The 71613-nt window shown below is 38.4% G+C and overlaps 3 protein-coding genes across 8 annotated transcripts; all 3 read right to left on the minus strand.

Annotated features, from left to right (window-relative positions):
* Positions 1–1934: 1934 nt before the first annotated feature.
* On the minus strand, positions 1935–20883 carry f8 (coagulation factor VIII, procoagulant component). 2 transcript variants are annotated; one of them, XM_032554793.1, is made up of 27 exons: positions 20652–20883; positions 20442–20542; positions 19586–19708; positions 18419–18631; positions 18083–18265; positions 17864–17967; positions 16252–16372; positions 15923–16163; positions 15675–15840; positions 15494–15581; positions 14290–14507; positions 14060–14204; positions 13740–13949; positions 11881–12545; positions 11656–11798; positions 11287–11452; positions 10877–11107; positions 10553–10796; positions 10286–10468; positions 9383–9499; positions 7705–7776; positions 7442–7527; positions 7194–7349; positions 5270–5414; positions 5036–5184; positions 3466–3648; positions 1935–2496 (listed from the first exon to the last, which is right to left on the minus strand). In XM_032554793.1, exons 1-27 carry the CDS (start codon positions 20804–20806, stop codon positions 2326–2328), a joined length of 4779 nt encoding a protein of 1592 aa, XP_032410684.1. In that variant the 5' UTR covers positions 20807–20883; the 3' UTR covers positions 1935–2325. The 2 variants fall into 2 exon arrangements, with proteins under 2 accessions (XP_032410684.1, XP_032410683.1); XM_032554792.1 differs by having other exon boundaries at positions 20637–20883.
* A 1265-nt stretch (positions 20884–22148) lies between these two features.
* LOC116714310 (MORC family CW-type zinc finger protein 3) lies at positions 22149–43577 on the minus strand. 4 transcript variants are annotated; one of them, XM_032554796.1, is made up of 18 exons: positions 43238–43577; positions 42455–42560; positions 42269–42341; positions 40178–40310; positions 39722–39942; positions 37389–37536; positions 36674–36827; positions 34040–34168; positions 33231–33350; positions 33023–33126; positions 32779–32907; positions 30948–31064; positions 30649–30726; positions 25865–25904; positions 25461–25786; positions 24815–25283; positions 24372–24490; positions 22149–23411 (listed from the first exon to the last, which is right to left on the minus strand). In XM_032554796.1, exons 2-18 carry the CDS (start codon positions 42491–42493, stop codon positions 23255–23257), a joined length of 2556 nt encoding a protein of 851 aa, XP_032410687.1. In that variant the 5' UTR covers positions 42494–42560; positions 43238–43577; the 3' UTR covers positions 22149–23254. The 4 variants fall into 4 exon arrangements, with proteins under 4 accessions (XP_032410687.1, XP_032410685.1, XP_032410686.1 ...); XM_032554794.1 differs by lacking the exon at positions 43238–43577 and having other exon boundaries at positions 42455–42863; XM_032554795.1 differs by lacking the exon at positions 43238–43577 and having other exon boundaries at positions 24372–24487; positions 42455–42857.
* Positions 43578–47171: 3594 nt separating this feature from the next.
* Positions 47172–55121, minus strand: pmt (phosphoethanolamine methyltransferase). Of its 2 annotated transcripts, none has more exons than XM_032554168.1 (12): positions 55010–55121; positions 53559–53730; positions 52499–52654; positions 52037–52173; positions 51807–51958; positions 51508–51696; positions 50778–50867; positions 50595–50684; positions 50348–50470; positions 50080–50211; positions 47905–48021; positions 47172–47781 (listed from the first exon to the last, which is right to left on the minus strand). In XM_032554168.1, coding segments are annotated over exons 1-12 (1470 nt in total). In that variant the 5' UTR covers positions 55011–55121; the 3' UTR covers positions 47172–47670. The 2 variants fall into 2 exon arrangements, with proteins under 2 accessions (XP_032410059.1, XP_032410058.1); XM_032554167.1 differs by lacking the exon at positions 55010–55121 and adding an exon at positions 54629–54780.
* Between the last annotated feature and the right edge of the window lie 16492 nt (positions 55122–71613).

Below are 71613 nucleotides of genomic sequence, written 5' to 3' on the forward strand. Positions count from 1 at the left end.
ACTTGGCACCAGGACACCCTAGGCCGCAGTTCGATGATCGACTTTGTCATCGTTTCATCGGATCTGTGGCCGTATGTCTTGGACACTCGGGTGAAGAGAGGTGCGGAGCTGTCCACTGACCACTACCTGGTGGTGAGTTGGCTCCGATGGTGGGGGAGGAAGCCGGTCAGGCCTGGCAGGCCCAAACGTGTTGTGAGGGTCTGCTGGGAACGTCTGGCGGAATCCCCTGTGAGGAGGAGCTTTAACTCCCATCTCCGGCAAAACTTCGAACACGTCCCGGGTGAGGTGGGGGACATGGAGTCTGAGTGGACCGTGTTCCGTGCCTCCATTGTCGTGGCGGCCGATCGGAGCTGTGGCCGCAAGGTTGTCGGTGCCTGTCGCGGCGGCAACCCTCGAACCCGTTGGTGGACACCTTCGGTGAGGGATGCCGTCAGGCTGAAGAAGGAGTCCTACCGGGCCTTTTTGGCCTGTGGGACTCCGGAAGCAGCTGATAGGTACCGGCAGGCGAAGCGGCATGCGGCTCGGGTGGTTGCTGAGGCAAAAACTCGGGCGTGGGAGGAGTTTGGAGAGGCCATGGAGAAAGACTTCCGTACGACTTTGAGGCGATTCTGGTCCACCATCCGGCGTCTCAGGTGGGGGGGGGGAGCAGTACGGCACCAACACTGTTTATAGTGGGGATGGTGTGCTGCTGACCTCTACTCGGGACGTTGTGGGCCGGTGGGCAGAGTACTTCGAAGACCTCCTCAATCCCACCAACATGCCTTCCATTGATGAAGCTGAGCCTGTGGACTCTGGGTTGGGCTCTCCAATCTCTGGGGACGAGGTCACCGAGGTGGTTTATTTATTTATTTATTTTGAACATGATAGAAGTATAAAATCACACACAGATTTGTGTCACATAAATTTGTACCACAATAATCTTAACATGCTTGAAAAGGAGTAGGAAGAAGTAAGAAACTTATGAACTCCTACCCCTTAAACTCAGTATTTTCAAATGGACCCTCATTATTAAAGCAAATAATAAAAATAAACAAAGGTTAATCAATTTTCCATTTCATTTAGGTTTACACATGGCTAAGTATATACACACACACACACTCATGCGTTAGCCTCAACAATCACTCTATATCTTGTGAAAATGACCTAATTATATTTCAGTCTGGAGAGACTCAGGTGGAGAAAGACAGCGATTAAAAAGGTTTATTGACGTATATGAATTTTGCGCTCGGGCCCTGGCTGAGGACATCAAGCTGTGAATTGCCACATGCCCTCCGACGCAGGTCCTGTCTGCTCTTAACCTCCAAACTAAACACAACACCTCCCACCTGCCTGGAAACTTCCTGACAGATAATGAGGTGACACATTTTGGTCAGGTCTTATGGTACAAACACTCTCACACACCGTATTGATCCGACCAGTTGCCTTCCAGTCCCTCAACCCAATTATCATGTCTGTGAACAAACTCGTACTTCCTCTGGGCAACAGAACTGCATAGTTTAACTTATAACAGAACAATGTTGGAGCTCAACCGTCTCATTGTTTCTGCCAGGAGGGCCTCTCGGAGGTGGATAAGAAAAAACAACATTTCAGGACTGAATGAAGAGGCTGGGAACAAAAGATTAAAAACATGAGAAGGCTTCTGGCAAGAAGAAAAGAAAAACGAAAATAAGCAGTGGTGTGCAGGTGATTAAGTGGGAAAAAAGAGCAACTTGTGCCACAGGTGGGATTTTGTTTTTTACAGGAACAGCTATAGCATAATATCTCTAAATCTATTTAAAATCAGTATGTTATTGTTTGGTGACAGAGAGTGCACTACTAAAAAAACAAAAAAAGATTTCAGAAGGGTTCTTTTTCGTGCAGAAGAAACAGCAGGTACTCTAGCACCTCCTAGTGTCTATCTGTGTAAGTTTCTGACAATAAATGCCTGACACATGTTGAAGGTGTCATGGAACTCATAGTTTAATATCTCAAATAAAGCAGAAAAAATACAACTTTCCCAATGATACACAAGTAGTCAACAGAAAACAGCAATCTAAGTCTGAAATATTTACACCTGCTTACATTCAAAATGTTTTTTTAGCACAATCAAAATCAAGTGTTCCATAAACGTCTACTTCCCTATGAGCTTAGCATATGTGTGCTCTTCATCAAATATCACAGTGTCAAAAAGAAAACAAGTGAAAATGTAAACAATGTTCTGGCTACAGAGGGAACAGCTTCAAATTGTAACTTAAGTGCGCTACATTATCTCATTCTTCAGCAAAATCCACAGAAAAAAAAAAGGTCCAGTTAAATCCAAAAAACTGCTGCTGCTGGCGCTGGTGTTCACTGTCGAGGCAGTTCGACCCCCCGCTGGGTGTCACAGCCCAACACCTCCAGGCGGAGGGCGATGTCGTTGACCCAGCCCCGTGGATGGATACGGAGGTAGCGGGCGAACAAAGGAGGCTCGAAAACTGTGAAAACTTCCTCATCCGGATCGTTGTTGCCTGTGAAGATCTGATGAGGAAAGGGAAGAGCAAGAAGTCAGGAAACAGCACAGAAAGATGGCATTTATCATGTCAGTGCATGCAGTTCCTCAGAAAAATACTCTCAGCTCTTGAAGTTTCTCTCATTTTGTCTCATTACAGACACAGAACAGAAAAACATAAAACAGTGCATCATTGTGAAACTGAAGGAAAATGATGAAGCTGCACATTGTTTTCAGCCACCCTGAGTCAATGTTTGTAACACTTCTTTCTTCTTTCTTTTCTTCTTTGGGAAATAGCTCAAACTTAAACAGACTGGATGAAAATTGTACTTGAACATACAATTTTCAAGACCCAGCAGATATTTTCTACTTGATTCAGGTCTGGACTCTTACACATGAAGATGGATTGATGAAAAAAAGAAACTGCATTGTATTTCTGGGTGGCTGCCTAGGCTTGTTGTACAGGTTGAAGATGAGATTTGAAATTTTAGTTTTCCACCACAAATAGTAATTTGCACGCAGAGCAAAATATTAAATTTTGGCATCTTCTTTCACATGTTTGCTGTTACCCCTGCATGACCTCTCTTCACACGTTTCAAATTTAAATCCATGTATAATTTTCCTTCCACTCCACTACTTTTTGTTTTTCTAAAATCCCAATGAAATGCAAAATGTTTCTGCTTGTAAAGTCGTAAAAGCTCCTGTGGTATTAATACTTTTACATGACACTGTATACTAATTTAATCGCAAAGACCAAAGCATGTGGAAATAGTCTTTATTTTTTCTTTTGCCACCCATCCAAAGATGTAGTTCAACATTTTTCAAAACCCACACTAGCGCTGCAAAAAAACTGGGTTGACTCACCTACTGGCAGTCTCGGCTCTGATTCACTGAATAGCTGAATAAATATTAGAGTTGAGAAATGTGCAGAGTCTGCCTGGCAGCTGTGACGCAGACTTGAGTGTAAATGGAAACCGTTTGTGAATTCTTTTGCACACCTTTTCTCTCTGGGAGCTCTCCTCCAACACGCTGCTCCAGGAATGTCGGTCCTGACTGAATGTGACCGAGAACTCTGTTACCATCATCTGGGTCAGCATCGACCGTGCGCCTTGCGTGATGATGCCTGTGATCCGTTTGGCCTTCCCCAAATCCACCTGCAGCCACTCGTGGGGGTTGTTGTTCTGAGGCAAACAAGATATTGAAGCATCTTCAGATTTCAAGAGGATATTCTCAGTGTATGATCAACAAAAGCTGGCTTTTTTGACAAAATTTCTTTTTAAATGCAATGACTTTCCACAATCAATGAAACCATAAATTTTGTTCCTGAGCATTCTTGGTAAAATGAATGCTCAGGTTTGAGATTGGTTTGTGGCTTTAAATTTAAGTTCTCCTGGTTTATGTAGTGGGATAATGATCCAAATCATAATAAAAAGCCCAGTGACTAATGGGTCAACAAACAAATCAAGGTTTTTAGATGGTCTAATCCAAGACCATCATACCACTGCTTTTAAGAAGCAGTGGTATGAACTTAAAAAAACAAGTTGTTTATTCTGGAAAACCCTCCTATGTGGCTGAATTAAAATGATTCTGGAAGAAGAGTGGAACAAAACCCATTAGTTATTACAAACACTTTATGGCAGCTGGTGCCCAGGATGGCACAATTATTGGGGTGATTACTTTTTCACATAGATCCAGATTGGCTAAGACATGAAAAAAATAATTTTGTATTTACTCAGGTTGGCTTGGCTTGATATAAAAATGTGTTTTTAGATCAAAGAAAAACTTTGTTTTATATGGAAACTTGTTGACAAAAAAGGCAAAGAAAAAAGAAACACTTCTCTATGTTCCTGCACAAACTCCAGAAAGATTAAAATACATGTCTTCTCTCAACTAGTGTTGTATAATTGTTTGTCTTGAAATATAAAAAAGATTTTGCTCACTTATATTTCTTTTTAAAAAACAACAACAAAATAATTTACTCTTAAGTTTAGAACATGGTTGTTGAGACACTGAAACATAGAAGAACAATGTTTTATCCGTGCATTATTTATTCCGCTACTCTTTACTGGCACGATGTGGAAACCGGTTGTGGACAAAAGTTTCCCCTTCACTTCCTTCGTTGTTGAAATTCTTTTGGTTTTATGCAACATTTTTACTGTTTGTTCATCTTAGCCTAGAACTATCTTCTAACCAAAGGTCGGCGCAGAGAGATTGACCTCTGTTGTTCTCCGGTGCCACAGCAGCTCAATAAGGTGCCACGAGGACAAGTCACACGCCTGCAGTTCACTTCTGGAAAGTGTTAAAACGATAAGCTGAAGAGGAGAGGAAAGAGAGGCTGAAGCCAAACATGATAACGGAGTGTGAAGAGAGAAAGGTTAATGGTCTGCTTTGAGAGCTTCACCGCTTCTTTGCCACCTGATGGAGCCCAAATGTCACCGATAATGCAGACGAAAGGTTATTGATGGATTAAAGGTCTTGAGTGTTGTCATTAATTAATTTCTTTATGCAGTGTGCAGTCGGCATGGTAATCAGTGTATACACTTATACTTCGCAAAAACGTGAACACACCTTTGGCCTCCAGGCGTTGGCTCCACCGCTCTGGTGCAGGCGAGCGAGGAAGGGGCTCCAGCTTCGCAGGAAAGACGAATGGAACGATGAGGCGCTAAAGCTGCTGTCAGGAACGCTCCCTTTCTCAAGTCCCAAAGGCAGAGAGCAGCCTGCTCACCCACACACACATAAAACATACAGGCTGAGTCATTTCTCACTTTCTCCAAGTACTAAAAAAAAGTTGAATCGACTCACTGTTCAGATCGCATCCCAGCAGCTCCAGTCGGAGAGCGGGTTTCTGCTTGTAGTCGTGTGGATGAATCCTGATGTAGCGAGCCACGAATGGTGGAGAGAAACTGTTTTCCTTTGTCTTGGAGCTGTCCAGGTTGCCACGAAACTTCTGCAGCACAGTTAGAGTAGTTTTGAATTTTTCATTGTAGTTTAGTATTATTTAGTTGTGACTTTTTGATGGTCTAATTCAGTTAGTCTTCATTAGTTTTACAGTGGATTTGCTAGTTTTTATTAATTATAATTAGTGTAAATATTAGTTTCAGTTTAATTTTTATTAGCTATGTTAGGTAGTTTTAGTTTTTTCATACTTTGGTTCATTTTTAGGTGGAGAATTCAAAAAGGTCAAAGTATAGTGTTGTCATGACTATGCTCGTCCTTAAACATCAGTTGGGTAATGTATATTCAACAGAAGAAACAATTTTCTAAAAATGAATTAAATTATTGTCAAACAACCAACTGACTCTGGCATTTTATCCCGACATTTGCAGTCATCATGTAAGAGCCAAAAATGTCAGTTTGAACGTTGTATATTATTGTGTATGCCTTTTGTATATTTAGATATTTTCTTTACAATAAGGTTTTATTTTAGTATGTGTTTTGTAGAAAAGCGCCACCTAACGGACATAATTGAAAACATGAAAAGTGCTGCGTCACTTAGTTCAGAAATAAAATTCGATGTGGTGTGGTCAACTAAGCCCTACACAGTTTTTGACCGTTAAAATGTGGAATGCTGTGCAAGACTGAAGAGTTCTTATGTAATGTCTGCTCGAAGAAAAGTAAAGTTCGTCGTTCATCAGACTTTGTGTGGACTAGTAAGTACTTTTTTAGTGTACAAGAGCATATCACCGGACAGAAACGCGTCAGCTAAGAGCTAAGCTAACGAACGTCAACAAAGAAAGAAAACTGAAGCCAATTGAACAATATAGTGGCTTTACTCCAGAACAAATAAGCAGCCACTACACATCATTTTGCGGACTCGAGTATGTGCCACTAGGAGTGTCGCAATTTGATTACAGCTGACAAACTGCATGTGCGGAAAAAAAAAAGTCACATCAGACCGAAAGGCTAATAAATAGATTAATTACACAAAACAAGGATTATTGTTGCTCTAATTTCAGTATGTTTTAGCTAGTTTTATAAACACAATATAGTTTGCCTTAGTTATTGTGTTTTCCCCATTAATTACCGTTTTTATTTATTTTAATTAACACTGCAGACTGAAGTGACCCAATTCCGACTTTTTTTGACATAATGAAACACAGTCCATTTGGATATCCGATACGTATCTGCTCTTTTCAAATGTGACCTGAATCTCAACGGTCAGAATCTCAACGGTCAGGTCGCGGTCATTCGACGTTAACTCACTGATACTCAGCAAATATCACTATTCCGCGTCCTGCAAGCGGGAAGAAAAACAACAACGATGACGGACTACAATGAGGATGAAGTTGCTAGTATGCTGGCTGCAGTCGGACAACAACTTCACATGTGTACGCTATGCTCCACCGTTAGCATTTATGTTTACTTCTGCAAACACTGAGCACTACTTCTCTTTTATGGCGGTTGGCAAAACACTATGCGTGTCGTTATTACGCTCTATACTGCGCATGCGGGACACTTTCAGGTTGTTTGCCATTCTTATTTGGAAGTATGAACAACTACGCGAAAAAAAATTCCGATTTGACAAAAAATCTGAATCGGGTCACTTCATGTTGCAGTGTGAAGGTAGCCTTAATTTCTGTTTTTTTTATTTTGTTCGTTTTGGTTTACTACAATAACCTTGGTCTCAGCACTGTTAGGCAGAGAACAGTTCAGACTAAAGGGACTATGAAGATGATAACACAGCTGTTTAGCCTTTGCTGTGATGTCGAAGGAACTGTGGACGCACCCTGGTGTTAATGGAGCTCTTTCCCCTGTAAGTGGTCCAAGTCTCTTGGTCGAGGCTGTAGGACACTTTGAAGGTGGCGGTGTAGTGGTCCCTCAGCTTCGAGCTCACCCCCTGTGTCTGGATGCCATGCAGCAGGGTGGGCCTAAGAAGATCAACCTGAAACCACAAATTATTTTACACTGACTGTTTCACAACAATACCTGAACTTTGGCTTTAAGTGTCAGGTGTAAATGCTCAGAACGTCTTACCTGCAACCACGACATAGTGCCTTTTCCCATCCAGGCGTTGTAAAAACCAGTCATATCGAGTCTTGCCAGCCTTGGCTCCCAGTTACCTGGATACAGAAACATAAACCAACATAAAGACTATAACCCCATCTTACTTCCTGATGTTTGTATTTCATAAAGCTGAGGTATTTTCTTTAGATTGACTGATTATTGTGCTAATTCTTTTGGTACTTGTCACATTAAAAAGCCTGTTGCATATAAAAGAAAAACCCAGCTGGTCTTACCGCTGTGATCTGATGCTGTAATCTGGGAGTCTTCAATCCGCCCTGATTTCATTCCCAGAGGTAAAACACATTCTGCATGTCACAACATCGAAAGAAAAGTTCAATAAAGTGCGTCAGTGTTCCTAAAATATAAAATACACACTAAACACATTTAAAGCAAACAGCATTCAGTATTTAAATTTCAGTTGTGAAATGTGTTTCAGCGTTTTGACCTTTTCTGTAACTGATGAAACTTCAGATATTACCCTGATCAATGAGGGGATTCTGGGATAACTCAACTCTGAAATTAGAGTGGACATTGATGAAGGCCATGATTCAAACATTGTAATGAAACACTCTCTGATTCATGTATTTAGCTTACTGTTCCATTCTTTTTTTTCTAATAAATAAAAATGATTTTTTAATTACCGTATTTTCCGCACTATAAGGGGCACCTAAAAACCTTCAATTTTCTCAAAAGCCGAGAGCGCGCCTTATAATCCGGTCGCGCCTTATATATGGACCAATATTGAGCCACAACAGGTCTCAGCAACTACGGTAAGCAGCCGCCGACTTCATTTTCCCCCGTAGAAGAAGAAGCGTGCGGTGCACGCTGGGTTTTGTGTAAAGACCCCAAAATGGCTCCTATTAAGAGACACGCTTGCGACGCAGAGTTGAAGCTCAAGGCGATCAGTCACGCAGTAGAACATGGGAATAGAGCAGCAGCGAGAGAATTTAACATGAACGAATCAATGGTGCGGAAGTGGATATATATTGTGATTGCACTAACTGTTTGATTTACCGTAACAGTACCAGACTGTTTTTTACGTGTTTATTGAATCGAGGAAAAGTTCCCCTCCACTATATGTTATACCTTGCTGTTGTTAAAAGATAAACTGTGTCACGAAAATACCACGTCACTTACTTTACCTCGGGAAAAATAATAAAACAGCTGTTTATTCATTTTGGGAATGAACTGGAGTTGTCAGAACGCTGGTTTGTAATCTATTAATAAAGTTTGACTGACCTATATGACTATTTTGTTGACATTCCCTTTAGCGCAGTCCCATCTAATGGATGCATAACGTAACCCCAGCCTCTACTGTAGCGTCTATTCTATGTGCCTTATAATGCAGTGCGCCTTATATATGAAAAAAGTTTAAAAATAGGCCATCCATTGACGGTGCGCCTTATAATGTGGTGCACCTTATAGTGCGGAAAATACGGTAGTTATAAGTGTAAAACTCTTATTACCATTTCCTGAACTTACTATCAGTCTGGAAAATATGGCCTATCAATTCAAATATTACACACTGTGATATATAGCAAATCAGGCATTTATTCCTGATAAATGCCTCACTTATCAGACACTTCCCAGAAAATTTCAATTTTATCTAAGCCTGATGAAAAAGACAGGACCTCAAACAACAAGTATTTCTTTAGTCAAGTTAGAACAATTCTGACATCTATGGTACAAACAGAACCATAGATGTCAGCATAAAAATATCAAGGATTCAAAAACACTAATGACAAATCACAAAAACAAACAAAAAATGCTGAAGTTTGGGGAGTTTTTCTTATAGATATGCATGTCCCAGGAATCTTAATACACATCTCAGGCTAGACACAGTAACACAGTACAATTAAAAAGCATCCAATTCAATCAGTACTTCTGTCAGTAGGACATGTGTGCACCTACTCGGATCATAGACCAAGAGTTTGGCTCTCATCCCAGCCAGCTGGTATTCGCCGATGGTGCACTCCACTAACCATGTCCCAACCGTGGGGGGTTTCATCTCCACCGTCCCAAAAACACCTTCAGGAATGAGAACAGAGCAATGAGTGAGACAGAGAAAGTTATGGACAGTTCATGTTACATAGAAATGTATTTATTTCTTAATAATTAATTAATCTTGACTATTACCGTATTTTCCGCACTATAAAGCGCACCACATTATAAGGCGCACCTTCAATGAACGGCCTATTTTTTAAACTTTTTTCACATATAAGGTGCACCGGATTATAAGGCGCACTCTCGGCTTTTGAGAAAATTGAAGGGTTTTAGGTGCGCCTTATAGTGCGGAAAATACGGTAGTTTTTACAGACCAGATGTTTTATTGTTTTTTTATTTAGACTTTGATTAATTTTATGCTACTGTTTATTCATAAGTTAGCATTCAGTGCTTGCCAAAATAGTTTAAAACAGTTTGGATGGTTTGGACGGCACCAAGAGTCGGCAACATCAAAACAACCACAGTAAGTACAGTACAGGTGCACCACAAAGTTGGTTGGTGCCTATATCCAGAAGTCATTGGGCATGTGCTTGGGTACAGTCTGGACAGTACGCTTGTCCATCAGAGGCCAACACAGAAGCAAAAAGGCCAAACAACCAAAGGACAATTTAGAGAGACCAGTTAACTTTACTGTCAGGCTTTTGGACTACGGGAGGACGTTGGAGTCCCTAGAGAGAACCCACACATGCAAGGGAACAACAACAGAACTCCAGACTATCACTATTGATCATAAAAAGAAATCAAGAAAGTCTGGCCCCCTTCTAGGGAAAGTATGGATACAAATGTGTGTTTGAGTGTGTGTGCTTTTACCTGGAAACAGGTTGAAGACACCCATACGATGTTCTTGTTTAGCATGGACAGTGAAAGGTAAACCATGGAAGTGAACAGCATGGTACTCCCTGTCGCCTCCAACATTAAGAAGGTGCCACCTCACTGGCTGATGCTGGGCCACAACCAAACCAGGAAGAGTCTCGGCCACATAGCCATTTATGGCTAAGGAAAAACATTCATTGCTTTTGTTAATGGACTCATTACCGAGCAGAAAAAGCAAGATTTACAAGAAACACAATGAGTTACCTGCAAACTTATTGCTGGTGTGGTACCAGGGATCCTGTGTGTTGGCCTGACAGGGGGGAGAGCAGTACCTCAGCAGGTTCTCCTCATGGTACCAGCTTTTAGTTTCATCAAAGGTGTGGAAGAGCAGGGAGAAATCCTGGATGTCTGGTTGCATATTGAGGTTATTCTGCCATTTGTAAGTCTGCAAGGTTCCAGACTTACAGATCACAAGTGGACCAATCAGACCAGAGTGAAGGTCCCTCTCCTGTATGAGACAAAGAAATTAAGCGAGAATGTTTGCTACATGAATCAGTTTTTGAATGTGTCAGTAACACAGCAGCAGACCTTGTCCACAGTGGAGTAGTAAGCTCCAGTCTTGCAGTTAAACTCAGGATCAGAGGGTCCTTGTTTCTCACTAATTTTCCAGTTGTAAGTCCGGGTCTGTCCTGGAGGAACAGGTTCTCCAGGAATACCAAAGGATGCACTGCTCTGTGCGGGGCTAACATGCTGATTGCGGTCATACACTCCATGAAGATGAAGGGAGTAGGGTCTCTTGGCATTGTTCTTAAAGGTCACCTGAGTTAGGACACGGCATAAATGAGAAACATTAGATTTGACTTCATAATCAGAGGTATTTGTACTCTGGTAATTAACAAAATTTACCTATTTTCTATGACAAATCACAAACAAGCAGGAAGAAGAGGACCCGGAAAAACTTTTCTTATGCTTCTTTCCTTACAGAGGAAGAAACTCACTGTGAGGAGATCGTTAACTTCAGTTCTGATGACAGGTCCAATGATTCCCAAGTGTTCTTCAAGCTCTCCTCTGTTGATGGGCTGCTTGAAGTCTTTATCCACGTAAGAGCGATACACCACCTTCGTATAATGAGGAAGGAACTTCCTCATCCCCCGACGCATCTCTCTGATTTGAGGAAAATGAAGTATTAAGAACTGCTGTTTCAGCGAGTGAGAAGAATCATTGTGTCTGTTCTCTTGTAGAACCACCTTTCACAGCAATTCCAATTACAAGTCTGCAAAGTTATGTCTCTACTAGCTTAACAATTCTAGACACTCATACACTACTTTGCAAAAATAGCCCAAGTTTGGTCAGACTTTTATTCCCACCTGGGTTTAATGAATTGATTTGGTGTTTTGATGCCATAATCCCATGTGATTTCATCTGCGGCAATGTAGTAATTACGGGGTTTGGTTTCTCCAGAGCGCGGACCAACTGCACCCGTGCCAAATATTTCAGATGAACCGTTCACCTGTTGAAACAGTTAAACATTTATAGCAGTGAAGCAGAAGGTTTGGATTCTCCTGAATAAGACAAAAACTAAACATGTGTACCTCACTGTTGTAGTCATCATACTCAAAGGACAGATTGACCTCTGTTGTGTTGCCATCAGTGAAGTTGTATTCCAGATCCAACAGATCATCTAAAAGACCCTCAGATTCAGAATAGATGTAGTTTTCACCCATCTCCTCAACTGGAGAGATTAAGTTTTCAGAGCGGACCTGTTGACTTTCTGATGCATCACCATTTAGTGTGATGTCATTGTTCTCTGTCCAGTTCCCACCAGCCTCTCGTTTCTGTCTCCCACCTCTGTTTAGTTCTGCTTTAGTCAGATTTTCAGGAGTTGCCCAGCCCCCATCTCTGTCTACTTCTTCCAGGACATCTTCTGGGATTCCCACCTCTGAGGGAACTTGTTCCCTTTTTACTGACGCTGCCGGCACTCTCTTCAGCTGACACAGGCCATGTGCATCTTCGCCCAAAGTTACATTTTGACCAACTGTGTTGTTGGCGACAGGTTTTTTGCACACTCGAACCAACATTGTGCCATTCTGAGGTCTCAAGCCCCTCGGTTGCAAAAGTGCTTTGTCCATATATTCAGAGATATCTTCATCCTCATCGCGGTCGACCAGAGAAAACTCTTTGCAGACACGGACAGTGTAGCGGATGGTCATTCCCCGACTTCTAAGCTTGCTGTCAAAGGCACTTATCTCCCACTCACCTGGAAGAGAAAGTCAGGATGTAGTGCTATGCAGCAGTATTCAGACCTTAAACTTTTTTAATATATATATTTTCACATTTTAACCAAAAATTTAATATATTTTACTAGGATTTTATGTAAAGCACCCATGAGCTTATGACTGTGAAGTGAAAGGAAAGAATACATGGTTTTCATTGATAGCAATATGAAGAGGTTCATTAGGGACTCTGGATGAGCTGCAGAGATCCACAGCTCAGGTGTGAGGATCTGTTAATTGGACAGAAATTATTTGTGTATCTCACAAATCTGGACTTTATGGAGATGAAACTTTCTGTTTAACGAATGAAAGTGAAAATTGAAGCAGGATGCAGGTCACTTTTTGTGAAATCATAGGTCCAAGCTATTTTCAGTAAGAAATGGTTGGACCAACAATAAATGTTCAATTTATTGTTCTACAATAAATTGAACATACTGTAAATTTTAATTAACAGTATGTTAATTCAAATTTAACATAGTGTAATAATTCTTTGTGTTTTTAATGAAAAGTAGACACATCTTTTGGCATGTGTGCCAAACACGTGTATTGATTTTTGGTCCAAATAGCTGGTTTAGATCAAAGCATACTGATGTGATAGAATGGCCCAGTCAAAGTACAGACGTAAATCCAATTGAGAATCTGTGGTAAGACAAGAACATTAATGCTCACAGACACTCTCCATTCAATCTCACTGAACTTAAGCTCTTGTATAGAATATGCATAATAACGTTCAGACTCTACATGTGCAAAGCTGTAGCTCTAACCACAGCAGATTATTGTTCTACAAAGTATGGACTCAGGTGACTATATAAAAATGCCTGCTCCCCGTTTATGATTCTATTTGCTAAAGATTATTTTCCATTTCTCAGTTATGTGTTACTTTGTCTTGATTTATCGGTAAAATCCCAAAGAAATACATTAACGTTTATAGTTATAACTGATAAACCTGTATAAAAATTGTTGATAAGAACTGATAAATGACTCCATGTTGTCCAAACCTTATATTTCAATCCACGCTTTATGAAATGTAGAGTATTTAGAAGTATTGTGTTGGTCATGGGATACATCTGAATGGCAACTCCCATCACTCCAAATACAGTTATGTATCGCCAATTAAACTAGAATCTCTGAACCCATTCATGTTAGGAACGTGGTGTAAATGTGAGCTTTTTCCTCACCGATCACTTCTGCCTCCATGGGAATAGTTACAGCCGTCATGGGGAAGAGGGTGAGAACAGACTGGTAGAGGCCTTGGTACTGAAACAGGTTTCCGGTGAAATAGACGGAGAGGAATTCACTCTGGGTTCCCACGTTGGCCACGTGCCAGAAGGAAACATCCGTCTGACACATGACAAACTGACGCCCGCTAAACATGGTGCCGTTTATACCTGCAGGGGGAGGCACATTCAAAGTACAAGTTTTTGTTTTCACACTATCCACTAAAAATGGTGGAAAAATCTAAAGAGGCAAAAAACAAATGCAAACATGTTGAACTCACTGTAGATGACATTGGACTCATAGAAGTCGGGGTCTGTGGTGTTGTAGGAGCTTTGAGTTGACCTCTTCATGTTTTCCTTAAAGTACCAACTTCTGTTTTCATCAAACACAGCAAATATGAGACTTTGCTTCTGGTCGGGGCCCAGCTTCAAGGAATGAGCAAACAAAAAAGCGTTACAGCCAATAGTACACAGTAAGGAGAGCATGTGTCTGGCGCTTTTGTCATCTCACCAGATTTCCTCTGCGGTCAATAGCGTTGGGCTTGCAGATGAGTAGGGTCCCCACCAACCCAGAGGCCAGGTCCTGCTCTGGGGAGATGGTGCTTTGATACAGCTGAGTCAGGCACTGGGGGTCTCCATCCAAAGGTCCGTCATCTGAAGTTAGCTTCCAAGTGTAGACAAACGTCCTGTTGGGTGGAACTCCCAATGTACGCAGGTCACGCAAAGCAGCTGTTTAGAGAGATTTGAGCAGGTTGAAGAAAAACTGATACTAATGAGAAGATCTTCAAAGATTTATGAGATTCTGTAATTTTATGGAGCTGTTCAGGATTTTGGAAGTAAGTCATAGGTACTGATAACCTGTCTTAGAAATTTTAAATGATCAAAACGTTATTCAAAGTTAAGCTTTTTGATTGGTGTTCACCTGTTTATTTTATAAGTAAATGTTTACTATGCATATATAAACCAGACAATCATGGATTTGCAGAAATAGGTGAATAATTTACAAATTAGCAGAATAGAATCATCTGTCAGTAACTATGATTGATTACTAAAATAAACAGATATCTACTTAACATTAATGAATATGGACATGGTTATATGATTTGTTAAATGCAATGTCATGAAAGCAAAAACAAGTTACAAATAAAAAGACAGGGAGCTCAAAGAGATATTATTTTAACAGGGACTAGCACTTAAAATTATCTTACTGAAATTTGGGGACAGATTTAATTTAGAGCTTATTGATTTATGGCACAGCCAAATAACATTTTTAAAATTATATTTCGGGTTTCATCTGATTTTCTCCATTGATACACTGCATTGTAAATAGTCTAGCTTTTGTAATGTTCAATATACATGCAATGCATATTATTGTTGTTGCTGTTGTTAATCTTGTTTCTTATGTATTGTTTTCTTTAACACTTTGACTTTTGGTGTGACCGATTATATCTGTTGCTTCTGTTACACCTGCATTTCACAATAAAGGCTCATTCTATTCTATTCTATTCTAAATTCACCCTCGATATGCCCCTGTGAGAATTTGCCACTCTGGTGGTTTCTGTGATTGCAGCAGAATCACACTTCCTCCTTTCCCCTGGGGCGTTACTGCTAACACAAACTTGCATCAGCACCAAGCGGAAATCCAGAACATGAGGACATCTCTTTTATTCTCCACTAACACAGTGAATGCAGATTTCTTTAGAGCTTAGTCTTACTATCATTGTATCCCGGTCCTGGAACGATCTCGGTGAGGCCATTGGGGTAGATATTGAAAGGGCGACTGGCTAAGTTTCTAAAAGCAATCTGGAACAAATCAACAAAAGGCAGATAAATAAAAAAAAATCCCAAACAGAGCAGATTGTTAGCATGCACTAATCAAACTTTCAAACAACTCACAGAGATTTGATCATTGACTCTTCCTTTCAGCAGGGGACCCAGCAGAGTCCGAGAGGGATTCTTCCTCACAGTGAAGGAGCCATCTGTGTATTCAACATACACAACCTTCTTATATGTGTAGCCAAGGTGATGGGGAGAAGAAGGCAAATATCTGGACTGTAGTTGACTGATAAGAAGAAAAAGAAGGGAACAATCCATTTAGCAATAAATATTTATGCTTTTCCCTTTTTCCTTCCACATTTCCTCACCTGTCTGTAGGTTTCAGATGAGGAGCATAGTTCCAGGTGACTTCCTCAGCAGCAATATAGTGGTTTAAGACCTGGAGGCTCGGTCCTCCGCCGGATCTGGGTTGGACTTGTGGCTTCTTTATTGGAGATTGTTGTATGTCGAACACATAATCATGGTCGAGATCCTCTTCTTTAACTTTGCGCAGTTCCTTGGTGACGGGTTCTGGGCATTTCTCCACCGTAAACAATGCATTCATGCCATCTATGAAACAGTTAATGTTGGTTATTCCAAACTTAATGAGTTGTGATTATATTCTAATAAGGTAAACTGATTTTTTTCTGTTCTTTACCATATCGATGAGCATGGATCTGACAGCTGATGAGGAACTGGCCCTTGGTTGCCGGTCTCATTTCTGCAGTGATGAATGTCATTGGAGTCACTTCCACAGTGACTTTACGATGGGTCAGCACCTGGAAATAAACAATTCATAATACATAGATTTTATTTAGATATTGGACTCAACTAACCGTTAGAATAAAAACTTTAGACAAAATGATAAAAAACTACTTTCTAGATAACCTTTTAGCCAAATAATTTAAGCTTTTAGTTTAAGCTTGATATCACCAGTGAACCTCAAAAGTTCTGGAGCCCAAGCCGGCTTTATGTAAAAGTTGCCGGATGTTTGTAGTTCTGATTTCCACAAATTTAAAAGCAAAAACATGGCTAATAAATAAGGAATAACTTGTGTTGCATTAACCCTTTTTTAAGGGTTAATGTTTTTTTTTGTGTGTGTGAAAATGAGATATAAGAAATAAAAAAATGTCAGTCTGAATCAGATAGATAGTTTTTACCATATTTATTTACAATAAAAATTGGAGCAATGGGTATGTATTGCTTTGAACTGATGCCTCAAAATAAAATTTGGTGCAACATTTTCATAAAACCCAAATAACTTTTTTTATTGGAGAAAAAGTTACATTTCTTCCTTCCATTTCACATTAAGTTTTCATAATGTGTGAAAAATCTTAAGAGGTTTGAATGTTTTTCCAAGGAACTATAAATGTATTTGTATATTGTCCCTCCAGGCAGCCATCCATAGCAGGTCCAGCCTGTTCCAGGAGTTCACAAGCCAATTCAAACATGACCTAGTATAAATTAAGTTGTCCCAGCAGACTGAGTTCTTTTGAACAAAAGCTAAGGAGGAGTTTATTATGCAGTATAACTTCTGTTTATAAATGCAATTAATCAATATCTGTTTGGAAATTCGTACATCATGTTTAAACTTGCAAAGTCTCTACAGATACGTGGAAAAAAGGACACACAACATCAATAAGCTAGCACAGAGGTTGAAGTTTCAACCATCTTTAAGATTTAAGGACAAAATCAAATTAATATCTAATTCTCATGAAAAATTAGATGGGATCCATAAGTGCAATAAAATTGTCTGTTCTATTTTAAATGGTTCCACCATTAAAGCAAACAAATCCTTATGTTATCCTATTTTAACATATGTTACAGACAAGAGTGGTAATGACGAACTGATTAGACAGTAAAATAATTTAAGGATTCATCCTTTATGGGAAACACCTTGCTTTATTATTATTATTATTATTATTATTATTATTATTATTATTATTATTATTATTATTATTTTCACATTTTAAAGCTGCCTGTAGAAAGAAGAGCTCCACTAGGGAATTGTTTTCAGAGTTCTCCGGTTTCTATGTGCAGCCAACAAAGATGCTGTTATGCTCTTGGATGAACAAACACAATCTCACATATAAAGGTCATCTTTCTCTTTGGCTACATCATGCAGTTCTTGACAGAAATGCCAGAAGGAGTTCTGCTAGACCTCCAACACTGCAGACCTGAAGCATTTCCTGAGCGCCCTGCAAGCATCTTATCTGGCAGACGTCCCTGACCGCTCTGCTGTGATTGCCTCTTATCTGAAGTCTGTTTACCTGCAGTGTGTGACCCTGGAAGCGAATGGAATGGATTTCTGGAGTAGTGCCCAACCCGATCATATGCCAAGACACCAGGTCATTACCCTGACACATTGTTAATCCTGCACATAGACAGAGACAGATTCAGTGTAAACACTGAGCAAAGCATTGGACGTGCTTAACATTTCAGCATGCATGTATGCAGCAAAGTCTTCTGCGGTGTGTTAGGCAGCTTACCAGGTAAAGTGGCGTTGATGTATCCATTGATGGTGTGGTATTCCTTCCTGCCATCGCTTCTCCTGAACTTCTCCTTGCTCGTCCTCTCCCCCACCTGTCCATACCAGCTTTTTGTCTCATCGAACACGGCAAACAGAAGGACAAATGCTGGGAGTCTCCTCTGGCCGTCCTCTGTGAAAGCTCCTGATGCAGGATTTTAAAGTTAAATGACTTATTTGGTGAAATATCCAGATTTTAAATCTGAAATAAAGCATTTGACTCTTTCTAAACTACCAGCTTCTGTGAATGAGGAGTACTTTATGTATTTTTATGAATAATTTCCTGCGGCTCACTGACTTGATTTACAGATGAGCAGGGCGCCGATGAGTCCGGAGTTCATGTCTCGCACCGTGTCCACCTGGGAGGAGTACGAGTATGTGAGGCAGTCAGGGTCACTGATGGTCGGGCCGTCACTGAAGCTGATGTCCCAGACGTACTCATAATATCCGCCGGGCTGGACGGCATCATCCTCCTTCTCCTGACCAGCGGTGGAGTCATCATATCCAGCTCCTGGAAAGAGAGGATATTGCATGAGTTGTTTTAGCTACCAAGGTGGATCAAAAGAGTAAAAGCTGCTCCCACTAAAAGCCTAAAGATAGGAGAACAAAAATGGATGAAAAAAAATGTCAGGAAGTAATTAAAGTTCTTTGGGAAGCAGTGACTCACAGCAAAAACATTAATCAGACAAATGGACATCAAAACAGCTGAAAATGTTCTTTTTTTTCATCAACTTTAAAATGATCCAGTGTGATAGAATATAAAAATAGTAAAGGCAGAATGCTTCTGAATAGGCTAAACCCCAAACATGACAAAAGCAGCTTTTCAGATTATAAAGTCACTTATTGGAATGGAGCTGTTTGCAGGAAGTGATGCTTCGGGACGTTTAGCAGCATTAGAGTCTAATCCAGTGCTGTCTGCGAATGGGATTAACTATGAAGCGCCACACGTGGGTACAAGATTCTCATAAGAGGCAGAGAGATGAGCAGTTTGGCTTCCGCAACCCGCAAAAGATCTGCACACATGAGATAATAGTGACCGTTGTTCTCTGGCACTTCTTGAGAATCAAGACGGGTTTTTTTTTTATGGGGGTTCCTATTCATTGGAAGCATTTTTTCACAGTTTATTGATAATAATATAAAAACTGCTTCGTTTATTACACGTCAAGTTCCTTAAAAAGGGAAACTACTACGTAGTGACTCAAACTTTTAAATAATCCCACATGGTAATGTAACTCACTGGAACAGTAAGCAGTCAGTTTGCAGCTATTTCTGTCTGAGTTTTCCATTTCCTCATCTGCACTGCAACAGGACTTTAAATCTTACCATGAGTCAACCACCTGAGTCAATGTCTTGCTCATTATTTGACCCCGGAGAGGGGAATGCTGCTCACTAATGTTTTACCCACGTTGCTGTGCTCCAGGAGCAACTTTGCGGAAAAGAAATGCTGTGTATTTTGGTGGCTTACCTTCTGACTGCTTCCAGTAGGTGATCCCCACAGGGCTGATGCTGTAGGGCTGAGACGCCAGGTTTTTGAAGTGGATCACCACTCTCTCCCCAGCCTGGGCCACAATCACTGGGCCCTGAATACCTGCCATCACATAATATGAGATGATGTAATTTTAACATTTTCAAACAGATATGATGTTTGTTCATGTGAAAAAGTAAGTTTATGCTAGATTCAGCAACAGCGTATGAGGGAGGAGGGACAATCTTCTTCGTATTATTATTATTACTTATATTATTATAGTAGTAATATATAGTATAATCATATATTGTTTGAATGTATGAGAGGAAATAAGAAATATTGATGGATTGCAGCATTTATTGCTTTATAATTAATAGCATATTAAAATGCTTTATTGTTGTCTCTTGATAAGAGTTTTCCTCCCTCATTTTTGGCTCCAAGCCCTCAAGTAATATCAGGCGTACATGATAATGTTAGGAGAGTGGCAGAATTTTAAAATGTTTGACTTTTGTTAAATTTTTAAAAATATACATACATGTGTGTCAGCATATCAAAATCAGCTGCTTTGTATGACGATGCGTACCTATGGACTATTGATTTTTCTTTTAAATAATTAGATAATTAAAAGAAATCTAACTACATTTCCATTTTCACAGTCAATTTAATAAAATTCCTGAAATTCTGTGATAGCTTTTGGTTTGGTGCGACACCGCAGAATTATTAATGCTCTTCCATTCACAAAGCTTTCAAGAAGCACCGCTTGCTATATTCATTCATCCATCCATTCATTCATTATGTTATTGACAAGTTTCCTGCCGTCATTAAGTAAGTGTAAATGAAAGTGTGCACCACCCACCTGTCCAGGCTGGTCTCGGTCTGGGGACAGTGAATGTAGCATCTGTGTACTCCCTGTAAACTGCCTTGATGTATTTTTGAGGAACGGTTTTGAGGTTTCCTCTGAAGAAAATTAAGAATTAGTTAGCTATAAGACAAACTTAGGATCAAAGTACTGTACTACACTTTTTTCTCTGATCATTTAGATGAAACTGACCGCAGATTTGCTTGCCTTTGCTCGGACGCGCGGCCCCCATCGTCCAGGTGGATGTAGTCCCATCCGATCTCCACCGCTGCTATGAAGTATTCCCTAACAGCGTCCTGTTGGGCCTCCCCGGCGGAGCAGCAGAGGAGGAGCGGCAGCAGGAGCAGCGGCTGTGTCCTCATCCCTTCTGTGTGCGCACCTGTTAGCTCCACTTCAACGTCCCGGTGTGAAACACTAACCAGGCTCTGCTGCGCCTCCTCTGGGCTCCGATATTTAAGGGAGGAGGGAGGAGAGGAAGGTCAAGAAGACGGTGAAGGGAGAGCACGTGGGCGAGGAGCACGCAGCCGTGACATCGCATTAGTTTTTCTGGAAGATGAGTTTGTGTTGGAGACGCCATAGCAATAAAACTCACTTGTAGCTGCACTCTGGCCATCAAAATGACGGGGTTATAGCTGGAGGTTGAACAAATGATAAGCTATTTATGAAACAAAGCATAAATAAGATGTGTATTTATCTATTTATGAAGTTATTTATCCACTCAGAAAAAAGGCTTCACTTTAAAATGTTAACGTTAACTGAGTTTTTTTTTATATTACAAACAAACATAGTTGAAATTAGGCAGAAAAAGAGAAGTCAGCAACATTAAAATAAGTTAATCTCTTTCAGGACTCCATTTGAGCATCTTTGATCGTTCAAAACATGGTTTACATATACTTGCTTGAGATTTTTTAAAACAAACTTTGACATTAAAGACATCTCCAAATAAATCTAAAAACACATTTTCAGTAGAAGTGTGAAAAGGGCAGTACATAGACTGGGTTATCCTGGACTTAATTGTTTTTAAATGTCTGCTTATTTGGGAAACCTTTGTGTTTCCTGTAAAACAAAGGCGTAATGATGTAAAGGAGGATTTTATGCAGTGGAAACATTATTTCTCAGAACATTTAGAATGTTTCTGACATCTTGGATGGTTCCACAATTACAGTGATGAGAAGTATGGATGCCATGCAATGGGTAGGAATCACAATCCATAAAGAAGAAATGTGTTGTGTTTTAATATGCAGAAAAGTCATATAAAATTAATTTCTATATTACAATAGTTTAATAAAGCTTTATGGCAGTTTTGAATCTCTACCTGGCTTTCAAACTATATCAAACTATTGACTTGAAGACTAAAGTGACTCATTTTTAATCAAACTGGACGGATCAATACAATTTTAAACCACAAAATATCGTTCTTTTGGCATAGTTTCTTAATTCTTATGCCTTTGTGAATTTTGCATAACAGCCAGTAAAATAAAGGATTTTTTTGTGGAACCTGCTCTCATCAATCCCTCCTCATTAAGATGTGAGAGTTTAATATTTTACCTCAAAGCTTTGCTGCCACCCAGTGGCAAAACTACACCACTACAGCGCTCCCAAAGCCTTTTTTTCAATCCGGAATACAGGCACTGCGCTGTAAAATAACACAGTGCTTGCATAAAATAAAATGGCATAAAATAAAAATAGAGACAGAACACAATAAATGGTTTCAATATTTACTTCAAACGCAAAACTTTCTTTTTTGACACATAAAAACAAACTCTTCCATCTCCTGAACAGAGCTCCATGGCAAATTTATGTGTCAGGTTTTAAAAGCATCTGGAAAACAAATAGGCCAAACACAAACATTAAAATATGGCATGAAGTTTTAGATAAAAAAGAAAAACCTTTTTACAGTAGATGGGCTCTGAACAGAGACTCCACAATATTTAAAGTAACGTTTCCACAGGTTGCAGTTAAATAAGTAATACAATTGTACACAAAAGTTCAATAACTAATAGAAAGTAGACTTTAATCCATGTGAAGAAAAGCAGACATTACACTACAGCAGGGGTCTCAAACTCCAGTCCTCGAGGGCCGCAGTCCTGCAACTTTTAGATGTGCCTCTGCTGCACCACACCTGACCGGAATAATTAGGTCATTAAGGCTCTGGAAAACTGATCTACACAAGCAGGAGGTAATTAAGTCAATTCATTCCAGTGTTTTGTACCTGTGGCACATCTAAAAACTGCAGGACTGCGGTCCTCGAGGCCTGGAGTTTGAGACCCCTGCACTACAGTGATTTTTGCAAGAGAGCGTTTTATGTAATCTGTCCCTGCTTTCAACAGAAATATTTCCATCAGAAAGATTCCCTATGAATGGCTACAAAGAAAAATGTTGCAGTTCTAGTAATCCGTATTGTATAGTGGCTGTATTTATATGCTACAATGTATAACTCTGTATGAACACTTTTAGTTACGACGAGGATCAGCATCATTTTAATAAGCTTATGCAGTAACACAACCTTCTTTCCCTCCCGTGTTGAATGGTTAAGAAGTTGGAGAAGTGTGGAAAGTCTATTGGAACAAATTCCTAAATACGCCATGTAGTTTAGATTCTGAACTCTTTGGTTTTTCACTCACATATGAGACACTGTCTACTCCACCACGAGATGCTTCTTTTCAATAATCTACGTCAGGTTTATTCGGGAATCTTCAAACGAGCCGATGAGGTAAGAAAATAAATGGTATGAAGGAAGAACCTGGGTGTTTAGAGCATTCCTTTGCAGGACACACAGGAGAACCATCTTGTGCAGGACTTCGAGGCGCTCATAGCTTCAGTGAGTTAACCTCTATGATCTGCTGCAGGATGTTGTCCACGTCTGCTGTCTCTAAGCTGATACCGGCCAGGTCCAGCTGGGGCAGCAGGGCTGTGAGGAGCACCACCACGTTGTTACGGATGTCACGCAGATTCTGCTGAGATGATCTGATGGGAAAAAAGACAAATCGTCATTAAAGTGTTGAATTGCCAACACTTTAAAAATCAGTTTTAAGCACAAACTGATTTGATCAATTTAAAATTTAGAGATTTTTTTTTAACAGTGGTTTCCAAAATATTTTGTTACAAACTCAAACTTCAAACTGTTTGATTTGGATTGTCATAGATCGACACAAAGTAGCACAAAATGGTGAAGCTATAAAAAGGTCTCTTCTAAGAAAATGATAAACATTTAAAAAATGTGGCATTCTGCCTCCTTTATTTGGAAATCCCCAAAGAAAATCCACTATTGCTAAATGCTCTTAGAAGTCTGATTAAGGTCTCTGGTTTGTTAGAAGCCAGTAATAAAAAAAACACAAAGCTGCAGGTTTTCTGGGTTATGGCTACCAGCTTCTGTCCATCCTTATGGACAGAAGCTGGTAGCCAAACAGCTTTAGTTCAGTCGGTTTGGAGTATCTGAAACAATCAGTTTTCAAGTCCAGTCTCAGATTCTCAATTGGATTTAGGTCTGGATTTTGACTGGACCGTTTCAGATCACGATTATTCCTTAATGTAAATCGCTTCATTGCTTGTGTGTTCAGTCTCATTGTTCTGACGGAGGGTGAACCTTTTCGCCAGTTTTTTGCAGCTTCTAAGAATTTATTCTTCCAGACGCGCCATGTTTTTACCTCCATCCATTACCTGATCAACTTTGACTAGTTTCCTTGTCTCAACTAAAGGAATGTTTCACCACATAGAACCTTTAAAGCTTTAAATATATTTTTTACTTAGACTGAGTTAAACCTTTCAGATTTCAATAAAAACAAAACAAAACAAAAAGCTCTAAAAACAACCTAATTTGGTACACCATGTAAAATCCCAGAAAACACAAAGATGAAGAGGTAGAATGGTCCATGTCTATCTTGTGTGTGTGTGTTACTGCGCTGTCTGAATATCTTAAATACTTACCTGCTGTCGTCACAGGTGTCACCGTCACTCGCTCTCACTCTGCTCTGACCTTCACTCCTCTCCTTCCTCGGTCTGCTCTCCAGCGCTGCAGCCACGTCCGGCACTGAGGTGGAGCACTGCTGGACACAGAGCATTTACATTTGCACGAGGCTTCCAGGTTCCACTTTCATACTTTCCCAATTAGCTTTTTAATTGACGCTACTTTTCTTCTTGTCTAAATTTGAAAAACAGATTTTCTGCAGTCAAATTACATCATAAGCACAAGGACAATGTATTTCCTTTAGATTTGCTATTGATACCGCATTGCTTAAAAGGGTTTGCTCAGCCATTCTGAAACAACAAAAGAGTAAATCAAAGGAATGACATGTTCAAAGAATAACTGAATACACCAAACTGACTACATAGATAAAATTGCAAATATATTTCTAATAATCTGTGCGGACCTCAACCATGACTGTTTGGCAGCCGACGTCCTTGCTGGTTGTGGACGGTGTCGGTCTCCGCATCCCTTCTTTCTCAACAACGCCATCAGCTGTCGTCATGGTGCCTTGAGTTGTCTTGGAGACCTCCAACCCGAGAAGGCTCCGGAGTCGCTCGGCTTCCCTCTCCAACGCGGCCAGCTTCTGCACTTTAGCTTCCCGCTCGCCCAGCTCTGGAGGCAGCACCTTGCTCTGCGGCCGTTCTGTCCTCAGCGGAGACACCATCACAGTCTGGGTGGCCAGCGGCGAGTAGGTCCAGGTGTTGGACGGGGTTTGCTGCAAAGCGTTTGACTTCTCCACTTGGCTGCTGCTGTCCTTTTTGAATGTGTTTGTTTGCTTCCCAGTAGGAAAATCCTCCGTGGGGCTTCTTGACTGCTCCGGTCTCCATCGCTTTTTCGTGTAGGTGAAAATAGGTCCAGACTTTCTCTTGCGACTAAAGAACATAAAGAATACTTGATTACTGTTGCTGTGTTTGAAAATTTATACACACATTTAATCTTTTCTTCAAACTCAACCTGAGCACTGTTCATAAACCTACGTTTAACTACCTGACTTAACATGTTTTTTCATGAACAACAGCACCCCCTTCTGGTGATTCAGTTTTTCCCACCTGAAAGTGTCTGTGTGCTCCTCTTCCTTCTCCGCTGTCTCCCCCTTTTTCTCGTCCTCCTTGTCTTCAAGCTTCTGATCATTTTCCCCTTCTCTAAGTTCATCCTTCTGTTTAATGACCGTATCTCTTCCAGAAGCCTTCTCTTCTGTGTGTGTTTCCGACTGAATCTTTGCATCATTTGTGTGAGTGTCTTTATGCAAATCCGTCTCGTCCTGTTCCAGTCTCTGTTCATGCTTACTGTGTTCAGGTCTGTGTTTGGACGGGGAATAAGGCTGCTCTGATGAAATACATTCATCCTTCGCCACTTGTTCCTCTGAGTGCCACGCCTGCAACACAACCAGGTACGCTCATAAAACCTTACAAATGCAGTTTGGGAAAAAACAGTTGCTAAAAACATCACGTACCTCTTGTGAATTTTCTCGTTTTCTGCTTTTGGAGTGCTCTCTGGAAGGAAACAAAAGCACAGTGAGACACTGGAAGCACTGTGAGTTTATACATCATGGTTAGATGCAAACAGAGACATTCACAAGTCAATTTTCCCAAGAGTCTGAAATAAGCTTTTTCTCAACAATTGCGCACCATTTAGTTTGCTTACAACACAGAATTGCTATAGGTTAGGAATTCAAATCCTTTCCTTGTCCTTAGTAGTGTGGTAGCCAAGACCATTTAACCTCTGTTTTGGTCTTCTAAGATTTGTTTCAGCATGAAAAGAGTTTTGAGGAGCAGCAAATTAACCTGAAAATTAAATTAAAGTCTAATATTTATCCCATTAGAAACCTAAATGGACAGTTTTGTTCAAAGAAAGTAATGGCAAGATATGATCACCTTTTAATGTCAGATTTCTGAAAACAAAGTGTTTCTCATCTCGTCTTTATAATGAGTTATTTAACGCCTTTTGTTGTGAAACTGCCTCACACAATACAAGAAATGATTTATTAATGAAGAGAAACAAACCTGTCCAAACGAACATGAAGAGTGAGTCAGAATGCGGTGAGTGAACGTAAAAACTTCAGAAAGACAGAACAGGAATTGCTTTAAGTTCGGTAAGTGAGAAATCTCTCCAAATAATGCCACTATCTAAGCATCGCATAGCATTAGCATACGTACTTAAAATGATGCATAAAACTGGCAGATTTTGAATTTATTTTAATTTTAATTCAAACATGACATTTTAACAGAAATAAGTTGAACGCTTTATCGCCATTCTGCTTGTTTATTTATCTTTATGAAGAGAATCTTAGCAACATTAAGTTGGAGAAGAAAGAAATCTAACTTTAATATTTTCTCATTTTAAGCCACTTTTTAGTTTTACTTTGAGACTCAAATTACTGAGAGTCTGTGACTTTAGACTGGTGGGTTAATTATTTTTCCTCATTCTGTAGTCTTGTAGTTTACAAGCATAGCAGACCACTAATGGACAAACTGTATCCAGCTTTACGTGAGGGAATGTCCTGAAACTCCCCATTAACCTGCTGGTGCTGCACTAACCACTTCTTCATACCTAAATCTGTCAAAACACGTTCCGCTTCTTGACAGATTTAGAGACTTTTTTTTTTTTTTTTTTTAGTGTTCCCAGTTATTTCCAAACAAACAAAGCTGAAGTCTAGAGTGAAAAAAAACTTCCTGATAACGACTTGCATTAAATTTGCACTCTTTCTTCCGATTCTCTAAGCCTTTGCATCTTCCTTAATCTTTCTGTTCATGTTCACTATTTAAGATACTTTGTAAATGCAAGCCAGTAACAAATTTTACTAAATCAGTTATAACATTATTAAATTTTTTCATGATAATGCTCCTATGGTTTAAAGTGCTTCTTAAATAAATAATAGGAGTTACACATGTTGATGCACACTGCCAGTCAGCTGGCTGAAGTAAGGCTCCTACATGTTTCCCTTTGCTTACAGGACAGAAATATCCAGAATAGTAGAAAGGTCAAAGTATTTAGGACAACAGTCGGTGTTCATGTCTTTGTTGTTAAAGCAAGATAATAAATATAACCTTTATTTATTAACCTTAATAGTCAAAATATTATTTTGGAAATAGTAGGTGATTTTAGGTCCTGTGTTGCATATAAAAGAATTTAATCTTGTTTTTAACACTAAATTTCATCCTATGGGAAATTCATAAGACAGACTTTACCTGTCTTATGCTGAGACACTGCTAGGCAGTTTCTCAGCTCTAATAATAATCTTAAGATTGTAAGATTCATGTGACACCACTGCTATTCCCTCCAATTAGACCAAAAAGCTGTGAAGTTATGTGAATATGCTAAAATATGCAGAATGTAAAAGACTGCTTCCATATAATCTCACTGTCTTGTGACAGAACGTGCAGATCAGGACGTGCAGGTACGCCGAGCTGGCAAGAGACAGCCTGTCTGCTACCTCCAACTTACATGCCTGCAAGGCATCCGCTCCTGTTCTCATTAAGGAACCGCTGCAACTTTCACCATGTAATAGAAGGATTAACTTTTGACTTTATATATATATTTTTTTTCTTTTTCGCCTGTGATGGTTAATCATTATGTAAAACGATACCTTTGTCGGTATCTAAGATATCAAACAAAGGGGTGTAACTCGGAGCCTTACTCCAACTGTTGGTAGGTGAAGGTCATCTTGAGGAGTGGAACTTGGAAGAGGATGCGTGGTTTCAAAAACAGGGTGTAAATTTTGTGTCTGCCTGCAAGCAGCCAGAGGAACATTGCTTGTAAGACATTTCTCTCCTTAGATTTAATTTAACTCTCAAAGACAAAGGATTCAGGTTTCATCGCCTCTCACCTAAAGGAGATAGAGATTTGTCCTAAAAGTCGACAGATTTGCTATTTCTGATGGGATAAAAATCAAAAATACTTCAATATAACACAACTCTCAAATGGCTTGCACATCAAACCACAGCATTCTGTTCTGTTCTGAAGTAAAATATTTAACTAGGTCAAAGTCAGCAAAGGCAGGATAAGGCATGATCATTTTTAATTTGCTTTCTGTGAGCCCCACTAAATTATCATCCTATTCCTGTGTGGTGTTTCAGGGTGCAAGAACATAAACGTTCAGTAGACAACGCTCTAGCTTTGCTTTTCTGTGCTTCTTATACTGCGGCAAATATGACTTAATCTCAAGCAAAGCAAGAGAGGCAGATTTATTAAAGCACGACCAAAGTTGGGTAATTTTCAGCACACAAACTCAAAAATTCAATCTGCTTTTGGCGAGTGAACGCAACATCTCTAAGCCTCATAGAAATACTTCTCTGTGTAAAGTTGTTAGACTGGAAAAAGACTAACTAGTAGTTGGTTATTTTCTAGTGTTAGTAAAGTGTATAAAACTGAAGTCAGACGAAACACAGATATTAAGGGTAATTTGAAAGAAAACAGAATTTTCTGAAATGCGTCTAGAAATACCTCAGGTTCATTAAGGTTGCAGGAGAACCAGAGAGAGCCAGACTTTCAATACATACATATTACATTGCAAAATTATTCTGATTTAAATATTTGAGCTTTCATCCTGTATTTTTATGAAACATGCAAGATTTGAGAACATTCTTTTCACTCTTGTTATTAAGAGAAATGACCAAAAAGAGATCTAAGCTAAATATGATAAATATGTTATGAAGGTAAAACTATGGCATGCTCAACACAGCCATGAGCGACTTTCTAGGAAATGCTAAAATATCTTTAGTCAATTCAGCCAAATGGAAAAATGTTTGGCAGAACTGTGAGGCATGGTAAACATTTTGGTGTGGAGTTTTGACTCTATGGACGAAACTAATTTTCAAGAAGGAAACAAAGGATCCAACTCTGGAATTTGACCTCAGGAAACAGGCTGAAACAGTCTGAGCATGCTGAGCCTGCCCTGCAATGTTGTTATCTTATCTGGTTTCTCACACCACTCCGTGACCTCCTGAGTCCCACGCACCTCCAAATATGGTCAGTTCTGGTCATCTCACATCCTTAAGCTAAATGCTGAGGCTTAAAAGTATGAGGCCACAAAACCACTACAGTGGGCTACAGGGGCAAAGCTCATTTCCCATCCACACTACGTAACGTTTGCTTCTTATGCATGTATGTTAAAATTGAAACACTTAAGGAAAGCCCCAAGCATATGGAAAGTCTGTGTGAGGATTTGAGTTTTTCCATGTGTTTATTTTAGGTTCCTGTGTCTTTTGAGTCTCTGTGTTGTCCTGTCTACCCCTCGATTGTTCCCAGGTGTGTCTCTTTCCCTGATTACCCTCTGTGTATTTAATGCTACCTGTGTTTCTGTGTCTTTGTCGGGTCCTTGTTGATTTTGTCTAGTTCCTGTCGCGTCTTGGTTTTTGTTACCAGTGCTACCAGTGGTGAGCTTTATCCTTCCTGCTCAACCTGTGCTGAATGGACTTTGAGATTATTTGTGCATTCTTCACCATTAGACCGTCATCATTTCTCTCAACAACTGGTTCCACTGCGTCTGCCTCACCACCTCACACCCCAGGTTCATGACAGTCTGCATTTCATTTAAAGCAGATTAGTAATTTTAAAACCCACTATAGTGGAAAAAAAAACCCTTTTTGCATCATTCCCACTTTTTGCATAACTTCCAAAACAGGAAGTTACTACCATATATGGAGGACGACCTTTTGTCCCCTATGACGTCATGTTTAAGGTTATGCCCTTCTGTTGCTATAAATGGAATATGATCTGTTGTCTGCACTAAATATGCTTTTTAAACAGTAATATGTCCAGTGTATGTGAATGGATGGAGAACTAGAGCTACAAACACTATTTATGCAGCAAACAGAGGTGAGATCAGTGGATGTAAGGATGATTTTTTGTTGGTTGAACACTGTGTTATGCATCGACACTAGATTATTTTCTTCAGAATGTAACATTGTAGCTCTCTGACAACCTTTGGCAGCGAAAAACATGAAAATATTTGCCTTTTAGCTCAGACATAAGCGATATTCACTCCACCACTTGTGTGTTGTGTATGACAAACTCACTGAGTCACACTTCAGTCAAATCTCACAGTGGAAAAAAAAAGAGAAGCTTTTCTGATTATCAGATGCATGTCCTGTCACATGGAGAGCCTAGCCTTCACGTTTAAGAGCAAGAAACCGAAAAATGGAAACCGCAAGATAGTACACACATGCACGCAGGCGCATAGGAAGGCAAGTCGTGTGAAAAGGTCTGTGTGAGAGGTCTTATGAAAAAGGAATTTACAGTTTCTTGTGGCTTTTCTGGTAGCTGGGTGTTAACTGTTCCCCGCTCTCCTCAGCTTCCTCTGGCGATGAGCAGCTTCTGCAAAACCATGAGGCCCAACACAACATCAGTCACTGCTAAAATACAGCTTGGCTGAATGTCACCAAAAAAAAACAAAAAAACACTGGCAGTCAAAACATTACATGCAAAGCAGCAGAAGTTGCATTCACTTTTCAAATTAAGTGGATTAAAAGAAAACAAAACAAAAGTCTAATAAAAGTGAATATTTTCCTACTGGAAGCAATGTAAAAATGCTCCACCTGTAACGTGGATTGGGATTCTGGCTGCAGGTCCAGTTTTCTGGCATGACCTTGTATTGGTGTGGTGGGACACTTCGCCATTTCAGACATTCCTCACACTGTAGCCACGCAGGACTCCTGCAAAGACAAGCAAAGCTGGTGGTTAGCTGAAGAATTTATAAGATTATTATGATTATGGATATTATAGCTCAGTATTATGGTTGAACAGCCACGAAGAAAGTCTTTTTTGATGAATTTCCAGTGTATTTCCTAGTCTTAAACAAGTCCTTTCATCCTTCATTTTCAAGCAGATACTTGAAGGTTTTGGGACAAAACTGACCAGGATGGATTCAGCCAATGGATGGACAGAGACACTTTCAAGAGTCACTACTTATTTAAGGTAATTTAAAGTTTTCCATTAACTATATCTCACATCTCCATTTGGGAAATTGGGGATATAGGTTGAAAAACAAGAATATACATTTTTCATTTGCTTATAGAGTTGACATGTTAGCAAAATGTCACAGGTAATAAACATAATCAATACACTGAACTTGAAGAAAAAGAACTTGCATACAATCTAATCAGGAATGCTAGACAGATAAGAGATAAAGAGACGCATAGACTTTTAAAGAGAATAACTTAATAAATAAGTACATTTTGTTATTGTAACTAGAACAAATAGAGAACTGAATTTCTCATGGTTGTCCTGGAAACAGTGAGTATGTACATGAGATTACATAAATAAATGAGTGTCTGACCGTTTTGTGCTTCACATATAATGATTAATATTTTGTGAGGAGATTCTGAACTCAGAAGGACAGCAGTGTGATGAATATAAAACACATTCTCTCTTGTTTCAACTCACTAACATGGAAACAGAAATCTGTAGGAGTTGTGAATGAGAGGCTTTGTCTAGTTTAGTAAATAAGGCAAAGGAAGTTCATTTGCATAGCATCACTCCTGCGCAAGCCAATTCATAGAGCTTTGGAGTGGATCACAGGAAATACATTAAAATAACAACTTTACTTAAAAAAATCTCCGTACATTAAACATTTAAAAGCTTTGACTTACATTATACAAATATTAAAACACATTAGTTTGTTCTCACACTTGCAAGATATGTCACTGATCAGGCAAACAGTTAATGCTCAGATTCTTTGATTGAAGCACAAAAATGTCTTAAGCCTTGATTTAAAGGAACCAACAATTTCTGCGCTTCTCAGGTTTTCAGAGAGTTTGCTCCAGAACTGATTAGCATTAAAGCTAAATGCCCCATTGTCCTGGAAACCATGAGTAAGCAGGTTTTCAAAGACCAGAAGGGTCAAAATGGTTCACACTTGACAAACAACTTGGTGATCTTGTCCCAAGACCTTTCAGTGCTTTTTAGACCAATAACAGCAGTTACCCTTTTTCAAAATGGGAGTTAGTCTATTGATTTAAGAACAGGAGTAACATGATCCAGTTTCCTGTTAGTTAGGACTCTAGCAGCACCATTTTGGGTGAAATGCAGCTTCCTGGTTGACAAGCATGCACTAGTTTTTTGTCTCATGTTGACAGAAAAGCCAAAAGGTAACAATCAGCCAGTCCAGTCAAGCCAATTCTGTGACTTTTTTAAATGCTGTGGCTTAAAAGACAAATGCAACTGAATGAAAAATGGGAAGAAAATTAATCAAAAGTCTGAATAATGTCCGCTTGAGGAAGTAATAAGATAAAAATAATAATGGAGTGAGAATAGAGCCTTGAATGTTGATGAGTCCAGAGCTCACAGTTGTTGTTAGCAGTGATGTAATAAAAATGAGGTCAGACATTTTTATTTGCATAGCACAGAAGAGGTAAACCAAAGACTCACATGTCCGCCTCCTCTTCGTCTTCACTGCCTTCTTTATCTAGAGCCTGAAACTCTCGCTCCCTGGCCCTCTTCTCTGTGACTTCCCTCCAGTAGTCGTTAAGTTTAAGACCCAGAGCACCAAGGGTGAGTCTTGACAGCAGAAAGAAAACAAAGTCACATATTTAACATTTTTTCCCCTAATTTTCTAAAGACAAAAACACAAAGTAAAAGCAGATAAGGCAAACTAAGCTTTGTTTTAATGTACCTGTATTCTTTAGTGTACTCAAAGTCCTGCTTGTTGTGAGCAGGTTTGAGAAAATTACACTCAATGATGCCGATCACCCCGATGCCTACCCTTTGACCCGAGGCCTGCAAACAAAACAACAACAAGGAGGTAGAATAATACTTAGCACAACATAACATCCATCCATCCATAACATGCCAAGTATATAAAGTATTATAATTTTTGTCACCTTTAGCTGGCAGCCCACTTTCTCGTAGGCCTTAATGAGTCGGTTCCTGTGGTACATCATGATGCCATAGTGCTCCTTCTTCTTAGGGTTTACGCCAAAAGTCACCTTCACTTTTTCTTTCTGATGAACACCAGTTAGGGAGAAACAGCACTACACATGGGCACACTTCAGATTTAAAAAAACAAAAAAAAATACATGATTAAACTCACATACCTTTGCTCACTAAGTAGATGTAGGGCAATGCAGAAGCCAAATAACAATTGGCATTTTTGATAATATAACTTGAGGGAGATTTTATAATGGATCTTTCCATTATTTAAAGTATTTTTATCTTCTGTGCATTCACTGTTTTAAGGCAGCTAACTCAAACTAATAACTCAGTGCTGCATTAAAATTGTTCAGCCTGGATTATTAATTTTCTAACACTTTTCATCCTCTTTGTATTGAATAGAGAACATCACCCTTGCAAAGTGCCTTAAAATCCTTAAAGGAAGGCAGTGTGTTGAATATAAAACACTCTAAACAGAATTAAATGTTTTATTCACTGAAGAAAAATATCCCATTATTGAGGAAAAAATTGTGACTTCCATCAATTTCAATAATAATAATAATAATAATATTAATAATAATAATGTTTTTAATCTAAGCCTTTTTTTAAATGAAAACTTTCCCTTTTCAGCTGTATCAGTTCATTTTATAATCCATGATTCCCTGTTAATAAATATAAATGACGTGATTAAATACTTGAAACCAAGAGCTTCCGACTTCTGGTTAGTTTGAGAATATATATGCAAATAACACAAGGATACACTAAACTGCGGTTTGTAGACGTCATGTTCGATGTGAGTCAGACTCTTGGACACCAACTTGGCCAGGACTTTCTTCCCTCTTAGGATGACCTGTGTCCGTGGTTTCAGGTACAAGATGCTGAGGTAGGCCTGAGAAAAACAAGCAAACAGAGAAAATGCAAATACTGACATATTTTAAATTTATTTTTTTCAAATTTTTATTTTTTAGGGTGACAAGTTGTCTTAATTGAGAGTTAAAAAACACAGTTTTTAACAAACTTTAGAGTTGTTTCAGAAATTTAAATCCAAAACGATTCTTGGAATTTAAAACAGGTAAAACAGAGCTGTATTAGTTAAACCCTCCAGGCTGATTCAAAAAGGAACTGGGGCAGGCTTACTAGAAAACCGCAGAGGTTTTTGGTGGTGGAGAGGTTCTTGCTTTCTGCTTGAAACTGGAGCTCAAAATGCTAAACTTATCCTTTTCTCCCTTTTGTGTGTTGGGCTCACCTTGACCTGAACCACAACCACTGCACCTGTTTCAGTCTGGGCCTGCTCAAAACTCTCTAGTCCTCAACTCAGCTTTGTGAGCTACCCAGGGCTATGAAGAGGCATTTGCTCTCTTACAAATTTCTTCTGTTTTTGATTTTTTGTCAAACTTTTGTCAAATGTTAATGTTCATTTTCATAGGAAAACCCCTGCCGTCAAAACCAGCCTGGCCTATGAAGCCTGTTCCACCAAACCAGTCCAAACAACTGGTCACCAGTTCTTTGGATTTCTAACATGCCAAGCTTTAGCTCTGGTCTGGTCCTAGTGCCAATCCAGTACCAGTTTGCTGCTGGACCAACTAGTGGAAGATCAGGAAATCAAAAAGTTAAGAAATGGATTCATCATTTCAAAACTGCTTTTTTCCTGTTTTTTACGCTGGTTGCTGCAAAAACCAAAAAATTTAACTAAGTATTTTCTAGTGCAAATATCCTAGATAACTCTAATCTGTAAGTAACTTTTCGGCAAGACATAGGAGCTTGCTTTAAGTCAATAAACCTTTAATTTTAGTAATGAAAAACACTAGTACCACTAGCACTTTTACAGACATGTTCCCATGTTATAAGTGAAAAAGTCTGGAACTAATAATCTGTGACTTAAAAAAACTCTGAGCATCTGAATTTGTGTTTTTGCTGTGATATTTTTGTCTGATGTGAATTAGTTTCACACTCTGAATCACTTAATGTGTATATGTTTTTCTTTGAAACATTTGACATTGTTTTACAATTAACACAGTTTGATGTGTGACAAGTGAGTTGTCAAGCTAACCAAGTTGGCCAGAGCCAAAATCAGCCAGAGCCAAAAGTGAGCTGCTTCATTGAGCTCACTTTCTGTCCATAATAAGAACTAGAGAGTGCTGCAAATAAACAATGCAAGCTAAAGCGTTTGCTAGCTGAGCAGAAACCAAGGCGTCTTAGAGAAGAGCAACCCTCACCCCTAGCTGCTGCAAGAGAATAAAACCTGCCTACTTTAGTGTGAAAACATACGAGTAGCTAAACACAGCTGGATAGGGACGGGTTGAGTGTTACCTAGCAACCAGGAGCTATTTTTGTGAAGGCTAAAACATTCGGAAGCAAGATGAGGAAGTGCAGCAGATTGCTTCTGAAATATCTCCAGCAAAAACTCGACGATCTCCATACGTGATTTAAGATAAGCTGCTGCCCTCTTTTCCCTTCACTCATGTAACTTATTTTATTCTTCCAGGTTTGTAACTTTGATTCATATTTGATGTTATGTTAAAACTGAGCTGAACTGAAACAGGAAATTACTGTGGCAGAAGCCGAGGGGTCTTTTCAGTCAGGATGTACGTAATCCTTACACTTACTAAGAGGAAGTCCACAGAATGCCGTTAAAAGCAGCCAGCTCATCCAAAAACAAGAGTCCTGATGAAAATTAAAAACAGATCACATTTCTCCTGCTTTAGCTTCCCTTCATTGGCTCCCTGCTAAATCCAAACACAATTTAAATTCCCCTTCTTACATGTAAAGCCCTTAATAATCAAGTTTCATCACATATCAGATAACTGATTGGTCCAGTTGTTATCTTGATCTATCTCGAGTTATGGTGCTATAGGTTTCGGCTCCTGGAGGACAAACTGACACTGCTACTTTCTTCTTCTTCTTCTCTCAAATTTGCATTATTTGCTGTTATTTCAACTGTTAAATTTATGTTTCTGTGTGTTTTTCTCTTCATAGAAGCTAAAACTGGCTTGGTGCTCTGAGATTCTGCTTTATGTAGACGATTCAAAATGTTGAAAAATCTAAAGAACTCTAGAGACACAGTTTGAGTACAGCTTTAGCTTAAACATGCTGCTTATTTACTTTGTTGTTTGGGAGGTAGTAAGGGGAATTGAGCTCATTTCTAGTAACTCCTATTTTCAGCCAAAAATGCAAGGCTGTTGAGCTATGAGCAGTATTGTACTTAGGCTTTTATCTGCTCAGTGAGATGCTGTTTGTTGTGCCAAAGATTCAACAGACGTAATGGGTTTCACAGCTGTAACACGGTCAGTATGTTCTGAAATGACTCTTGATGTGCTCACCACGGTAAAATAAACACAATGCTCCAACAAAGGCTAAATTACTAATTCTTAAAATAAGCAAACGGCTGGCTCACCCTTAGGCTGTAATACATTTCTGGGATGTTTTGCTCAGGTCTCAGGGACCCGTTGCTCCTCAGGCCCTGCTTCAGGTCCTCGAAGTGGATCTCAGGCAAACGAAAGTCAGTTGAATCGATGTCAAACTCAATCTCAGTTTTACCATCTTTGGCTCTTCAAGGACACAAAACAAAGTAAGTGTTAGAACATGTTTCCAGCTCTGAAGCTGCTTTAAATGAGTAAACAATGATCTGATATTTGAAGTTAAACGACTGTAAAATCAAGTTTGAATACAGAATCAACTTTTACTTAAAACTCCTCCTAAATTATCACGCAGCCATTTTTTCTAATCTGAGGTGCTACATGTCTGAGGACAGCGAATATGATCAAGAGGAAGTGAAAACCATGAGAAACTTAAACAAATAATTTGATTACCATCTTTTTTTTTCAAGATATTCACAGGAAGTGGAAAAAAAAAGACTTGTACTGCTTGTGCCCCAGTAAATGGAGGCTTGTGATAAAGTGCGTCATCATCCTCTAACTTAAACAAGCCTATACACATCTGCTTCTGTATGTATCTGACTGAATTAGTTATTCACACTAAAATGCATTTAAGCTTCATTTGAAACAAACATCTAACACTCAAGTGAACCAGATTCAAAGAAACAATTGTGACACTCTACGATAATGCACATATTTCCCTAAAGACAACACAAAAATGTGTCTGTTTCTGACCTGCGGATATTCCATATCAGTATCTTGGTGCCTTTTTTTGAAGGGATGGAGTCGAAGTGGGTGAGTATCTCCTCCTGGGACTTGATGATGGAGTGTTGCAAAATGGCTGCCAGGCTGGCCTCTGAGTCTTCAGTCACAACCAGAGACCATAGTGCTGAGTTAAGGTTCGATCATGTGTTGAAGTTTACATCTAGACAGTGGTGGCTTTTGATAAAGGCAACACGGCTTCCCGCCCAGGGCAAACCTAACTACGGGGCGCCCTGACTGGGATTTCTGTCGCAGACCGAACACAAAAGCTGTCTTGTATTAGCCGTAAAATAAAAAAAATGTTTCCCCAAAATAATTGTCACTCTTAGTTACCAATCAGTAGCTAATATTGTCACTTTATTAATTCTTAAGAACAGGAAGTTGGCATGTCACACGTACACAAAGTCCACTCTGACTACAGAAAGAGTCACAAGCTTTTTACACCAGCATCAAAACTGAGGGTTACCAAACACACCTGAAGTCTGGGATCCAACATCTGGCTTGGATCAGAACCACTGTAACCTTTCAGTCAGGATGCTGACAAAGCCTGAACCTTGAACCCAGAGGAGTGCTCTACCCTTATCTATGTGGTACCGCTGGGTATCCCTAGAACCTCCTGCATGGGTAGGAAAAACACAATAGGATCACACTTAATCTAGCTGCTGCTGGGGCAGGGGGGGTGAATACTTTCATTCAGTGTCGAAGAGAAGCTGCAGTAAATACTAAAACTATACTAACAAACATAAGATTACATTTTTTTGCCCATTTTATTTTTTGGAATCCAATGCCATGTGTGAAGCTGCATCTAAACAAACTTGGGTCTAAGTGAAAAAGTAATTAATCACACCCACTTGTTTATTTAAACAAATGCAATCAACCAGATTTGTTTTTTTTTTGTTTTTTTTTGAAAAGTTGAGTACAATTTCACCAGCCATATCTACGCCAGATTGCAAAATCCATTTGGCAGAACTTCTCTGACAACATGAAGTAGGTCAAAAAGCACATCATGTCCTGATCTAAAATCTGACTGAGCCAAGATAATTCGTGATTAAACACAGGACCTGGGAGTGGGAGAAGTTAGGTTTTTTGTTTTTTTTACTTGCAGGTTGTCTTGCCCTTAATGAATGAAATCATCCTGATTAAACTTTGAGAAACTGTCTGTTTTCTCAACAGTTTGTATAGTTTAGGCCTCACTTCATTATCGAACAACTGAAGTTCTGGTTGTCAATTCCCGTATTTATAGATGTCAAACCTGAATATCTAAGGAAGAAAAAGTGAGGTTCTGGCTTTCTTATCAACTTTTCATAAAGTAACAATCGCAGCCTCCCAGACCTTGCTATGAGAGGTTTACTGTTTTCCTTCAAAATAATCTCCCTTACAGAGGGGGCCACAAGAGAGCTTTTGCCAAATGAGGAAGGGAACCATGTCTATTTTTTAACAATAAGGCTCTAACTGGCAACTCCTGCAAGCCCTGGACATTGTCCTGCATAATAAAAGGCATCGTCTTCTTAATAGAAACAGACTTTTTTGTGTGTCAGTGTTTGAAGAAGATGTCTTCTAAAACATTTTGTTTGGATTTAGAGTGATCCACACATGGTTCATCAATCAGAGCATAACAAAATTGGAGAGTATGTCTTCAGATATTTCTTAACCCAGTTTTAATGTTTCAACATTTTTGTCCTGTTCATGTGTGGTCGGGTTTTAAACTCCCTAACCTTGGCCATGTCTCGGAGCCCTGAACACCTTGGATACAACAGAACTGGAAGAAAATGGGTTTGTGGTGGCTTTTCTCAAATCTGTGTCAGTTCATTTACATTTTTTTCAATGTGTCATGTGACCCTGTTGCATATTTTTAACAGGATATTTGGTGGTTCTGTGATCGCACCCCAATATCTCTGCAATTTCAACAGTTCTGCATCCCTGTGAAACACTTTTATCAATTTTGGACTTTTCAGAGCCTGCCAGCTCTAATTTTGTGGTCCGTTTTGCCTGACGACTAGCAGCAGCCTAATTATTATGATATAAGGTGTTGATCTCTTCAGACCACAACCTCAATATACAAGCCCATACGAATTGGTGAAAACTTGGCATAAGTTACAAAATGATCAAATTTCTCACTTGCCTCACAACTACACAACAGCGTACTTTATTACACATTTACATGAAGGATGGGCACATGGTGGTATTTATGCTAGAGCTGTCGCTGTACCTAGTTGAGAAAAAATAAATAAAATCACATGTATTGATACTAATCATAACCAACAAACACAAAGTGTGTTGCATCTTAGGTTTTTCAAAAAGGATATTGGTCTGTTGATTGAAGGGGACTATGGGAACAATGACTGCCTGCGCTTTGATGTTTTGCAGGTAGGTCTGAGAGAGCAGTCCCACAGTCTGACAGCCGCCATTTTTGGTGAAGATGAGCGCATCCCGGCCCAGACGCATGGAGCCGGACTTGAAGCCGTTTCCATACAAGCCGATGGCCTGCTGGCTGGCTTTACCTGAGCCTTTTTCTGTGAACCCAAAGCTGGAATGAAACGGGACGACAATACTGATGACACACAATATTTAATTATTCAATTATTAACCAGTGATGAATTACAGTAGTACATTATTGTTTTTTAATTTAATGTAGATATGCTATGGATTCTTGTGTTTTCCACAAAAATAAAAAAAATAAATGAAAAAGAGCCTTTTACTGCGTCCGGAAACACACAATATCACACTCATTCACCACAAAAAAGTCTTGTTTCAATTCTCACCTCAGCATCTTGTGCAGCTTATTAGGTGTCATCCCGCTGCCATTGTCTGTGAAAGTCAGACAAAGCTGATCGTCGATTTTAACTTCATCTATCCAGATCTGTTTGGCACACACACCGGGGTCTGACGCATTGTCTGGAGGACGAAAAAGGAGAAAATGCAAAACTTAGAAAAGAAAGAAACACACAGGAAGGGGAGGACTGAGATTACAGAGGAACAACTGATAAAAGAGTAACTTCTCCTGCAGATGCTGACAGAGGAGCACAGTTTGGCAACTGATAGGTTGTCCTGTAGTGTTTATAAATAGTGTTTATGTGACCCAAAAAATCCTGCAAGTCTTAACCAGATGGTGGTCCTATAGGGTGCACAATCAATCAACATGTAGATCTAATCTGCACATGTATAAAATGTGCAGATTAATTCTGTAAAATGTTAAAATCCAGGGAATAGCTTCCTAACAGCATAATCAAAAACTACTTATGCAGGTGCATCTCAATCGGAGCCTCCAGGTGAAAAGAAAATCTACAGACAGATTGGTCTGTTCATCCTTTTGAACTTTTGGTTGTCTTGCACAAGACTTCTCATCAGGTAAGAAAGCAGCCATATAACGTGAATATCTGTTTTAAAGTCTGTTTAAAATTTGTTTTAGCAATCAGCGATTATTTAAAGTAACGTTCTGCAATGCACTCAAAGTCTCAGACACAAAACTCTGGCTATGTGACTTAGACATGTAATATTTACCAACAGAAAGTCAGACAGTTCTTTTTATTTTTGGCTAAACATCTATCCCCAAAAGAGATCGGTGTTATAATACACACTTTTTTTAAGCAAAATGTTTATTATGATATTTTCTAAATTTAATATTCTATTAAAATTAAATTGATGTGTGATTTGACCAATTTTATAATTATTTGCTTTCCAAATTTGTTATAATACTTAACAACAAACTGATATATTCACCAATCAAAGAGCAGTCAAAACTAAGAACAACCATTTTCTGTCTTCTTGTAAATTTATTCACATAAATCGTTATAGTGGGCCAGATTTGGCCCCGGGGGCCTTGAGTTTTACACATGAGGCTTAACAGTTTGTTGTAATATGTCATGAGACGTGACAACAGTTTAAGAATCTGTACAGCAGCATGAACACTTTGACACTTTTGAGACTGTAGTTGTTTTAAGACGGTACAAGTCTGCTCTGGTTTTGGCATGATTCATTCAGTCTAAATATCGGTTCTAGTCTCAGGGAACAACAAATCTGGATTTATATTAAATCAATATGTCAAGAGATTTGTCTAATTCAGGTAAGACACTAACGCCTCATAAACTCTTAGCAGAGCCTCAGCTCCAAAATCCTAAACTGTCCCTTTAAATAAAAGGTGGGGGATGTAGTTTTGACGGTCAAACGTTTTCTGAGAAGTGGAATGCAGTTCAATACGTATACTGTACCAAATATTTACAGATTTGAGCACATCTGGACTGCAGCGGGGTTACGTTTAGCTCCACGACACTTTGCGATGTAAAGCCGTTCCTATAGCTTCCGACCGGACAGTGCATTACCTAATAATGACACACAGCACTGATGCAAAGTTTACTGATTCTAACAGGACGTCTTCACTGCAGCCCTGTCACAGTTCCTGTTAAATGCCCTGCAGCCAAATAATGGCGGTTGGGTCTTAGCCAATGAGAGCACACAGAGTGGAGGCATGACAGCCCAGAGAGACGCTATAAAGTCACGTTGCACCCCAACAGCCGCGTTTGTGCTTAAAACTCCAGAAAGACTAACAGCAAACTGTTCAGAAAACATCCCTCCAGCAGGGAACGTTTGCAGAATTCACATTATTTTGAATGTACGCAGATGTTCACACTCGAGAATAAAAGAAAGCGTGGTTAGACTGATGAAGTCTGGAGGCTCTAAGAGGAAGTCCATCGCTCCAATTTAGAACAAAGTTTGAGAAACGCGCAGCTTTCAGTGTGCGACAGCGGAAGAGAGAGCAAAATGAAACCACGAAATGTTGCAACAGCATAATAATACAGAGTGCAGGTGCGCTGTCCTATGCAAAGTTTCTATGTAATCGTGTCATTGCAGTTTACCTATTAACTCTGCCACCGCGCTGAACGGCCAGGTATGACTGGTGGAGTTGCTGTTTAGAAAGGAAGGGCTCATCTGAAAACAAACAAAAACCAAAAAAACCAGCCATTAACGCTTCTTCTGATGTTCTTAAATCAACGTCCTTCTTTGGAGCAGAAATACATGTTTGTGATGTTTGAAAAACTTACGGAACTGAGGCGAATCCCCTGCTCGCTTAACCTCGCCATGTTTTCTCTGTGATAATATTGCTTCTGAGAGCAGGTACGTAACTTCACACGGCAGAGTGGGTGCGTCCTGTGGGTCGCAGACAGAGGAAGTGCCGCATTTAAACATTTAAACCGACTTCGAACTAACTCACGACACATCGCTGACGTCCGAGTGCATCTTTTCTTTTAGGGGTAGTTACGGATGAATCACATAGTTGATCTTTTTCCCTCCCCGTTTGCAGTTATCGTGTTAAGCCAGGGCACGATTGTGGTTTGGTGAGTGCTCTTATTTTCCTATCTGTCGCAAAGTGAGTCTGAACTGCAGGCAGCAGGACAATAACAAATCCACAAAACTGATAACAAAAAAAAAAAAAATCTTGCTTTACCTCCTGGATTAAAATGAAACAATCTAGTTTCAAAAATAGAATATTGTAACGACTTTGTTCTGTGTAGTATATTTTAGAAATGTACCAAGAAATAACTTTTTTAAATAATAAAATAAAATCAAGAGAAGCCCAAACAGATTGAGCAGCAAAAGGTTCAAAATATAATAAGAATAAGCAATAATGTTACACATTATTGAAAACATTGCAAACCCCCAAACTTACTCAAGAGTCTGGGAAAGAGTCACAAGGCGTGGGTTGTGGGTGAAGTCAATGTTTTAAGATTCTCCAAATACAAACACTTAAAAGCCATAAACTACAACTATTTTATAGCTTATGTTAAGTCCTTCCAGGAAAAAGGACAATAGCAGAATCGTCTTACCTTTGCTAAGGAGAAAAAGGATTGGAATATTTGCTCAGAGTTGCATAGTGAGCTTTGCATTTCATTTGGAAATCAAAGTCCCAGCTTGGCAAAATCCAAGTTGATTAAGGTCCTGTGTGAAAAGTGTACATTCGGGGATGAACAGAGTCATGTTACCTGCTGGTGTTGGTCCACTGTGTTTTCTAAAGTCTACTGTCAGTGTATTGACTTTAAGAACACCGAGCTTCCTGTTGACTAACAAGCTTTTCAGAGACAGAGGTTTTCTTGTTCCACAGGACTTGTCACCTGCCTACACGGCCAAAAGCACCAATACTTTGTTCTCCACAGAGTCAGTGAACTTGACTGGCCAGTAAACTCTCATGACCTAAACCACCTGGAGAATTTAAAACTGAACTAATGGGTTTGATTAACTATAACACATAGTTATAAAAATTATATATAAATATGTCACACTGTGTCTTATTAATATATATATAAATCTCATTTTCTAAATTAACTCGTTGAACTGAATCAACTTTAATGCTATCACTTATTGAAAGTCCACTGTATATTTCAGCAGTAGTAGTGCAGTCAGGAGATGTAACAAAGAAACAAACTTGCCTAATACTGTGCATAAGTTCAAGGTCAACTGATAAGGCTTGTGTCTCCGGATTAACTCTGCTTGGACAGGAGAGATTAAAGCGCAGTTTGCAAATGGTGTCTGCCAACTTTAATCTATAGGAATAAATACAATCATTCTTATGTGCAACTTGATGAACCAGCCATAAAAAGAAAATAAATGCCTTAAGACTGGAGTCTCCAAAGAGTGGCTCACAGACCTTTGGATTCATTTTGTGTAATTCCCGACTGCAGTTCAATCATAGAGCAAATCTGTCCCTCCAGCAATGCAGAGGAACATGTTTTATATTTTTTTATCATGAGATTTTCAATGACAAATTTATATCTTCTTAGAAGGAAAGTGATAGGGGGAGAAACAAAACAATTTTCTTTTATTTGGCTGTATTAGGGAAAGTGTTTTTTTTTTCATTTTAATATTGTTAGAAGAAGGGGCATAAACATACAGCAGCTCATTACAGAAAAACAAACTTGGTCACACCTATTCATTACACTTGGTTACACACAGCAAATGTTTTTGTAGGAAGTTCTCTTACTTCCTGGGAATAGACTAAAAATAAAGTCTAGGCTAACAAAATAAAAGAAAACGTGAACGGAAAAGTTTGGAAGCTGTCTGGGAACTTTTCATAAATATTTAATAATTTGTTCTTTTATATTTCGCTTTACCAAAATATTGCATGTTTGATTGTTTACAGTGATGCACATATAGTGTTTTAGTTATGATCAATCTTTGCCATGGGGAAAGTCAACGACCCTCAGCCATCAGACATTCCTCATAGACAAAAATCAAGTTGTGGCAATATTACAAGTTTCATAAAAAAATTAACCTAAACAAAGTTTTATTTATTTCATGAGTCCTACTTTTCATCAACTCAAATCCAGATCACTCAAACTGCACAACAGAAAACAATGATACTGAATATTGTAAACACGCATAACATCTTTGGTCCTTCCCTGGTTGTTGTGTAATCATTGGTTGTTTTCTCTTGAAGAAATAGCTTGAGGGTTTGTAACATACATTATCTCTTCTTTTCAGAGAAGTCTAAGTTGTTTACCTATGAAAGTCAAGTAAGTCGATAGGTCTGCTCAAATGACTTACTGTGGACAACTAAAATGAGATCAAGTTGAATTGTTTATGCTCCTAAAAAAATCATACCGCCTAAACAGGTTGTTGCTCAGGCTAAGATTTTCTTGCCCTTTATTACTGCTTCTGAGAACCTGAAAAACCTCATGCCTCAACTAAATGCTAGAGAATGTACCATCAACATCCAAAGAGAAGATTTTCACCAGCGTTCTCTAAATTCATATGTAAGGACATACATTTCTTATCCTAATTCACACCCACCAACCACATTATTAGATAAATCTCAGCAAGTAATGAGGACTTTGTGACGTGGTGGATTATCCTGCTGCAAGTTAGTTTCCAAGATCTTCTTCTGTGGAACCAGATCCCAGATTAAATTGATTTTCACAGGGCACCTTTCCAAATACAACATTTATAAGAAAAACCTTTGTACTGGAGGATTGATCAGGACGTTAATATAACCTAAGACCTGCTTGTCTGTGTGTCTTTTTCTTTGTTTGTCTTGGCAAGTCCAAATACTTGGCTGTTGTGGAAAACTGCCTCACACCAGAACATTGCTCAACAGTTAGGCGACTTGTACTTGGCTCTTGTCAGATTTATCAGTTATCCAAGTGGCTTATTATTATCAATTCATTCTATTCAATCTAAGCTGTCTCTTTGTCTCTCTCTATTGCATACCTCCTTTTGTTTGTGATGTTCCTCTAGTTAACCCAGAAGTGCTAATGCACACCATATCTTCTCAGAAATGTCATTTGTGAAACTGTTTCAACTACTTGTTATTGGACTTTCATATAAAATCCAGATGAAACACACAACACAATAGATTTTGTAGTTTAATGCAGCAAGATCAATGGGTTGGAAATATTTTCAGGTATTGGAAGCAATGACATGTCAATGTGTGGATAGAAACGAGGTTTCATTTTAGGGATGATTGTTATGACTCAGCATGGTCAGCTATTTTAATAAAGAACGTTAACAAGAGCTACACGCTATGCCTGGTAGTTTTTCTCTAGGCTGTGAATTTTATGCTTTTAATAACTTCTTAGCTGTTTTTATATGTTGTGTAAATGTATGTGTGTGAGATGGGGTTTTATGTGATGCTGTTAATGTTATTTTGCGACATTTTTCACTGATTTCATTGATAAAACTTTAAAAAAATGTGCATTCAACTTAGTTTCAATAGCTCAGGCTTGTGAGTTGATCCATCAGCTAAAAAAAAAAACACACACCACACACAAAAATAACCAGCTTCATAGATCCAGGTGACTCCATGCAACAAAGAAAGCTTTGAGACTGCTCTTGTTCAGCCAATAAGGTACTTGTGGTTTTTCCTGGAATCATGTCCTGTCTGGGCCTTTGTCTTTTGGTTGCTTTTGGACTGGTTAGACAGATGTATTTCGAGTCCATGATGCAGATAATTAAAAATTATTAAGAATAAATACGGTGTTCAGTCAGATGTAACGGTGTTCCCTGTAATTAACTCTTTTGTCTGTTAAAAAAGTAAGCCTGCATTACATAATCTTTTATAGTGATCATTATCTGTAAATAGAGTCATTAATTTCCTGGTACAACAGTCAACAAGAACACTGCAACCAACCGCATGACATTCAAACATTCAAATTTAGTTTGTTAAAGTCAAACTGGCTGAGTGGCTTCTTGCAATGAGAGATGTTTCTGCTACGAGCAGCTACTGGTGGGTTCCTGCCCGGACGTACAGTACAGACCAAAAGTTTGGACACACCTTTCTAATTCTATGGGTTTTCCTTATTTTCATGACTATTTATAAGGCAAGAAATCCCACTTATTAACCTGACAGGGCACACCTATGAAGTGAAAACCATTTCAGGTGACTACCTCTTGAAGCTCATCAAGAAAATGCAGAGTGTGTACAAAGCAGTAATCACAGCAAAAGGTTGCTACTTTGAAGAAACTAGAATATAAGGGGTATTTTCAGTTGTTTTACACTTTTTGTTTAGTGCATATTCCCACATGTGTTATTCATAGTTTTGATGCCTTCAGTGTGAATCTACAATGTCAATAGTCATGAAAATAAAGGAAACTCATTGAATTAAAAGGTGTGTCCAAACTTTTGGTCTGTACTGTATGTGTTGGAAATAGCACTGATGTGAGAGGGTGGGGCCTTGGAGGTTGCTCACTGGAAGCACCAGACTGACAAGCTTTCACCAATTCTGCTGTGCCGGAAGACAGGATTACACAACGAACCTCAAAACACACTTACCTTAAACTAACCAAACATTTATTAATCCTGCTTTGGTAAAGTTATGAGAAGATCTGAGAAAACCTTGAGTAAATCATGCAAACTGTGATGTTCAGAGCAACAAATGGATCACAGAATTACATTACGTCTCCAGATTTGTACAGTTCTTCAACTAGAGAGGAACATACATGCTTGTGAAAAATTACCATGCTAACAACCACATGTTCGAGAGGCAAAGTGAAAGAGTTACTGATGCCTTCATGCATCATAATAAAGCAAGGGCAAATATTGCCCAGACTTGAATCTTGCACTAAAAAACAGCAGGATTTTCCACTGCCTAGTTTGTATTTTGATCAAAAATGTTTTTTTAAATTTATTTTTGCAAACCATTAAAATTGAAAGAAGATATAAAGTTTTAAAAATGTTTTTCATAAATTAACATGTTGCTAGACTTATCAAAAAAAGCAGCCTTAATTTGTATCCTTTCACTATCTCCTTCACTTTTTGAGAAGTCACTCAGTTCCTTGTTGCATGAAAGAGCCCCCATCGCTGGTCTCCACTTTTAGAGCGATTCAGCTTTTCCCGCCATCCGTTTACTATTGCAGAATAGTCCTCCTCGGAAAATTCCTGCAAAGTAAGTAACAGACCGAAGGGTATTAGTAAGTCCTCCAAAGTTAAGAAAAACTTGTGCAAGTAAGTAAATCCCGTCTCCGTAAAAATGTGAGTTTTCAAGTTGCTCTGCAAACTAACCTGGATAAATTCCTCTTTAATGTCCTCTGCTCTCTGCAGCTCAGTCTGGATCACTTGGATGAACTGGGCTGTTCGGTCTTCCACTCGAACATTGCAGAAACCAGCTTCCTGAATAAACTGCATCAGAGCGAGAGAGAGAAGGGGGCGGTGAGTAAGAGTGGAAACAGCACCACCTCCTGGATAACTGCAGCATAACGTCACGTAGAGAATGAACAAAACTGATTTTCATTAGAGTCAAGCAAAAGTCCTATAACATATCTGTATAAAATGTCTTTTGAAGGATCTAAAAGGCATTTGTAGGTTTGACATTCGTGTAAGTTGTTTTGGTTTGATGCAACGTTGCCTTCAGGCAGCAGTGCATCTAGCTGGAGATTAGTCTGTACAAGAATTTCACTAAAAGTGACAGACAGTGGTTCTTGCTTCAGTAGCACTCTGGGCAAGCGTCTCCTCCTGCCACCTCCAGAGTCTACTGCAGCACAGCTGGTGAAAACACAATTTCTTCACTTTTTTGGTTTGACGTAGATTAAGGTAAGACACAAGGTAACTGGTGCCACAACAGAACCTGAACCATCAATTCTCAGCAGCAAGTGGGAGTGCCTGCTCATATGACACATAAATAAGTTTTTTTTTTTTTTTTTTTAAATATGATGCTGGTGCATTCCCTATTTTTGTGGCACTCTGGGTAACTGCCCATATATCCTGGTTCAGAAACTCCCACTGCATGTAGGAGTAGCACAGATTTAATATTTCAGCTGAAATATGAGTTTGGAGGCGATACAAACTGAGAAAACTGAAAGAGTAAAAAAAAAAAATCCCTGAAACGCTTGTTGCCACATATGCAGCAGCGTTTATCCACACCTGGTTAGTGAGGCTGTATGAGAAACTGCAGATGTAAAATATTATATCCAGACAGGACAGTCAGACAGTGTAATCATCACATTTGTCTTGTTTGTGTTTAATTTTATTGCCTTTTTTATTTTTAACAATTTTGTGGGATTTAATAGTTTTTAAAATAACTAATATGAAACAAAAATCTGTTTATTACATTGTTGACATAAACAATGTAATAAAGCTTCTAAATTATGCCAAATATCTTTTAATTTCTATGATAAATATAGGCAAACCATGTAAATGTAAATTTTTCAATACAACTAGTATTCACATGGATCTTATTTTGATGCCTAAACTTTCCTGCAGATTATAAACACACAGTTACATATATGGTAACACTGACCCTCTAGAGTCAAAGCCAGATCTCAAACTGATTGGTCTCTATTTTTAATTACAGTAAGCATAAAATAAGACTCCCACTCTGCTCTACTTTTTAAAAATTATTGTTATTATTATTTAGAGAAATCATATGCACCAGTACCTGGACTGTGTCCCACCTTGCATTTTTTTATTCAAATACATGTAAATCTTATATTTTGTTGGGAAGAAAATAGTTTGACTATTTTACATTTTCATATTTCTGTAATAAGTAGTAGTAGTGGTGGTAGATCACCTTTTTCCTACAGTTTGGTGGTGAGTCAATGTGACATGTGATGACGGACTGCAGGATTTTGAATAACAGTAAAGTTTCTATTCTATTCTATTCTATTCTATTCTATTCTATTCTATTCTATTCTATTCCTTCATAGCAAAAAAGGCATAATATTTATTCATTACCCTTTAGATATTAATGCTATCCACTGGTAAAACAATGAAGCTCATCCTTCAATCAGTACATCGTCTTATCTTGATCAAATCTAAACAAAATAAACTGAAGACATACTGTAGGTTAACAAAATTTGAGGATTTTTATTTAGATTTCTTTGAGAGTAAAAATACATAAAAATTTTAATCATTACTGTTTAAAATGCTAACATGAGTGTTAACATTATGTTACAGCGTCGCAACCTTGGAAGGAGTCTCAGGGGTTGATAGAGATGATGTGTCTTGAACTTTGTCTTTATTGCTCTTTCTATTCTGATGATTAATAGATTCATTTCATTTGAAATGTATCATCTAATTTTCCAGAGTTTTTCATTATTGCAGCGGGAATCCAATCAACAACTGATATCTCAGAATGACTAGTTTTAAAATGTGCTAGTATGTCATAAAGGCTAACTCTTCTAATATTGAACTAAACTACACATCAGTGGGAAGTGCTAATATATAAACCTGCTGGTTTACCTTGCCATACTCTGACGGTGTGTAGAGGATGTAACCTCTCTGTTTGACGTAGGCCTCAAATACTGGAGTCCACGGCTTCTCCCCGCAGCAGTAGTCGCTGATTAGCAGCTGACCTCCCGGCTTTAACCAGGACTGGATGCAAAGAAGCAGAAAAGTTACTGGAAGGAATAAAGTATAATCGTCACATAAACTTTTAAAATTTTTCTTATGTTTCTCTCACAAACAAATCAATGTAAATATAAAATAAGAAAATGATTAAAATTCTTACATGGAAGTGTTTGAAGAGATCCAGTTTGTCATCTATGTGCAAAATTGTGTCTCTGCTGTAGATCACGTCAAATGAACCTTCTGGAAACGTCCTCTTAGTAGCGTCTGCCACCTCAAACTGCACCTAAGGAAATGCTAACAGCTTAGAGACATTTCGTTTCATGGTTGTACAGTGGTGCACGCTTATCATAAAGGAGCTGCAGAGGCAACGCTCTGATTTTTAATATGAAAAGTAAAAGTATCCATACTGATGGCAGCTTCTCTGCTCTTGCCCTTTCAATGGCAATGTCAACCATGTTGTCGGACAAATCCAAGCCAAGCACTTCCACCCCAAACATCTGCAGAATAACAACATTTGCCTTCCTTTTAGTTCTTGTAATCATTTTGATGATGCTTTGGGCTGATATTTCTCCTGGTCTTGTTAGTCTTACCTTTGCCATGTAGAAATCTCCTCCTCCAATTCCACAACCTACATCCAGAACCTTCTGTCCATGCTTCAGGTTCAGCAGGTCCACAAACTCCTGTTCGGAAAATTATAAAATCTTTAACATGCTGAAATATTAAATCCTCCGCCCGCTATTAAACATTTGCTCTTTGCTTCAATGGTAAAAAAAGAATATGTGATATATACTTTTATTGGTAGTGTGATCATCAGCTTAACCAGAAAGCTACAGGTTTCTTTAGAATTGTTGAAAAAGGATATCAGTTCTGTAACTCAGCTGTAAGCACACATATACATCACCACTATAAAATTTACAACAACACTATATGGGAATGACAATAACTCAATTATAATGGTTACTCTCAAGAATACTGATCTCATTTGTCCACTCATGGGCACTCAAAGACTTAGAAGGGATGGTCAGGTTTTATTTCAGGAAAAAGATAAAAACTCTCTGATTGCTCAACACTCATCCAAAAATGTATTAATTTACATTAACAAAGAATAAATCAGTTATGACAAAACTTGTTTTTATTACTACTATTCACAACATTAATATCCCTTACAGTAAGAAGAAACAGGTTGATAAAATTTACAGATTACTTTCAATCTAAATCTGCGAGAGGTATGAATAATCTTGGCCATCAGTCTTACTCGTTTTGATTTCTTTCAGCATTTTGCCTTCTTTCTGAAACATCTTAATTTGATTTTTTTTTTACCTTGGTTGTGCTGGGTCCACCTGTGCTGACATAACCAGCCCCAAACATCTTTTCATAGCGCAGGATGCCTCGCCTGGTGTACTGCTGGTTGTCCAGGAACTGCTGGAATGTGCTAAAACCACTCTGGGAATCTGAGGAGCGAGGAAGCTTCTGCAGAAGCCAACACATCTGGTTCGGATTGTTTTTCATCTGAGACAGCAGAAGGACGAAAGCGAGAAAAGATGATGAAAGGAAGACATATCTTTGTCTAAGTATGACAGTATCAAAGGAATTATCTGGAGATAAAGACTTAGCAATACCTCAACATAAGTCTGAACTCTCCTTTTAAAGACAATATCGAAACCAAAGGTTTGGCCTCCCTCTGGTGCCTCCACCTGCACCGAGGTGGCCAGGTGAGTGTACTGTGCCTCACTGCGGTAGCAGGTGGGATTGAAATCTCTCTTGCAGTCACCTTTAAAGAATAAAAAAAGAATTGTAATTATTTCTGCTGAATTAAAAGATTCAGAAACGTTTCCTGTTTACTCAGTACCTGAGCGGTGGTTGCAGGACTCTCTGAAGAAGAGAAATCCACCAGGCTGCAGCCAGTTCAGCATTTTCTTCATGAAGGACTTCAGCTCTTCGTCACTCAGATACATCAGCAGCCAATTGGAGAAGATAAAGTCGATACTGAGGAAATAGTTATATCAGTAACTCCAAAATGTACAGCTAGGCAGGAAATATATTCTATACAGGAGAGATTAATGAGCATCAGTCATGGAAAGTATGTATGACCTCCAAGAGGCACTTAAGGCACTTTTATTTGAAATGTTTGTTTAAAAATGAACTCAATTTAGTGAAACTCAGTCACAGCTTTGCATTTCACCAAAAAACTGTAGGTATAAGCTTCATCTGATTGTGTATCAGCAATAGTCAAAAGATCATTTTCTGTGCCTCAGTCGTGATTTCTTTGATCTATTCTGCTTAACTTTCAACTGAGTCTCTTCGCCCCTACCTGTGCTGGGGGATGTCCAGCTTTGTGACGTCAGCTTGGACGAAGCTGACGTTGCTATGGTGACCATTGTTCTGCCTGTTCTTGTCCACAAAGCTTTGCATGAAGTCCACCGCGGTCACATGGGCTGCCTTGGTCAGCAGGTGGCTGGTGAAGCGGCTGTAGAGGAACATGACCGTTTTTATGAAACATAAATGAAATTTGATTCCAACAACTTTAACTATAAAAATGAAGCATTTGTAATATTGCTGCAGCTAAGATTTAATTAAACTTGCTTAACAAAGCTCTGCAATCTTTTTATAGAGACAAACTTGTTTTCTCGGATTAAAATCTCTTCATCGCTTTGTGTTTTATTTGTACGCTGGTATTACTGGATCTTACTTCTGCAATTGACACAGCTGATCATAATTATCACCTGATACACCATACTAGTATATGGGATTACATAGTACTTTGCTAAACTAGATCAGAATGTACTTGTTTAATTTGGAAATTATAACTGCATAAAAAAAGATCACATCTGAGGTTCCTCAAGGTTGTGTTGTCGGGTCACTTTTACTCAATGTTTATATCCTCCTCCTAACTCAGCATATGGGGTAACACTACAGTTCTTCCCCTAACTATGCAGATGAAACACAACTATATTTCTGTCTGGTTATGCAGAAAACCTAATTATCGTCATTGACCACTACCTAAAATTTCAAAACAATGTAATTTCAACAACCAAATCAGACTCATCAAATCTAAAAAATATTGACAGGTCACCAAAAATCTCAAGCAATCTGGCCAACACCAGGACAATGGATGATATCCTGATTGTTCTTAGATAACTGCTCTGCCTTAGTGAAATGAAATGTCTAGGACTAAATACATGTCAAGGTTGATAGATTAATATTAACCATGTAGACATGCAGGTCATCAGTGCACCGTTTATTCAATGTTTCCCAGGAACAGAACTGAAGAAGACAAGGCAACATTTAATTTTCTTCCGTCTACTATTTACAATATTGCTTTAGATAAGGGCTTAAAACCTTTACAGAGAGTAACTGAGCTTTATGCTCACCCAATCCCAGCTCCCAGCTCCAGCACTCTGCGTCCCTCCAGGGGAGGCAGCATGGACAGGATCTCGGGCAGCTCATGCTCAGTCAGCTTTTTGGCTTGGGAATCCAGCATCATCTCCTCCACGGTGGCGGCTTTGGAGTGCTCCTTCCAAAACTCTGTCATGTTGCAACGCACTGTTGAGCAAACAGACTGCGTGAGTTGAAACTGAGGATTGGAAAAAATGTTAGTCAAATGAAAAGACAAACTTTGGTCAGATGAAAAGGAATTTATTGCCACATCAATATTAAGTTGTTGTGTAATTTGAACTATTGAACTCTTTCCTGAGTCACTGACTTTAGACACGGGAGGTAAAACGTAACGCTTCTGTGTATCTTGTCAATCATAATTCACCTTTCACCAGTTCTTGTGTGTTTTCAGTTTAGTGATTATATTTTAAACAGGCGATTCTTATAAAATGGTTGAGCGGAAGTCTTTTAAACATAAATCCGCACTAACTCCCTGTCCAGCACACAGATTAACCTTTAATTGAACGGATTAGACAATCTTAAAACGGCACAGTGATGTTCTGCTTATCCGGAAACAATTCATTTTAGATTTTCTTTTCTTTCTTTGTTTGTGGTTTCTAAAAACAATTTCTGAAAAAAAAACGTATATGTGCCAAAGGGGAAAAACTGGATGATTTTAGCTGAATTTATAAGATTTACAGACTGTTAGTAACATCAAATTAAAAATGTCTCACAAGGGAATTAAAAATAGTCATATAATTTATTCTCTTTTGAACAGCATTTGTTTAATATTTTTTAAAAACTTGATTCATTACTATTAATTAAAAAAAGAACAATATTATCATTAGAACTGGGATAACTGCATGTTAACTCCTGACAAAACTTCAGGGATGTTTTGGCAGGCCAGGGCTCCCAGTAGGTTTACTTCCACCAGCCTGAATGAACAATTACAGCAAAACCACACAAGTCAACAACTCCAGCTGGATCCAAACTTTGGTTTCATCATTTCCAGAAGACTTTCTGAAATCCTCCCAAAGAAAGCAAGACTTGTCTGTTCTCCTCATACCTTTTTCCATGGTGGTCTCTGGTTGATTAGCGCAGTAGGAAATAACAGGAATTAATCTCCAATATCCATTCAGTATGGCAAGTACTGATAAAACTTTTTTTTACAACTTGTAGCCCCTCCCGGACAAAGTGCAGATATCAGCTTCTGTGGTCGCTCTTTAAATAAAAAGGTCAAAGTGGCGCGGTTAGGAGGTGGTCTACATGTAGACACCTGACCATTAGGATGCGTCCAATGTAGTGGAGGGGGAGGGTGTGCACATGAATAATCAAACAAGGACACGACTTACCACAGTGTGAGAGGCTCAGACTTCCCACCATCAAAAAAACACCTGTGATAGCTGTCAGCCTAAGGCAAGATAGAGGCTGGGTGATGCACACTTACTTGTCAATTTACACAACGGTCGGTCTATTTGATGTTTCCCAGCGACGGTCTGCCTCACTGGTTTTGTCTCACCTCATCAGGGTTGTGCTGACACCATAGGAAATGCCTCGTGGCATGTGCGAATTACGCAATGTTGCCTCATCCAGTTCAGGCTCAAAGCCAGGACAGCTGCACCGAGCCGTGCGAGGTTAAAGCTGCAGAATTTGCTAGAAAGTTCCAAGAGCTTTTGTCTTTGGATTTCTTATAAAATAAGAAACAAATCAGCATGAACATTGTTTTGTTCAATATATAGATATGGACTAACCTAGAGTTATCACAGTTAAACAAACAACAACAACAACAACAATAATAATAATAATCATAATAATAATAATAATAATAATAATAATAGCATTTCCCAAATAATACATGAGATTTTTTCACACACTTTGTCATATTACAAGTTACAAAGTTCAATGTATTTCACTTGGATTTTGTATGATAGAGCAACACAAAGTGACATAACTTGAAGTTAATTAAATTAATTTGTACTTTTTAAAAAAATGATTTGTAAATATAAAAATCAAAGTTCCTTGCATGAGTTTTGTATCCCTCCTTCTTGAGTCAGTAATCTCTAAAGCCATCTTCTTTAGCTCCATTTATCTTTCCATCAGATCTCATCAGCTCCTTTCCCTCTGCTAAATAAAAGCTGGCCCACAGCATGATGCTCCTACCACCAGGTTGCTTGTTTTCTACCAAAAATAGCATTTTGAATGTACACCACCAGATCAACTGTTTAGTTTTGCTCTTAGTTGACCAGAGAACTTTCAGCCTGTTCCTTTACTTTAAATAGGACATTTTATGCTTTTCTTTTAATAATGGCTTTGACCTTCATAAAGACCAGATACTGTATATTATAGTCTTTCCATATTCAGATGATGGGCTGAACAGCATGCCATGAGACGTTCAAAGCTTTGGATATTGAATTCTGCTTTGAACATCTTTGAACAACTTCATTCCTTACAACTTTATATGACATGTTCCTCTTTATAAAATGGTTTGTTCACCAGTGTTTCAAAACAAACCTCAGAGGACTTTCTAGCGCAGATATTGTGGTTAAATGAAATAAAAGCAACAAGTTACATTGAATATTCCTCAGGGGTAGCAGATTAGAAAGGGCAGAAGCTGTCATGAATTGCGGTGAGGGTTGGTGAGGCAGACGCAGCGGACCCAGGTATGATGAATAATGATGATTTTTAATGGTGAAACTCAGTCCAAACAACGAACAGCAGGCACATGGAAACACTGACGACAACTAGACTCGACATTGACGAGGACCCGACGACGAACAAGGAACACAGGTGGAGTTAAATACATGGGAGGGTAATGACAGAACGAGACACACCTGGGAACAATCAAGGGGAGAACAGGACAACGAAGAGACTTAAGGACACAGAAAACTCTAAATAAACACAGAAAAACACAGATCCTGACAGAAGCACTCAACACTTTTCAGATTTATATTTGTAAAAAAAATTAAAAACAAGTATCCATTCATTTTGTGTTGGTCACATACATTTTCAAAACACGTTTGTGTTTGTAATATCACAAAATGTGGAAGAGTTCAAACTACAGTTCATGAATACTTCATTGTGTCTGAGTTTGGAAAAACTAGGAACGTTTGGATGCAGCGGTGAGTGAAGAAGGTATTTTAAGGTGCCACAGTTATCTGCAGTGCAGGTGGTGTGATAATTTTTCTCCCAGCCCACAGTTGTTTGTTTGGCTGTAAATGTTTCACATTTATAGACGTATTATTAGCTATCTGTGCTTTAATTCCAACTCTGTTTTTTTCTTTTTGCCTTGTCATGTGTCAAGTTTTTCACTGTGATATAAGTCCAGTCTGAACTTTGACCCACTGAAAGTGAGTTTGGCTTTGAACTTTGTCATTGTTGTCTTTCTGTCATGCTTTGTTGAGAACAGATAAGACAGTCATACCATGAAACGTGTACTGGCCTACTTCTAAGAGAACAGTGGCTTAACTTTTTTTGTTAATGATTCAGAACAAAAACATGTATACACTATTTTTTTCCTAACGTGGATGATACGACACAAACAGAGTGACTCTGCCAGCATGTGATTCATTGCTAGAGGATCTTTTGTCATGCTGGCTATTGATGATGCAACATTTTCAGAAATAGTGAAAACTAATGTCACATAATCATTTATCTTCTTGTTTTACACAAGCCGAAGATTAATACAGTATCCAACTTTTAAAGTGTTCATTGACATTCACAACAGCATCTTTTCTAACTTCCTTTTGTGCCTAGCTTTACTGCAGCGTTAACATGAACCAGTGCTTAAACAGGAACAATAGATTTGTACTCTTATTTACTTGTGCTCTTTTTATTCCCTGCTATGGAAGTTAAGGATAAAAATGGATTAGTAGTTGAATTGTTTTTTGCAGGAACTTAACTTTTTAAGTGTAAAGTTTTTGTTTATTTAGGTTCCTGTGTCCCTGAGTCCTGGAATAAATTAATACTATGAACATTTTTGTCTGAGAAATTAGAATTTATTGATATTACAAAACATTATTTTCACCCTTTTCACTTTTAGACAACAAAATTAACTAAAAAAAAAAAACTTTTTAGATTTTACAGTGTACAGTTTGTTTCCACAAGTTTATAACCTGACCATTTGTCTTTTAGTGAGGAATCATGAATTGTGGAGTTTATAGCTTACAGCCCTCCTAGATAACTGTGTTTGTTTTAGCGCAGCGAGATCTCACTGTACCAACATGTTAGCTCCAGTTAAGTTCAGACTGACGGTCATTCAGGGGTCTCTGCTTGTATTTCTAGGAAAAGAGGATTGATGAGAAGAAATTTGATCAATACTTAATTTGGTTTTGACTCACAGATTATGTTTGAACTCACTGAATGAGTAACATAAGTGTAAGTTTTAAATTTAAAGTTTCATGCATGAGTTTATCATCCATCCATCCATCCATCCATCCATCATCCCATCCCTTGTCCCTTGTGGGATCAGGAGGGGTGCTGGTGTCCAACTCCAGCTAATGTTGTGGGCGAGAGGCGGGGTTCACCCTGGGCAGGTCGCCAGTCTGTCACAGATGCTGTATTCAAATAAGTAAAAACATTTATTGCTTCATGACATTCTGCGGCTGCTAATGATGAGGTTATCTTATAAATGGTGAATGTTATAAATTCTTACACCCACTTAAATGTTGCCCAATGCTGACTGTCTAAACATTGCTTTTGGTATTTCCTCCCAAAGTGCTGATACTTTGCATCTAGCCGTTTCTCTTTCCTGATATAGTTATTTGCTAATCAAATGCCTGATCTATTATCTTAGTGGTTGATTGTGGAAGATAAGCACTCAAACTAAACCTGGTTCTGCTGAAGGTTACTTCATGCCACCAGAGGCTGGTTCCTCCCCACTGTTGCCCCATGCTTACTCAGGATCAGCTCAGCTGCTTTGATGAATTCGACTATATTGTATTATAATTAGGATCAACTTGGTAAGAAAAAAATGATATTTACAGGTATATAATGAGAAAGGTGCATTGGAATTACTGTTAATATACCAGTCAAACCTAGATATAAACAAATGAGAAAAAAAATCAATGATACGTTACAAATTGGTTAAAATCAAGACATTACTTAAAATTAAACAAAAATGTGTGTAGTTCAATTTAAAAATCTGTGTGATTGGAGTAGTTTGAAAATATGGATTGACTGTGTTAAAGATTTCTATTTCGTCTTAGTCTGACTAATGATGATGAGAAAACTTATTATGCTTCAGCCAAACCTTTGAACTGTGTCTGTTCAACATTTCCCAATATTCTTTCTGCACTGCTGTCTCTCTCTGTGTGTGTGTGTGGGGGAGTGTGTGTGGGGGTGTGTGTGTGTGTGTAGACTGATAAGCTCAGATGACCTTCAGCTTGCAACTTCTCAAGATGGTTCAGAGTCATCATGCTGGGAATTTTATCAGGAAACCTCAGAGACAGAAACCTATGGAGCCTCTTTACTGGAACCTGCCACTACTCTCAGGCTTCAATGCTTAAATAACACTGACGTATTTATTTTTTTTTATCTGAGTCATCAATGAAGATAACAGTAACAGTCTGCAACAATCTGAATACATTTTAGATTTAGTTAAGTGTGGTTTTTACTTTCATTTGTTTTAACACTCTATCTCGATAAACAAAACTGAATTAAACTTACAAGAAGAAAATCTATGGTATTTACAAGGCACATCCTTTTTAATCTTTTCTTTAACTAAAAAAAATAAAAATAAATTTATATGTTCTTTACATCTAAAATCACACAAACAGACCAATGCCGAAACCTTATTTAATTTTTTTCTGACATAATTTGATGTATTCAACTTAGAGCAGTCTCATCTTCGGCCACTAGATGTCAGTATATCTCTTGAACATGTGAATGAAATCAAACAAATTCTAGGTTAAGATGCTGAGGCATCGTTATGCAAAATTATTACATTTCAGAAATCAGACATTATTGAGTTTTATATATAACATATTATTTTAACACATAAAAAACATTTTCCTAGCAGATGAAAGCAATGCTGATTGATCAAATTTCATAATAAGTTCTTCATAATTTATGTCATAACTCATATTTAAATGAAGACAAATTAACTAAACATCAGTTTAGGAACATTTAAACCAAATAATAATGCGACTTAAAAAAACACACACATTTATTCAACATTTCTCATTTTTTGTTCCTGCTTTAAATAAGTAGCAAACATCATACATACATTTATTGCAAAACAATAAATAAATAAATAAGCACACATCAATAAAATAAGATATTCAATATTTTGTGTATTTTATCATGACAACACCAGTGTCATAGCTGCTGTTGAGAAAAAAAAAATTTTTTTGACATATTAAAGATGAAATTGAGCAGATCTTTGATTTATGGAGCTGCAGCAACATTTGCAGACTGAAACAAGGTGTGATGATAATAACAGTCCAAGGTACGTCTCTCATAAATATTCACAAGGCCTTTGATGTAGAGATGTTTTGTTTAGAGAGCTCCAAAATTAGTATGTCTTGGGACAGAAGAGCATCTTTGTTCGTTTCTCTTACGGCTGCTCCTAACAGAGAGAGACAGGTGCTGCTGCTATTACACATGCAGAGCTGAATAAAGCAAACATTTGCATTTCCCCGTGAAAAATGGAAAATTACCTGAGACGTATTGGATGTGCTCGGTCCCCAGGAGACAATCAAGTAATTGCTCTTCATTTGGACGCGAGTGCTCAGAAGTCATCATCGGAGAGAAGCAGAGAAAAAGTATTTTAGCTTTAAAGATTCATTGGAAACCTGACAAACTACCTTTAGATGTTCCACATTTGCAGATTCTTCAGGGAAAAGTCTTGGAAAACATTCAAGATTTCATACTACATATAATGTAGTATATGTAGTGTGCTACATATAATAGATGTATGTATTTTCTGAAATATTTCTTCTGTCTGTACATCTATTTCTTCTTCTTCCATCTCCATCTGAATCCTATTTACAACTGACTGAATTCTCTCCACAGCTTCACTGGATCCAACATTTTTCTCACCTGTCAAGTACCAGTAGTTGTGTCAAGACACAGAGGTTGTAAACAGATCCTCCTGAACCACAACAGCTTTCAGAGTTCGTGTCAGTATGTCCATTTATGAAAGGGAAAAAAAAGAAGGATTTTTCTATCATGTTGGTTTCCTCTGAGTCCTTCCATTTGCATGGGAGATACAATGAGTTTAAAATGGACAGAAATAACATTAAGTACTGATGAATGCTTGATGTTGGGATTATGATGGATCAGCAGAATGGAGACTTGAGTTATATTTTTCAAATTATTAATGTGTGTGTCACTTGGAAGGTTATAATAGATCCATCTCTTGTCATCTTCTCTTTTATGACTTGATGCAATCTGCTCCTTACAAAGATAACTCATTGGCGTTAGAAGGTCAACTGACTTTAATTGTTCTCTCTTCCATCTGAGCAAAAATGTTCAAATAAAAAGTTTCGTTGTAATAGTTATTTTTACATGCAATAAACTAAATATAGAATATTTTAGCAAAACAAATTGGTCTGATTTTTGTATAAAGGGGATCTCTAAATCATGGCAGAGCTGAATGCTGAAAGTCATATGTGCAGTACTAAATGAAAGGCAATAGGTCTAAATATCTACTTTTTCTTTGTTTAAAAATGGCTTTTTGTTAATTAAGCAACAAGAACAAGATATGGGTCACCCTTTCTTCAAAATTCTTGCAATATTCAGTAAGTTGAATAAGTTAGAAACTTCCAAGATAGCTTTTTATTATTCAATTGATGTCACTGGAAAGCAAAACACACCGTTAATAAAACATGAACACATTGTGTTGTACTTGGGATTTCATATTTTAAGAAGAGTTTGTTTGTCTGTGCCTTTTAGGGCTCACATATGCGACAATTTCAAACTAAAATTGTTTAAAAAGTGTTGATCTGAATTAAACGCCTGTACTGGCAGGTCATTATCTTTGACTTGTGGTCATTGGCTCCACTAATTAGAATTTTCTAATTAGAAAAATCTAATTAGTGATCATAAAAAACAGAGTAGATTTTTATGAGTTAATAATTTGTTGAGAGATGAATACATAAACAATAGCTCAGCAAGAACATTTCCGCAAACTTGAGAAAACTGACAGAAACCAAATATTAAGCTTTAAAAAATGGTCTATAGGTCTTGGTTATTATTTGATTTCTCTTTGAAACATTCATCTTTCATATATAAAAAATAAGATTTTTTTTACCTGAAGATGCTTTAGATAGCAGGATTGGTAACCACAGCATTGCAACCATTAAAACATATCAGCTGTAATTTGTAACTTCCAGCTTTTTAAATATTCTAGCTAAACAGGAAGATATGTTTGCATCTAAAAAAAATTCTAATTGATTTTATAAGATGTTAAAACATGAAATAGCTTTGGAAATGACCAATAAATAATGTATACTAAAAGTAAAATGTCAAAAACAGAAAACCCTCTGTGAATAAGGTAAACATAAATTCCCTGAGTGTTTGTGTAGGTTCTGAATTTTAGAATAAAAAAAATCTGAGCTCAGCAAGAATGCCCTTTTTGCTCAAACAAACAGAACATGCAGAACGCTGAAGTATTCATAATTAATCCTGAAACCATGTTAGTTCATCATCTGAAGCATTGCTGCACCCAAAACAGACTTCAGGTTTGGTCCCTCTCCTCAGATACTGGAGACATGCTGGATAGAAAATATAAATAATTCATAACACCTATGGCTATGTAGGAGGAAAAACTTTGAAAAATGCAACAACAATAAAAAACCCCAAACATCTCTGGTGTAGATTTTATGTGTCTGCGGCTGGGACATCTGAAAAATGAATGCTGAAGCCACCTGAGAGGTACCATCGAAGCGTGTGAGGTTGTTAAGAAATCACGGTGACAAAAGGTTCATGTTACACAGCAGAGGAAAGTTGCAGGACTTTTTCCCCGTCCCTCAGGAAGCCAGTACGCTATGTGAACATGAACCGTTACAAAGAGCTTCTAGTTGTGCTGGCAGGTCCTGCAGAGAAAGTTATAGACAGTGTGAGGCCATAGCCGTAATCCAAAGAAACAACAGAGCTCAAACAAGCAAATAATACTATTCATTCTGCACTTAAAAATGTCAACGATCTGCAGTAAATGTCTTTGTATGGTAGTGAATTTGGCAATAATTGTTTTAGAAGTGCTTATTTTTAATGACAGAATAATAAAAAAAACACCCAGGGCTAAAACTATTCAAGTGAAAATGTAAGATGTAAGATTTTTTGGCAAATTATGCGTTTATAAAATAGTACTTTGTATTTGTTTTCTTTGTGTGATGTTGTTAATTTATCAAAAATAAAGTGAATGGGAATATTATTCTACTCTGCTGGAGAGTTCTAGATAGTTTATGGATTATCAGTTTATTATTTTTTATATGTTGAACTATAATACAATTGCTGTTTTGTTACTTTTGAAATTTCATTGTATTAATTTTGTTTTCTCTACTAGCCAGAGGAAAAGATTTATGCAACCCGCTTGTCTAAAGACAGTCATGTTTTCGGATTGTTGAAGGAAGTCAGAGAGCATCCAAATATGCACAAAGGAAAATATGAAAACATATTTTTTAAACCAATTAGGATAACCAAAATTAGTCCTTTATACACAATCGCCAGATAATGAGAGAAACCCTTTTGATTTTATTGTCATACCTGTTGTTTAGAAGTTCACTGATAATGACAATAATACACAATTAAATAGTTTGGGAAAGCTAAGAAGTTAATGTCATGACTTTCTAATATTTACAGTGTTTAATTTAAATGGAGGCACAATTGTTGACGTATTTTGCAAAGGTTAGAATACACCGCTTCCTTGAGTGAAACCAGAGCGAAATTAAAATAAATCTGGCAGAAACATTGTGAATATTATGTTAAATCTGCAGGAAAACAGGAGATCCTTGTAAGCTTGAGAACCCCATCCAATCTGTGAAATACGAATGTGGCAGTATCATGCTGTGGGCTGGTTTGTTGTGGGAGCCTTTAACTAAATAAGTTGAATAACGGGAAAAGAATAAAGGATATTGAAGCAACATCTCAAAATATGTGGCCGGAAGTTAATGGGTTTCAAGATAAACCTGAGCATATCACCAACTCAGCTGCAAAGTGGTTTAAAAACAATGAAGTCATTGTTTTAGTGGTCATTACAAAGCCAGAGTCACATGGAAAACGTGTGAGCAGAGCTGAAGGGGTGTGTGTGTGTGTGTGTGTGTGTGTGTGTGCGTGGGTGGGTGTGTGTGTGTGTGTGTGTGTGTGTGTGTGAAGAAGTCAGTCTTTCTTACTCCAGTTCCTGCAGAAGAGAACGAGCTACTATTGTGAAAAGTCTATGGAAGGATACAGATAACCCAGTGCAAGTCATAGAAATTAAAAGGCCGTTCAACCAGATACTGTAGAAATATATGCAAAATTACTTTAGGATCTATGAGCTTTAGATTGATTTATGCAAATGTATGCAAATATGTAGTTTAGCAAACATCGACCGCTATATTTCTTTACCAAATTACATTTGCCCGTACATATAAGTTTTACTTTGGTTTGATACTTTGGCATCAGTGTAATCTTCAAGGAGTAAGTCAAGGTGAAAATCTTTCAGCCTCAAACACGGCACATACATTACAGAACATGCTCTGTTCTCCACAAGATCACTCAGCTGCAGTGGCATGTGAATCGATGCAGAATGTTCAAAGAAGCACAGGAAAGAGAAAAATCTGCTATATGAGCTTAAAATGTAATTACATTGCTGCATTATACCCTAAAGAAGGGATTTTATGTCATATGTATGACAAAACATTTTACATATGAAATGCAAATGTTGTTGTCACATGTCTAATATATATACAGAGGGAATACCACAACTGCAACCAAAGCAGCTACCACCCCAGGCCAACAGCCACTGACTTTCCTCCCCACTGACGTAGGAGCGGCTCTGAGCAGGATTAAATCCCACAAGGCTGTGGGTCCTGATGGCATACCTGGATGTGTCCTCAGAACGTGCTCTGGGGAGCTGGCAGGAGTGCTGACGGACATCTTCAACCTGTCCCTGGCCCGCGCTGTGGTACCGACCTGCTTCAAGTCTACCTCCATCGTCCCAATCCCCAAGAATCCCAACCCAACCAGACTCAATGACTACCGCCCGGTAGCCCTTACCCCCATCATTACCAAGTGCTTGGAGTGGCTGGTCCTAGCACACCTCAGATCCTGTCTCCCCCCCACACTAGACCTCCACCAATTTGCATACAGGCAGAACAGGAGCACAGAGGATGCAGTCTCTATAGCGCTGCACTCTGTCCTTTCTCACCTGGACAGTAAGAACACTTACGCCAGACTGCTGTTCTTAGATTTTAGTTCAGCATTCAACACTGTCATCCCATCACAACTCATTACCAAACTCACAGACCTCGGCATCAGTTCACTCATGTGTAACTGGTTGCTCAACTTCCTGACCAGTCGACCTCAACATGTCCAGCTGGACAACCACTTCTCATCCACCATCATCATAAACACCGGAGTGCCACAAGGCTGTGTGATGAGTCCCTTCCTCTACTCCCTCTTCACCTACGACTGCAGACCTGTCCATGGCTCTAACACCATCATCAAGTTTGCAGACGACACCACGGTGATCGGCCTCATATACTCATCAGAGATAATGACGAGGCCGCTTACAGGGAGGAGGTGGCTGAGTGGTGCGACAAAACAACCTGCAGCTGAACACCGAGAAGACCAAGGAGCTTATCGTGGACTTCAGGAGGAACGCTGACCCACATCCACCCATCCACATTAAGAAGACAGTGGTGGAGAGTGTGGACACCTTTAAGTTCCTGGGAGTCCACATCTCCGAGGACCTGACTTGGACGACCAGCTGCTCCAAACTCATTAAGAAGGCGCATCAGCGCCTCTTCTTCATGAGGACCCTGAGGAAGAACCACCTGTCCTCAGAGATCCTCACGAACTTTACTGCTGCACCATTGAGAGCATCCTCACCAACTGTATTACAGCTTGGTACGGGAACTGCTCTGTCTCCGACCGGCAGGCGCTGCAGAGGGTGGTGAAAACTGCCCAGTATATCGCCGGGGCGCCGCTCCCTGCCATCAAGGACGTCTACAGGAAGCGGTGTTTGAAAAGGGCCGGGAAAATCACAAAGGACTCCACTCACCCAGCACACACACTCTTTTCCCTCCTGCCCTCTGGGAGGCGTTACAGAAGCCTAGGGACCAGAACCACCAGGCACCGGAACAGCTTCTTTCCCACAGCTGTCACGCTTTTGAACGCCTCCTGACATAAAACATAAACTATAAGGACTGTACTCCCCTATCCTCTCATACAACAATAACACATGGACTATCCTCACACACACACATCATCATGGACTGTTTTCTTCACACACACATACAACCTGTAAATTTTATCTGCCATTATTTATCTATAATCCATTCCCTAACATTCTTGTATATTCTGTATAATCTGTATAATCTGTGCATACAGCTCCAATATTTATATTTATACACAATATCTATATCTCTTGCTATAACCCCTTATAGTCCATACATACATAGTCTTGAACATCTGTAAATAAATATTTATATCTCGTAGAGCACTTCTGGATAGATGCAAACTACATCTTGTTGCTTGTACTTGTGACAGTGCAATGACAATAAAGTTGAATTCTATTCTATTCTATTCTATATATAAATCAATAGACAAGGAAAACTGTACAATAAATATTGAATGAATTAATAGGTAAGATACATACTACTGTACAACAGATGGCAGTATGGACCTCTTAAACTAACTGTATGATGTATCTGAAATACAGAATTGCCCGAGGTATTTACTTCTCAGAATAAACCAGTTATTAAATATGATATAGAGGTTTTCTTCCTTTTCTCTTTTAATCTCTGAGGAAGTAACTGCTTCAGCAACATCCTGTTTTACTGAAAGATCAGTTTATCCGTCCTCCTGAGAGGAAGTTCATCTAATAGTGGAGTTTCACCCCGATATAAGAGCTACTCAAATTAGATCAGTGATCTCAATTTCCGTTAAAAGCTTAGTAAGGTCAGAAGCAAAGTAAATGATGAAAATAATTTTTTTGTAATTTATCTTTCCCTTTAAATTGCTGGATTTCTATCAGAGAAGATTGTTCTTTTTTGCTGGTCTCCCAATGCTAAAATAATAACAATAACGTACACATGAAGAGATAAAGCTTCAGCTGATTTCACTTATGTACCCTGGTGGTCCTTGAATATTTCCTTTGTTTCTGGATCTGCTGGGCATTTGGAAAACAAATCAGATATTTTTGTCCTAAAGTGCCTGAGGGCACAACATGCCTGAAGCAAAAGCTAATACAGACAAGGATGACAACAAATGAGCTAATTAGTAAATTAGAAAAGAGTGTGTTATTAAGCCATGTCTGTAGAAATGTAGACACCAGTCTCAAAAAGTGTGCAACTTCTTTTTCAGAGTATTTGCAGAGATGCATCAGCTGCCAAAGCAGGAAGTAAATACAACACATATTCCCTAAAAAGCATTCTTGTAATTTTCTTTTTCAGAAGTGACAAGATTAGTGGCCAGGTAAGCCTGAAAAATGGCAAAAACATTGTAATATATGATAGATGGGCATTAATTTTCAGAAAATTTGGTGTGTTTTCATAACTTAACCATGAATTGTTCCAACTATATCTCCTAAAAAAGAAAATTGTGCCAAAAAAGTAACGTTTTGAAAGTCAACTCAAATATTTTAGCTTACAAGGAATATTAACTCAATAGTGCTTGACCCTGATGCTAAACTTCAGGAAGTTTAATAAAAAATACTTGCACGTTTTACTTTGGCTTGACTGGATATGGGAGTACACAGTCATTTTCTCTTTTGTTGGTAAAGCTAAGGAGAAATTCTCATGCCCTGTGCCACGCTAACCCCTCACACAACCCAGTTAATAACGTCAACAAGCTATTAAGACTAACAAATCTATACATTTGAAAAATTCCCTTGGATGAATATATAATCAATATTTTATTCTGTTTTGTAACTGACTAGGGAAAATAATTTGTTTTCTAGCTTTTCTTGTTATTATTCTGCCAGGAAGTTGACTTTTGTTCTCATTTTTCCCTGTCTGCATTCCTTGTCTGTCTCTTCCTCTCTGTGCTGCTGCAGGTGTGGCCTCTAAACCCCAACAGATCCCCCTGACACGCCTGATCCTTATCAGACTCATTAGCAAGCAGTAAATCTTCTGAGGATTTTTCCTTGACTTTTGCCAAGCTTCTTGCATTCACCAGCTGTGTAAGTCTCAGACCAAAGCCTTGTTTCATACTAGTCCTTGCTAGTTGGGCTTTTAAACCTTATTATTTCTATTTTCTTAGATCAAGCTGTCCTGCTTATCAATTTGCCACCAACTCTATGTTCAGCAATACCCTGACAACCAGTGAATTTATTTCTCAAATAAATCAGCAGCGCCACGATGCTGAATTATTGAAAAACAAGAAAAACTACGATGCATTAGACACACAACCCACAAACTCATACCTAAAACAAGACATATATTAATTTTTGCTTCAGAACTTTATTACAGCATGTGGTCAATGAGCTTTTTAAAGCCCTGAGCTAAAACGAGTCTTACTTGTGCTTTTCATTCCGCCTCTACCATTACCTTTGGTAAAACGGGACATAACCTCAGCAAGTCCCTTTTTTCCCCACTGGGTGCAATTCAGACTTGAATCTATATTCATATTGCATCTAATCGTAAAAGTCAGCTGCGACCAATTTTGCACAAACACTACAAATCTGGATCTGCAATTACCAGCTTTAAAACTTGAAAATCTCTTTCACAGGCCAGGGCCACTGGGGCAAAAGTAATTACACAATCTGTGGAGGTGTCATCAGCACATAATTTCTGTGGTCGCTCAGACATGAAGGGGACCTTGAGAGGTGTGTGTGTGTGTGTGCGTGGGGGTGTGTGTGTGTGTGTGTGTGTGTGCCTGTCTGTGTGGAAGGGGGTTTGCGTGTCCCTGCACCCCTCATAGGGCTTTGCAAGCGGCTGACTGTCAAAGTGTGGAAATGTGATCGGTAATGAGAGACGCTGTTCTTAACATGATTGATTTCAGATGCCCTTGCAAACAATCACAGTAAACAACAAATTGATGTATGACAAAGAATGATGGTGGAGTGGATGAGATCTGACAATTTACTGAAGCCACTCTTATTGACTAAGAAAACACTGTGTAGAAAAAAATGGAAACAGGAAGCATGCGGAGGGACTGATGGATAGGAATGAACAAACATCACAATATGGTAAATGCTTGTAAGAATAATGACAACTAAGGCTTGTAGTAGCAAAACTAAAAAGATATGTTTATCGTTTACTTTTATAGTGAGTGCATTTTATCATTGGTATGTTTGAAACACATAGCAAAAGACAGGCTTAAATTAAAATATATTGCAAAAGAATGGCTCAGTCAAAGTACAAAAATACAGTTGAAAATGTATAGTCATGCTGATTTTTATCTAGATTTAATTTACCTGCCAGAGCTCAGAAATTAAGTCAGGAGAATAAAGTTCCTTGTGATACCAAGAGTTTCAATTTTCCAAAATTTTAAATTTAATTATAATGAGATTCATGTTTCAATAAAACCAAAATATGTCCTTGTTCAAACAAGAAAGGTTGTAACGGTAAAACGGCAACACAACACAGGATATTTGAGTGTCAACAAGACGGGGGATCAGAGAGAGACCCTTTATGCCTCTTAATGAAGTCATAATGTGTCAGAGGAATGTATTTTAATATCTTGCTAAAGAGAGAAAAATTCTCATTATAAAGAGATACTGCTTCTACATTTATTTCTCAACTCTGGCAGTTAAATGTGTAACATTGCTAGGAAAATGTATAATTTTTTTTTTTAGATCTTCAGATGTGCAAAGCTGGGAGAAACATACCCCCAAAGACTTACAGCTGTACCCTCAGAGAAAGGTTATTTTACAAAGTGTTCACTCGGGGGCTGAATGCAAATGCATGTCAGTCACACGTTCCAATTTTTTATTTGTAAAAATATACTGTTTTCCTTTTTATTCATAGCTGTGCACTACCTTGTGTTGGTCTATCACATAAAATCCCTAACTAATATGCTGACGTTGGCATGAACAGCAACCAAGATGTTTGACTGGTTATTAAATTACATTGATGCTCAGAATAGTCTCATCATTATCAGAAAAAAGAAATAATGTTGGGTGCAACACACATTTGATGTAAGAATTGTGTCACATAATCAAAGTTACACAATTATTTTTAGACTTTTGACAATCTAGTTTGCTGCAGCCGACCAAATACTTTTTATTATTGTCTTACTTTCAATATACTGTAAAAGTTTTTCTGTACCATCGGCTCCCCGTGGTTCAGTGTTTATATTCCCAGCCTTGTCTCATACGTCTCTCTATACTTAACTCAATAACATTGGGAGAAGAAAAAAACAAAAATTCCCAAGGAGAATAAAAACTTTCTGCTGATGTTTCTTAAATATTATTTAGTCTTTTTTATCCACAGTTTCAAAAGGCTTGTTACTCAGACAAATGTAAAACCATGTTTGATTGATTTCTCATTTTTGAAACGGTAGACCACACTCAATCTCTTGTTTTATGTGAAAGATCAATCTTTGGAGTGTATGAAAGCTTTCAGGATTTATTAGACTGCATTGTAATCACTTCTTCTCCCAAAAGGCTACTGAATTACAAGGCTTTATAATAATTTATGGGCCTAGCTCTTAAGAAACCTTTATTCATTCCAAGAGTTGGAAGTGTAGAGTAAGGCAGAGGTTTTAGCCGCAGTGGTCAAACTGAGCAAGAACAATCTTTTAAAAACTGTTTCTGCCTCTGTAGTCACACAGCTTAAGATAAACTGAGGCCAGTGTTGCTAAAATTCATTACTGAGTGAAAGAATCAAATATCCACTCAAAATAAATTGCAAATAGAGGAGACATAGTAACCAGTCTTTTGCATCATACTTCCATGTTGTTTTAGGTCCAGATGAACATATGTGATGTGTTGTTTTTTCTTTTTTAATCTTTAGCTGATTTTTTTATTTTTATTTTTTTTTGTTTTCTGGAATATCAGAACCCAGGTCTATTGCAATGGAAACCTTTACACAAACATAGGAATCGTTCACAAAAAGATCCACTTTATGATAGCAAAGAAATGCCAGCTCTGAAAAAGTATTTTAAATTATGTTTATTATTATTCTTACAAACTTTACAATTCACTTGTGCTTGGACATGTAGCACACAGTACTATTTATTTCATGTCCTCAGTTAAAATAAACATAGAACTGAATTACATTTTTCAAAAGTAAACAGAAAACAGCTGAGAATTTGGCCGGAAGCAACAAAGGAATAATGATGTGACATTTGAAATCCAAAAGTTGGGCACTAATAAATTCAAATAAGGCCACTTAGGATAAAATTAGTAATAGCAAATTCTCCAGCTGAATATCTCACTATTTGGTGAATTATTTAGTGAGGGGGAGAAAGAAACCCTGCCTAAGAACAGAAAGTTTGACGGCCAACAAACCTGAAACCTATCCAGAAATTTAAAAGGCACAATGGGAATCCAAGCTTCTCTGTAATTCATGACGGTGGCTAATAATCCCTTTTGAAAAATTGCTAAATAAATAAACCAATAAACAAAATCTGTGCTCCAGTTCTGACCAGTCCTCTTACCAATGAGCATGAGCTAATTTCTTCCATAAGTTTCATATTAGTGATTGGATAAGTTTTACTTTGTGCCACACAATCTGTCCAGGTTGTTTTTATGAATCAAATGAAGCTCAGCTGGTTACAAAGAGTCTAACGTTGCAGCAATGCTTTACACTGAACAAGCCAGTGGTGACAATGACATAGAAATCCCCTTTAACAGGAAGAAACCTGAAGCAGAACCTGGTCGACCTCTGTTCTGTTCCCATACTTGTGCTTGGATTGTTGCTTCCTTTGATTGTAAGTTCTTATTGTTACACAATTTTGAGACAA

The sequence above is a fragment of the Xiphophorus hellerii genome, chromosome 23 (assembly GCF_003331165.1).
Source record: "Xiphophorus hellerii strain 12219 chromosome 23, Xiphophorus_hellerii-4.1, whole genome shotgun sequence".
NCBI lineage: Eukaryota > Metazoa > Chordata > Actinopteri > Cyprinodontiformes > Poeciliidae > Xiphophorus > Xiphophorus hellerii.

Coding starts and splice junctions, on each gene's coding strand:
- f8 (XM_032554792.1), bottom strand. CDS start 20,806: ATGAGGACACAGCCGCTGCTCCTGCTGCCGCTCCTCCTCTGCTGCTCC. Junction 16,373..17,863: donor TCCAGGGTCACACACTGCAG/GTAAACAGACTT, acceptor GTTTATTTCCAG/GTGCTGACCCATCGTAAAGT. Junction 11,108..11,286: donor AAGTTAACGATCTCCTCACA/GTGAGTTTCTTC, acceptor GTCCTAACTCAG/GTGACCTTTAAGAACAATGC.
- LOC116714310 (XM_032554794.1), bottom strand. CDS start 42,631: ATGTGTCGTGAGTTAGTTCGAAGTCGGTTTAAATGTTTAAATGCGGCA. Junction 40,311..42,268: donor CGCGGTGGCAGAGTTAATAG/GTAAACTGCAAT, acceptor TTCGTCCTCCAG/ACAATGCGTCAGACCCCGGT. Junction 33,351..34,039: donor TCTACAAACCGCAGTTTAGT/GTATCCTTGTGT, acceptor GGTGTTCATCAG/AAAGAAAAAGTGAAGGTGAC.
- pmt (XM_032554167.1), bottom strand. Junction 52,174..52,498: donor CTGGACATCCCCCAGCACAG/GTAGGGGCGAAG, acceptor CTATTTCCTCAG/TATCGACTTTATCTTCTCCA. Junction 51,697..51,806: donor GAGTTCAGACTTATGTTGAG/GTATTGCTAAGT, acceptor CTGCTGTCTCAG/ATGAAAAACAATCCGAACCA.